Here is a 52787-nt window from a genome sequence, read left to right on the forward strand (position 1 = left end):
CGCGGACAGGGCAGGAGCGCGCGCCTCCCATAGACTCCCATTATGAGCGGGAGGCTAATGGCATTCCGCGGCGGACAATTCCGTCGCGGAATTCCGCTACCTTTCCTCAGTGGGAACGAGCCCTAAAAAAATTTACATTGTTGGTATCATGGTATCTGTACTTAATATACTAAACTGGCAGGTGATAAACATTGTAAATGTATAGAAAATACCCAATGTTCAGTTTGATTTTATTGTCACCTAATCTTCCAAAAAGGTGAATTATAACATGATCAAAAATGTGTTTTTCCCCCAATAAAAACAGTTTATACTTAGTCATATCTGAGTCCAGCATCAATGGTCACTTTGTCATTTCAAACAACTTATTTCCATTGGATAACATATGTTATCTAATATTTTTTATTAAAAGTGGCACCGTAACTACTTGGCCACTAGGTGTCTCACTTCCCTGCAAATTTCTGTTCACTGCCATACATTTCATAGAGACACCAGGATGGAACACAGGAAGTGGGGATGTGGCTTAGCTAGTGCTATGTGCAGGAGTTAGTGTGAAGTTTTGTGAGTAAAGCAAAATGTAATCTACATCACTAACAGCTTCAATGACCTCTGACCACTAGGCATAAACAAAAATCGGGAAAAAAAATTGGGAGAGAAGGATAAAAATATTGACCTTCTATTCATATTTGGGTTCCAGCAAGAAAGCGACAAGAATGTTGTAAAGAATGCTTAAGAACTGGGTCACCATCTTGCTATATATATATATATATATATATATATATATATATATATTGTGTGTGGCTTTCAAAATTAGGTCAAGATGTTCTTAGAATAGTTGTAAAACATATGTAAGCAAAAAAGGTATCGTCAAGGTTTACTCTGTGTATTTAAGCGACAAGGAAAAACAAGTCTGTTCTTTTCTTCTAGAAACCACACTGCTCTCATCCATGGGAAAATGGGGTACTACACATTTCTCATTGAAATCAGTGGCCTCTCTGTGTAAATTATGGGCATGATCCCTCCTCTTGTTCAGCCCTAGATACTGGAAACCACTTTATTCGATTAGTTACCCTTAAATAGGGCTTTATACCAGAGACCACAATGTATTATAGCCTTTGATACGACACGTAAAAATTACTTACACATTTCTAGCCTTAAAGTTCGCCTGTGGCCAATGGTAAGTGTGGGTTTGTCAACAAGCACATAACAATGGTCAGGTAAATCCAGGATATTTCCTTATCCTTAGAAGCCCATGCAAAAAAAGTTTCCATTAAAACGAGGGGGAAGGGGGGGGGGGAAGGGGGGGGGGGGGTAACTAGATTACAAGTCTATGGAGAGTGCAGAAGAGAGGAGGAAGATGGGGATGGGGAGTGCCTGGGAATACATACAGGCTATAGTTAGCACCTCGCCCCAAAAGTCACTAAATTTTGTTACTTCTGGCTGATTTGTGTATATGTTCTATATAAACAATGAGCAGGCCTCAGGATCATTTCCTCTGGTGGATCTAGTTGACCCCATCTAAGAGCTGTAGGATCTCATTATACAAGGTTCAGCCCACCGTAGAATCTTCCTATCTCTTCCAGACCTTTATCTATTAGCCAGAGATGAGATCCACTGCAGAGAGCGTCTCTCTGTCTGGATGAGCCACCATGTCCATGTGTTATACAGTCAGCTAATTTTAGTGGGAATTCTGTAATGCCTCATTTCCCCTGTGGTGGCGCTGCAGGGAAAGAGATTCCTGATTCGCTGATTCCTTACCGATTACATCTGATCGCTGAGGTTCACCTAAATCTTTATGTGACTTGTGCCCAAAATATCTTCACACATCATGTATATTTTTTTATTGATGTAAAAGAACAGTAAATGACACATATGTACTAAGACACTTTATTCCAACTTGACTAGATCCCCGTATATAATAAAGGACCTAGAATCGGCTTTGGTGTTGTAAGAAATTATCTCTAAGTGTCACATACACAGCAGTATCTGGATTAGAAGGGCTTTATAAGGCCATTCTATTACAATACGGTGATCCCAAATCTATTGCCCCCCCCAACCTACACCGCCCTCCCACAACCCATGCATTGTATTTCTTTGCTGCATTTTCTGTTGCTTGGTGACATTGTCTTTTTTCACAGTTGCTTTGCAGGTCCTAGATGCCATCTACCACAAAGACAGTGCATGAGCTCACAGATGGATGTAGAAAAAGTTTGGCTTCCTGGTTTAGTCATCTCCCCCACAGATGGCCAGCAGAGCTTTGCGATAATCTCCAGATGTTTCACTCTATAAGAAAAATATTTATCAGATATATTTTTTTTCTGTGTTTTTATTTTGTATTATCTTAAATTTTCAAAAGGGAATGTCCACCATATCATCATCTAATTTTTAGGCCAAGCATCCGATGGCTATATCCCTATAACTGTGGGATCCCTGGATTCTTAATAAATTCCTGTAGCTAGAAATCCCCTGCATAAATAGTTAAAGTCTAGGGACACCCTTGAATGCAATACTATGGTGCAAAAAAAAACTTTTTTTTTCCATAGGTCTTTAGAACATTTTGCTCAGTTTGTATTCTACAGCCACCATGTCACATACAGTATAGTACAGGCTGCTCAGTTTCTCTTCTACAGCCACCATGTCACATAAAGTGCAGACTGCTCAGTTTCTCTTCTACAGCCACCATGCCACATATACTGCAGGCTGCTCAGCTTCTTTTCTACAGCTACCATGCCACATATACTGCAGGCTGCTCAGCTTCTTTTCTACAGTCGACATGTCACATATATTGCAGGCTGCTCAGTTTCTCTTCTACAGCTACCATGCCACATATACTGCAGGCTGCTCAGCTTCTTTTCTACAGTCGACATGTCACATATAGTGCAGGCTGCTCAGTTTCTCTTCTACAGCCACCATGCCACATATACTGCAGGCTGCTCAGTTTCTCTTCTACAGTCAACATGTCACATTTAGTGCAGGCTGCTCAGTTTCTCTTCTACAGCCACCATGCCACATATACTGCAGGCTGCTCAGCTTCTTTTCTACAGTCGACATGTCACATATAGTGCAGGCTGCTCAGTTTCTCTTCTACAGCCACCATGCCACATATACTGCAGGCTGCTCAGCTTCTTTTCTACAGTCGACATGTCACATTTAGTGCAGGCTGCTCAGTTTCTCTTCTACAGCCACCATGCCACATATACTGCAGGCTGCTCAGCTTCTTTTCTACAGTCGACATGTCACATTTAGTGCAGGCTGCTCAGTTTCTCTTCTACAGTCGACATGTCACATATAGTTCAGGCTGCTTAATTTCTCTTCTACAGCTGACGTGCTTTCACATCGATCACAGTAACATTTTTTTAATTAAGACCTATGGGAAAATGTTTTTTAATATCATAGTAAGTGCGGGGCAACAATTAAAAAAATGTTTAAAAAAATGCATTTAAAGGTCTATTGGGGGAGGTTGGGGCGACTCTTGGTACACGCACCTATCTGTGCAGTGAAGGAACTGAGCATGCTTGGGTGAGTGCAGTGGCTTCTTTTGTGTTTGCATGGGTCTATACACCAGTACACTGTACACTTAGTAGCAACTGAGCAGCATATCGCATCCTTGTACCGTTCAGTTGAACTATGTGTAAGGAAGAGCGCGGAGCGGGGTGCAGACATAATGGAGGCCTGAAATGAGCAGGTAGGCTGGGATAGGAGGCCTAAGGGCTAATAAGGGGTTAAGGTTAGGTCAGATGGGGATGGAGCTGGCAAGGAGGGGAGGGAGTTGCTAGGTGAGGTCACTTACCAGGGAGTTGCTGAAGTTCTATAAGAAGAGGCGGAAAAGAGGTGAAGCGTCAGTTTCCCGCCAGACCAGCTTCGGCCCACCCGCCCGCCCTTGTTGCAGTTTGTTTTTGACTGGTATTGGTGTCTGGGTGTGGACTTTTTCTTTTGTTTTATTTTGCCTGCAGTAGGGAAGTCTTGCAGGGCACTTGAAGGGGGAGTTGTTCTAAGGGTGACCTATTAGAGGCATGGTACTCCCCCACTTCTTTTACTGGTGTTAGTTGTGGAGATACGCTGTGGTTCCCACAGGGATAGGACCCGGGGAACTGAACTGCAGCTAAGGGCCCTATTCCACCGGACAATTATCGTTCGCATAATCGTTAACGATTAACGATCTCAAACGACCGCTATTGCGAAAGACCTGAAAACGTTCGCTCATTTCCATGGAACGATAATCGTTACTTATGATCATATTTGCGATTGTTTTTTCTTCGCTATTTCTTTGCTATTGCGTTCGTATCTACTGCAAACGACCGAACGATTTGCGAACGAGCAACGATAAAAATAGGTCCAGGTCTTATAAAGCGATCAACGATTTCTCATTCGGTTGTTAATCGTTAACTGCAATTCAACTGAATGATTATCGTTTAGATTCGAACGATTTAACGATAATCTGAACGATAATCGTCTGGTGGAATAGGGCCCTTAGGTGACAGATTGAGTCGGAGCGATGCAGCTGGGGGGAAAGTTTAGGTACTGGTGCTAGATGGTGCCTGCCAGACCTCCCTAGATTTAGCTGCGTTTATAAGGAAGGGGTTAAGAATAGCGAACTCAGCAAGTCATGGAGCATTGTGAAGAGTCCAATGAGCTCATATGAGTGCACGCATCCCCCACCAGACCTTATGATAGGCCATCAGTGCTCTTCAGTAATAGATGGGGCATCACTAGCACATCCCAGAAATGAATTTATCTTTGTGATATCATATACATTTGCACGGGGAGGGGCTGTAAGTATCTATGCTGTCACTTGACCTTTAGCCTCCTGCCTATTCCCCATTTGACTGACTTTGGATTGTGCACAGTATGGCTATATGACCCTATAACATGCAGCAGCTGTACATTATCATGTCGCAACCCTATCTCCGCTACATGTCATTATCACCTCAAGACAGTGATGGAGAGACTTCTCATATTCATTCTTGAACTCTTGGCGAATGTTGAACAGGTCAGTTTCACTTCTGGATATCAGGATCCTGGTCAAGGTCCGTTCATCTGTCCCAGCTCCCTGAAGAGACAGAAATGTACATTACAGTGTATCTGCTGTCCCAATGATATGAGGAATAGGTACAATATGTAGAACATGTCAAAATGGTTAAGATCTCAGTGCTGAGACCCCCAGCGATCTCCAGATGTAGCTGGGAGAAGTGCATGGTGCTGCACTTCATTCTCCAGATCAGTGTTCAAGGTGTTATCCAGCGCTACAAAAACATGGCCACTTTCTTCCAGAGACAGCCCCACTCTTGTCTCCAGCTTGGGTGGGGTTTTGCTGCTCAATTCCATTGAAGTGAATGGAGCTTAATTGCAAACCGCACCTGAACTGGAGACAAGAGTCGTGTTGTCTCTGAAAGAAAGTGGCCATGTTTTTGTAGTACTGGATAACCCCTTTCAGTTCGACTCATTGCAGAAGAGGGGCTCCATTTTAAGTCTATGGAGCCCAACTCCTTTGAGCGCCGGGTTCCTCTCCTGGCTAAATCACACCAATGCTCTATTATTTTCACAACACCAAATGTAATATAAATCCATAGATGTTTTTTGTTACCTTCATTGCTTTATAGAGACGTTCTGCGAAGAAGGCCGGTTTATTTTTCACACTGCGGACTAAAGGGAAGAAAGAGAAAACATCAGATAATATATTTTTTAAAAGGGGTCTGCTGCAGGTCATTGCTGTTGACGTATCACAATGCAAACCAGTGCATCAGTAACCCCTTCTTCACACATATGCCATCTATAGTAGTGCCCTATATAAATCATCCCCCAGCACAGTGCAGTTTGACTAGCACCATGTCATAGCATAGCAGAGAGGAGGAGACCGCAGGGTAGACCCCTACTCACCAATAGCCACAAAAGCATCCTTCACATCCCCTGACATTTCTTTCTTAATGGTATGTTCAACATCATGGTTTGTCTGCTTGATAAACTCCTGGAATACTAGAAATAAAAAATCAAGGAGTCAATATATAAAACAAAGGCGTCAAAAAAAAAAAAAAAATATATATATATATACTGTATATACACACACACACACACAATGCAATAAAAACTCAGTCTGCACATGTCATACATGGATAAGAGTGGCCCTCGGAATAATTGAGTATGGGCCTAGGATACCCCAGTCTGACATTGGCGCTGTATGTTTGCCATCCTGTATCATCCCCATATTAAACCAATAAAGCATCACTCACCTCTCCTGAGATGTGGGTAGCTACGCGTACACAAGATGGTCATAAAACGGGTTTCTAATGAGGTTTTGTCACCGGATCCTGAATCTGAGACTTCCTGAAAGTATTCAAGCAAAAAGGAATAAGAAATGACCGAGACAATGCCAAATGTACAGTACGCATGGGGTATGTTGCAAAAGCAGAGTCATAGATTTAAAGGGATTGTCCAGTTTAAAAAACCTTTACAACCTAGTAGAGAATTCTGAGTTAATTGGGTAAGGACCTTGCTTCAGGTTCCTCATGACTTGACCAGAGAGGAAAGTAGATACAAAGAGTGTCTCTTTCTCTGGAGGACCTGTGCAGCCCTGCATTATACATTAATGTGAATGAACACTGTGTAATTCTTAAACTTCCATGCGGTGGTGCTGCAAGAAGACCGATCACTTACTGAAGGTTTCCCTACATATTAGACCTGCTGGCTGAAGGATATTTTGGAAAGTTCTTCGTTTTTTTAAGGGTCACATGACAATAAGCGAGTCACAAAGTGGACAACCCCTTTAAAGAGAAACTGTCACCAAGTCAATGCTATCTGATCTATCAGCATCCTGTTATAGAGCAGGAAGAAATGAGCAGATTGATATACAACTTTGTAAAAAAAGATTCTATATAACTTGTAACAAGTTGATTGACTCTGTGATAAGGAGTCCAGTGGGCGTATCGCTCAATGGACTGGACTCTTTACCATGGAAACATCAGAGATTTCAATCAATAAATATCAAGTTATACTGAATCTTTTCCCATGAACATATATATCAATCTGCTCAGCTCCTTCTGCTCTATAAAACTATGTTGATAGATTAGGTAGCATTTTCATAGTGAGGGGTTCCCTTTAAAGAAATGCAAGCAGGGATGCATTGTGGCTCCAGTTGTGGATGACTGCCATGCTTTTACTGGGACAGTGACAATATGTAAGGGACATAGATGACCACTCACCAAGACTGAAGCAATAACCTAAGACAAGAAAATGAGAAATAAGGAATAATTCAGAGAAGGCAGATTAAGACAAGACATGAAGATCCATGTAGATCTGAAGGAAGGTAAGTGCCAGAAATGAGAAAAAAATACAATAATACCATAATAATCATGTACTAACATGTCTCTTACATATATATATATATATATATATATATATATATATATATATATAGGACAAAGGAATATAGGAACATCCTGTATGCAGCACTAGTACAGGTATAGCATAGTTGAATTTGTAATTTTACACCTTGGGGACTGTGAAAGTTGAGCCAAGCTCAGTACTGCGACATCTGCTCATTGTCAATAATTCATAGCGGCTCCTTATTATCTACAGGGCATCTACATCTCATAGTGAAAGTGCTGTGGAGGACACGGATGGCAATGACCAGGTGAACGTAGCTGAGGAGGCCAAAAAAATCACAGCCAGCTTCCAAACTATGGTTACAAAATATTTAGCGAGAAGGAAACCACTAGTTTGTATTTAAGAACAGACTTGTGGCAAAAAGGTTGAAGCTGGACTTTCCCTGACAACGTGGAAAGTTTTGAAAAAAGCTGAAGACGTCTCCACAATTAGGTTAGAGGAAATCTCTGTTCGGGTGACCCATTAGGTCCTAGGACATATTAGAGAAAGATCCCCGACACGGGACTCCGCTCTCTAAATTGTGTATATTATAACATTACATTGTATATTACCGCCATGTAATACCTCACTTCACCAGCAGTGGCCACTGCAGGATAACTGAGTGGCCTGATGGATCCGTTGAGGTTTGAAGTTTTTTTTTTTCTTTTTTAATTGACTGTAATGATTGCCATTGGAGTTCTATATATCTTGTCTCTGGTTGCAACTTTTGACACGTGAAGAGGCAATTTTATAGCAATTTTTTTTAATGCTGCTCGAATATCAAACTGAATTACATTGTGACACTCTCCCTGCCCTTTAACTTGTATAAGAAATATACTAGGCACTGCAATAGGGAAAGCTAATGGAAGGCTGAATTGTAACAGTAGAGGTTTAACCAGTTGTGCCCCCACTTGTTACCCCCTTGTGAATAGGGGCCAACATCATGAGATAGGAATATCCCTTTCAGGGGTATTAAGATGGGGCATTGTAACCGATCTAAACAGGTTGTCTAGATTAGAAAACTTGCTTTTCTGCATTGCACATATAACCCATTGATGTATATGGACAATGTGTAATACTTAATTCCGCCTGCGGGAGTGCTGCAGGAAAACTTAACACTTACTGCCAGGATTCCTCACTGATCACGGATGATCACAAAGGGAGATATAGTGATAGTTCAGATCTGTAATGGATTTTGTGACAGGCAACAATTTTAATATTACAGCTGCCACAGTGATCAGCTGCTCCCATCACCCTTCCCTTTCCATGCCCAGTTTGGCCACCCGAACTGCCCAAACAAGACTAAACAGGGGCGTAGTCTATCAGAACATAGACTGATCTGTGCTGATTGATAGGAAATGGATGATCGCCCTATATTTCTGCAGGTAAATATACAGCTTACTGCATATGTAATAATAATGAAATCCTGAGGAATTACAGCTCCATCTAGTGTACAATATGTAAACTTTTATATGTGAATTGTAAAAAAATTTTAATGTGCAAAGTTATTTCTGATTTAAAGATATAAATATACAGCTTGTGCCATTGCTTCTGTCCAGGTGAGTATAAAGCAGATTTAAAGGGAAAGCACCGATATTCTTACCTTGGCATCTTCAATTGCTTTCTCCAAGTCTTCACCGGCTTCATCTCGGTTAGCCTAAAGACATATAAGTGGGGGCTGTTAGTGTGAATTGGTTATTATAGGCACGTCTAATGGTTACGTAGTGGGAGTGTATTATTTATGATATAATAGGCCACTGTAAATTATAAGACTATAGGATCTTAACAAGAAGTTATGTGACCATGGTATAGTATAGTCCATTAGTCACATATTTTCTATATATGTATAGTAGCAGTCAGAGCTATGGCTTGATGTGCATTTTTTACCCACCGACGCCAATGAGACAAGGATCCTCTTGAAATGTCCAGATGTGTCTGAGCTTATGGCGTCTTCCAGTGACTTGTGGAAAGCTATTGTGAAGAATAAAGAGACACTCGGTCATTAGAATGCCTAGGTAGCATAGCATTTGGGGGGTACTGGCACTCCTTATAGAGATCCAGCTAGTGCGCAACATCGTACAGGCAATGCTCTCTGGGAAAAGTATGCAAATTAGTTTCTCTCCAATATGTCTCTTTAGTGCCACCTATAGGTAGATACCCAGTCAATATCCAACCCATTATAGAGCCTGAAAACATGGCTCAGCAGAACTATTTATGTCAATTTCTAGCTTTTGTTTGGCTAATATACTAGTCACACTTCAATGCTTTCTAATGGGTTGACTTCCAGGGTAGCTACCTATAGGAGGCAGCAGAGAGATAGTCCTCTTCTGGAGAAGAATAAGTGTGCATATTTAGGGCAGGGGCATGAACAAAATGTGAAACAATGAAACCTCCAAAAACCATATTCAAGATATAAAAATGTCTTACCACCGGAATTACAGCTCCTACACATAGCTATGTGTCTCCATGGTTACAGACTACAAATAAATACTGTGTAGTCTGAGTCTGCAGTTATACAAGAAGATAGGGACCGATGGAGGGAAGCGTGTTTCCAGGATCAGACTACACAAGGATTGTTTGTAGTCTGTATCTATGGGGACACATAGCTGTGCACGGGAGCTTTAAACACAAAACAGAAGATGTAAAACCAATATTTGCCAAGTTGCTTTGTTTTGTTTTCCAGCACTGGTTATGGCTTCACCGGTGGCTGCTAGCAGAAAGCAATAGATTCATCTGCATAGCAAATGTCCTGTACATAGACGTTAGGTTTAGAGTCCCTTTAAAGGACACCTGTTTGCTGGTCATACACTGTATATGGTCCGCTCACCTTCCTGATATGCTTCATTAATAGCTTGGATCTCTTTGTTTGTTCTTGTAGCCAGGATCTCAATCAGGACCTTTTCATCTGTGCCGGCGCCCTGGAAGTCAGTATAGACACGTTATGAAAGGTCATTGGGAGTTTGGTGCTAAGGTCCCCAAACACCTTCAATAAGTGACCGCTGAACAATCGTCCGGCTGTCAGTTATCTCTCCTGTCCTCCCCATAATCAGGAACGTTCAGCACGAGCAATCCTGTGTTCTCTATTAAGAGGGTTAAGCTGCAGCCAGAGAGGTCTGATGACGGCTTATTTTCTCCAGCACAAAGGGGACAGGCAGTGATTTTCCATCACGCCCGACAACTGTCTCCACCGACATTATCTGTGGATGGTTGGTCAGGAAAGCCCCATATATCTTAAGCTAGGGCCACGGTATGGCCGACTAAAGTCTAAGGCAGCGTTTCCCAACTGGGGTGCTGCGGCACACTGGGGTGCCGGGAGAACCCGCCAGAAGTGCCGGGGATCCCAGTGAGAACTATCACTTTAAGAATCCCTAGAAGCTGCGGCCGTGCAGCTTCTAGGGATGCACAGATTGCTTTGATGTTCCGCCCGCACTGTGAGCGGGTGGAAAATTAAAATGAGCAGAATGTAGGACCTGTCAGGGTCTTGCTTCTACATTCGATCCCATAGGCCGCAGCACTTCATACCTGCAGCCTATGGGACACTAGGACGTGACCTCTCCGGCAGGCGTGATGATGTGACGTCATCACGCCTGCCGGGGGTTCTGTCCCGGCGGTACGCAAGATGGAGCCAGAAGAGGAAGGAGAGCTGCTCCCTGCAGCCACACAGGGATTAGGTGAGTAGGATGTTTGTTTGTTTTTTTTAGGGGCAGAGCAGGGGGCATTATAATTGCATGGGGGGCACATGTGGGGGAATTATTATTGTATGGAGGCACATCTGGGGGCACTATTATTGTATGGGGGTACACGGCTAAGGACATTATTAGTATATGAGGGCACAGCAGGGGGCATTATTATTTGAGGGTACAGCAGGGGATCCTACATACAAGGGGTAACCCACATTTATACTCGCTTTACTGCACATAACACCAAACAGCGCAGTTACTATGGGAGCCTTTAGGAGGCAGAAAGGAAAAGAAGTTACTAGAAATGTGCGGAGCCTAAGATGTTTGTCTGGCAGGTTCTGAAGAGATGAAACATAGCTGGAAGAAATCATCATGGTGGCCTGGGCCGGATGGGGAGGAAAAGGGAAAGTGACGCCTCAGATCAAAGAAGACGTCACCTGTGAGTCACTGTATGATAGTTTTCTTATTTTGTAGATCATTATTTGGTAGGGGTGCCCCAAGGTAATTGTTTTTTCCAAGCGCTGCCCTGAGGTGGAAAAGGTTGGGAAGCACTGCTCTAAGGCGTTGAAGGTCATTAGAGCTGGGCGGTAAATTTGAAAACGTTGGGTAGTTTCATAGAGGATATATGGAGTGGTGACTATATAAGTGGGCTGAACGCTCCATGCATTGAAGGGTGGTTGCTTTTTTTCCCCTTGAGATTGGTGGTGGTCCTGGCAGTCGGACCTCCCCACGATCAGCTTGTCATCCTCTATACTATAGATATGAGATAACAAGCTGATAGATAGATAGATAGATAGGAGATAGATAGATAGATACAGTAGACAGACAGACAGACAGATAGACAGGAGATACATAGATATGAGATAGATACATAGATAGATAGATAGATAGATAGATAGATAGATAGATAGATAGGAGATAGATAGATAGATAGATAGATAGGAGATAGATAGATAGATAGATACAGTAGACAGACAGATAGATAGATAGATAGATATTAGATAGATAGATAGATAGATAGATAGATAGACATAAGTGAAATCCAATAACAGAGAAGACTACATACAACTATGGCCTTGTTTATTTGCTTTGCATCAAACTGGGCCGGTGTCATCATGAGTCCCAGAATGAGTTTGGCCAATGTTCCGGAGAGCTCGGACTTCAGATCTGCCATAAGGTCCTAAGAGCAAGAGGAGAGCAACATCAGACGGGTTTCCTTCCCTAGGAAATCCCCAATACATGACAGGACAGAAATACAAAGAATATCTGGTGTTCCCTTCATGCCTAGGAAGCTATTAGTATCATATTCGTCCTTACCAGCTATTGGTCAAATCCTAACTCTCCGTGCAGAATGTAACGTTTTTAACGTTTTCCCAGAGTTTCACAAATAAATTACAATTATAAAAAATGAGGCTTACTCGTCCGAAGTGGGACTTGAAGGCGTGTTTTATCTCCTGCCTCTGGGAGTTGCTGCGTTTGGTGAGAATGTCAATGATGGTGTCTTCATCGGTACCTGCGGGATACACATACAGGCGACAGCAGAGAGCACTGTGTCAGACTGAAAAGAAAACATTTCCAGCAGGACATACAGCAGCTAATAAGTACTGTAAGACTTAAGATTTTTAAACAGAAGTAAATTACAAATCTGTATAACTTTCTGAAACCAATTAATATGAAAGAAATAGATTTTCACTGGACAACCCCTTTAAGGGTGTGGTATAGGAAATGTGGAGAGGATGTAGGATATAACCACATACAATAATACTATAGTCTCCTTATATAATTCCCACAGTAACTGGTTAGGCCTCTTACCAAATCCTTTCATTGCTTTCCTCAAAGCCTTCCCGTCATTGTCTGCATTGAAGTCACCTGCGGGCCGAATGGTTCCTTTCAACTAGAAAATTATAAAAATATAAATATATTCTATACATATATCTAATGTGTCATGTACTTTCCCACAGGTTTAGGGTATGTTCACAGGGCCATGCTACACATCCATCCTATGCCAACAAATAGGGGAACTTATTCCTACCTGCCTTGTCGTAGACAGAATCACTAGATGACATTGTCAGTGGTTAGCTCACATTCTGTGCAGCCATTCATTTAAGGGGAATTATAAAGGCTTATCTCTCCAAGAACTAAGGGGTAGGGCAATGCAAATCCATAACCCCTGACAGAATTTAAACACGCCTGGGATAAACATACATCTATCCTAAGATAATAAGAAAGAAAATACTAAAAGGGCAAACTAGATGGACCCAGTGGTCTTTTTCTGCCGAAAATCTTCTATGTTTCTATCTCCCCGACATTTTGTTCCTAGGTAGGACTCTCTTCTATCTTGTTCATATGAAAATGGAAACAGTTCTTAGGACTCGGCAACACCTTTAAAGGGAATCTCTTAGCCATTTTAAGCCATCAACCTACTGACAGCCCTATACTGAGGTCGGAAAGGAGTTTAACAATGATGGGGGAGATTTATCAAACATGGTGTAAAGTGAAACTGGCTCAGTTGCCCCTAGCAACCAATCAGATTCCACCTTTCATTCCTCACAGACTCTTTGGAAAATAAAAATTGGAATCTGATTGGTTGCTAGGGGCAACTGAGCCAGTTTCACTTTACACCATGTTTGATAAATCTCTCCCGATGTCTCCATCTTGCAATTTTCACCATTAAGAAAACCATAACTGAACATCCCAGCTGCCACAGCATGTGTCCAGGAGGCGGGCTATTCTGGTTCAGGTGCCCTCAACTTACTGTATTTAGTTTACCTGATTATTAGCTATGATTGACAGCTGCAACCAGAAGTCCAATAGAGCTGTGAATCTCTTAATGTAAGGAGTTCAGAGCTCATATTCTTATGGTAGAGGTCGGGACGCTAAAAAAATTTTTTGTTCGGTCATGTAAGTTGCATGTCTCACATGGTCTGGTATCATACCCCACCATCCCGGTATACAGCTGGCAGCAGTCTTAAAGTGACTCTGTACACACAAATCTGCCCACCCCAAACCGCTTGTACCTTCGGATAGCTGCTTTTAATCCAAGATCTGTCCTGGGGTCCGCTCGGCAGGTGATGCAGTTATTGTCCTAAAAAACAACTTTTAAACTTGCAGCCCTGTCTCAAACTGGCGTGGCCTAGATTGTGTATGCATTAGGCTGGCACAAGCTATCTCTCCCTCCTCCCCGCCCTCTTCATCATTAAGAATGCTCTAGCCAGGTATTCTCCTATTCATCAGCTGTGTGAACACGGCACATGGGCTGGATTGTTAAGGCACCTGTGCAATGTTCACTGCAGAGGAATGGGAAAAATCCTGCCAGTGGCATTCCTAATGATGAGGAGGGTGGGGAGGAGGGATGGAGGGGTGGTGCAAAGTTAGGGCACAGATATTCTAAGCCCCGGCTGTTGGACACAGGGCTGCAAGTTTAAAAGTTGTTTTTTAGGACAATAACTGCATCACCTGACGAACGGACCCCAGGACAAAAGCAGCTATCCAAAGGTACAAGCGGTTTGGGAGGGGGGGGGGGGACAGATAGTGGGTACAGAGTCGATTCAATGGATCAAAAGAGCTAACAAATTCTCCTTGACAGGAAATGATAGTGCTGTGTGCCATGACTCACTATTTCTGGTGAATGGCTACATATATGTGCGCCCTGGACCACTGATTCCTCGGCTATAACTTCCAGGACAATGCCAAGTCTGGATAGGATGTTATAGAGATGGTTTGGTAGTACCACCCATATGAACATACCCTTAAAGCTCTGCGATCAGATGCATAGATGGATCTTTTCATAGCTGATGATGAAGATTACCTTGTACTATTGTATAGTCATGTTTCATATTAATACTATAATGCATCATCTTATATTATTGCATGGAACATAAGTGTCATTTTAAAAAGTGAAATCATCAGTCAACAACCAAAAAAGCAAAAAAATTAAAAGTTAAGAGACATCTACTCAAGATGCAATATATAATCTCTGTGATTCTTACTGGCTCCTTTCCAATATGTGTCAGAAGGAAAACTAACCTGCTGATACATCCCTATAGGGCACTGAACATGAAGTTAAAGGGGTAGTCCACCCAAAATTTTTTTCTTTCAAATCAACTGCTACCATGAAGTGCCAGAGATTTGTAATTTACTTCTATTAAAAAATCTCAAGCCTTCCAGTACTTATCAGCTGCTGTATGCCCAACAGGAAGTTGTATTATTTCCAGTCTGGAGAGCAGGAGAGGTTTTCTATGGGGATTTGCTCCTGCTTTGGACAGTTCCTGACATGGACAGAGGAGGCAACAGAGAGCACTGGGTCAGACAGGAAAGAAAACACCACTTCCTGCTGGACACACAGCAGCTGATAAGTACTGGAAGACTTAAGTTTTTTTAATAGAAGTGAATTACAAATCTCTGGCACTTTATGGCACCAGTTGATTTGAAGGAAAAAATTTTTTGGTGGACTACCCCTTTAAGTTTCTTAACTTCAACCTAGTCGTCATTTCCGGATATTAGCAGTTTATTTAATATGCTAATGAGACGTTACAGTGCCCTGGGGGAGGGGCTACTGTTGGATTGGTGCTCACATGATGGTAGCTCCGCCCCAATACAATGAAAAGCATCATTGACACATTAAATAAACTGCTAATATCTCCAAAACTGCGCCTAGGATAAAGGTAAGAAACTTGTGCCCTGTACCCTATAGGGACATATCGCAGGTTAGATACTTCTTGTTTCGCTTTAAGGAGGCAGTGCTGAGTAGCAACATGCAAGCCTCCTCTCACCCCCACCCTTCCCTGTCTTGACTCATAGTTTGTGTTTACACTGAGCGATTTATCTGACAGATTTTTCGAAGCCAAAGCCAGGAGTGGATTTGATAAGAGGAGAAATCTCAGTCTCTCCTTTATGACCTGTTCCCTGTTTATAGTCTGTTCCTGGCTTTGGCTTTAAAGATCTGTCAGATAAATCTCTCTGTGTGAACACACCATAGGTGAGCAGCTTAGAACTGGGGGCAATGTATGTCAATCAATCAATCACTGCAGGGAGGGGTGGGGGAGGAAGAAGGTATGCATACTGCAGCTCAGCAACCTCTCTTTGAGTTCTGGACTGACAGATTCTGTTTATTCATCTTAGTTTTCTTATGGGCCTAATATAAGAAACCAGGAGCACTGATGTAGATACTAGAGATGCCACCCATTAGGTTCCTGTAATACAGAATATACTCATATATACATAGTGACTACTTCAGAGATAACATATCCATCTTGAGTAGACGTCTCTATCATAAAAGAAGCTCCTTATAATCCGTATACTGAAGAATTGCAGAATATGCTCAAAGAATAAAAGAGAAGGTTAGAAAGCGGCGATGCCTCATGTTACTCTGCAGGCGCATTGAAAGGCAAGAGAAACTAGCTGCAAATAGTATTAAAAGTTCTCAGGAAAGTTTAGATGGAAAGTAAAGTGTTAGCTGGGGAGTCGGGGAGCAAACAGGGTTAACTGGTTAGGTAAAAAAATAGAGACAGCAGATTAGTCCCAGACAAGTCCGCTATATACTGTGTGTATGTACAATGGGCCCCTATGGTAACACTTGTGTATTCTTCATTCTGTTCTCAGTAGCTCCCAGCAGTCGGACCCCCAATGGTCATACTCTAATTACCTATCCTGCAGATGAATATGTGTCTTCATGGGAAAATTCCTTTAAGGAATTTGTTTTGCCTGTGTCAGTGAGATTTATCTCTTGGAGGTGGTGCTCACATTGTTGGGGGACATAGAGTTACCTTTATAGTTACCTTGAAGACTTATATAGCGGATGTGTTTGTGACTGAGCCTTGTTAAGTGGGATATCCAGGATTAGAGAAACATAGCTGCTTTCTCTCTAAAACAGCACCACTTCTGTCCTCAGGTTGTGTGCAGTATTGCAGCTCCAATCACTTTAATTGAACTTAGCTGCAATACCACACTCAAACTGGGGACAGGTGTGGCGCTGTTTGTGAGAGAAAGCAGCTATGTCTCGCTCATCCTTTAAGCTTTAGCTAATGTGAGGCAAGCAAGCAGCTGATCGTGATGCCTGCCAGCTTGGTTATATTGACTATAGTGCAAACAGCAGTGAGCAGTGAGAGTGAGGGCAGGGGTGAGGGGCGTCACGTTCTCTTCCAACCTCGGTGCGAGCAGCACTGGTCGCGCTAACTTCCCATTTCTGAAAGGCAGCCTGAGCGGCTTCTGGGAAATAATCCCCAGCGGCGCTAAAAAAAGAAAGTGACAACTTATATGAAGGATTATAGGTCATGGCAAACTATTATAACATATGTAAGGATCTTGACATTTTCTGATCTGCCATTGAGTTTTGGTAGATATATGTGTGTCAAATACATCATTATATCCGCCCTGGCATTGGTGGTACTTTCATATAGCTAACAGTATATTAAACACTTAAAGGGTGTTTCCAGGGTTGAAATCCTTTACTCAACTGTCTAAGAAATTAACATTTATTAGTATACTAAGTTATTTTACTACCTTTTTGTGCTCTGTTGTACTCCTGCAGTCTTCTTCCTGTATAGTGTACATCCTGTAACTGGTTTCCTGTCTCTGATGTACACTCTAGTCGGGAATTCAGTCACCTCTACTATAAGTGCTGGGCAGGGACATGAATTCTACATCCTTGTGGACAAACTGAAACACATCTATCTATTATTATCTACCTGACTATCTCTCTCTTTCTACCACATAGTCTTTAATCATTAGGAAAAATAAGGTGAAATTCTGAAAAGCAGAAGATGGTCGGACATACTCATCATCTCCTCCGCACAGGTTTAGCAGAGCCTTCTTATATTCTCCAGATGTGTCATTCTACAATCAATAGAATAGATGAATTATTAAACAAATCGCATTCTGTGGATCAAATATTCTAAGCATCCTGAATTGCTAATTATTATACTAATTCTGCATTACAACCTGCATTTTATTCCAGAGCTGCATTCACAATTCTGCTGGTTGTTATTGGAAACTGTGAACACGCTTGTTGTCAGACACACCCCTAAAGGCTTAGCCAAGCTACTATTAAGCTACTACATCAGATTATGGTACAATATCTGTTTTAAAAACTGTGAAGGGGATTAAAAACTAATTCCCTGCCACTGTTACTGTGGTGTCCCACCACGGTGTTGCTGTTGGTTACACCCTTCGCAAGTATGTGTATTCAGTTATTGCACAGCTGTAGTATTGAAGGGGTTATTGTTTGTTTATATGTCACATGGATCTGTTTAGCCAATGAGAGTACTCTCTTCTTCTATCCTATCATTACTTCTCACTTATGCACTCCTCACCCACTCACAGCACACTGTACAGGGGCTGTAGATAGGAAGTCACATGGGTAGAGGAAGTGTAGGGTCTTTTGTCGTTGGACTCTGTAGAGGAAGGACACAAGCCAGAACGCTCTCTACAGTGGTCCAGTTGGGCCCTGGCCCTCTTCCAGGTCCCCAGTCTCAGTGCGCAGTCTAGAAGCAGACCTAGGCACATGCAACCTACAGTTTCTTCTCAAGTAACTCCACTCAACACTATGCAGTGTTAAACCTTCACTAGAGAGGACAAGTCAGATACCATCTCAACCCACGCCGTGGACAAGGAGAGACACAGTGCAGGACACTATCCATATATAAAAAGTAAAGGAACTGATCCGGATAGAGCAAAGTTGCTAAAAAGCCTATAAGATAAAAGCAGGTGTGCCACCATACTTGTGTGCCAAACCAGCACTGGCACCGTCACAACATAACATCACTGGGCCCGGCTATATCTCCGCCAACCACCATAGAACTGGCGTCACACTTCACCATCTAGCAAGTGACCAACCGGGGTGTACCAACACCGCAGCACCACCACATTACTGAAATCTAAGGCTGCTTGTAGCCTGCAGGCAATAATTGTAATACAGCACAATCAGGGTACCCCCCCTTGGGAGTGACGCAGATGGCAAAAAGTTACCAAGTCTGCCCCCTGTGCCTGGAACCCCCTATGATTACCAGCATCTTATTCACCAGAGCAGCACTGTGCCTGTATTAAGTCAGCAAAGAATGATAAGATCTGAAGTCAGCAGAATTGTGAATGCAGCTCTAGGCTATAGTAAATTGCGTAATAACCCTAGGTTATCCTGAAGTCAATAACTCACTTTAATCATAGAGTACAGAGACTTCTCATACTGGGTCCTGAATGACTCCCGTATGTCCATCATGTCAATCTCACTACGGGAGACCATTATACGAATCAGGGTGTTGTCAGACGTACCTAAGCCCTGAGGAAAGGAAAATCATGTTAATGAGTGACTCAAAATAAAGCTTAGAGGGGTATTTTTATCTCATAGAATGATGGCGTGTCACTAGGATATTTTATCACTTTATAAGTGGCGGGAATAGAACCTATTAGACCCCTGCCAATCCTAAGAATTAAAGGGGTACTCCAGCGGGGGGGGCACTTTTTTGCTTGGACCGGGGAGGAGGCGGCCGAGGGAAAAGACGTCCACTCACTTCCCCGGTTCACTTTCCGGGTGTCTGACGCGGGCCCGAGACGTGATGTCTCAGATCCGCTCAGCCACTCAGTGAAGGAGGCGGGATCCGTTTCAAGTCCGCTCAGATCCCGCCTCTGTCACTGAGTGGCAAAGCGGACATGAGACATATCGTTTCGGACCCGCATCAGAAACCCGGAAGCGGCCGGGAACTAGGTAACGGAGCGCCGCGATGCGGGACCAGCTGTTGGAAACGGGGAGGTGAGTGGACGTCTTTTCCCTCTGACACCTCTTCCCAGGTCCCAGCAAAAAAGTGCCCCCCCCCCGCTGGAGTACCCCTTTAAAGCGACTCTGTACCCACAATCTGACCCCCCCAAACGGCTTGTACCTTCAGATAGCTGCTTTTAATCCAAGATCTGTCCTGCGGTCCGTTTGGCCGGTGATGCAGTTATAAAAAACAACTCTTAAACTTGCAGCCCTGTATCAAATTGTCGTGGCCTAGAGCATCTGTGCATTAGGATTGCAACGCCCCCTCCATCCCTTGTCCCTGCCTTCCTCATCACTAGGAAAGCCCCGGGCAGTATTTTTCCTATTCATCACCTGAACACTGCACAGGTGCCTTAACCATCCAGCTCATGTGCACTGTTGACACAGGTGAGGAATAGAAGAAATTGTTCTAGGGGCCTAATGATGAAGAGGGCGGGGAGGAGGCAAGGAGAGGTGGCACAAGGTTAGGGCATAGACACTCTAGGCCACACCAATTTGACACAGGGCTGCAAGGTTAAAAGTTGTTTTTTTATGACAAGAACTGCATTACCTGCCGAACGGACCCCAGGACAGATCATGGATTAAAAGCCGCTATCCAAAGGTACAAGCGGTTTGGTAAGGGACAGATTGTGGGTACAGAGTCACTTTAAAGGGGAGCAGAGCTAATTCAGTGCTATATCCCCTTTAATTCTTTATCTGTGCAGTGGGAAAAACAGTGAAGGGGTTGCTGAACCAGACTGGGGTCCCTTCTTTCTCAGGATTGGCGGGACCACCACAAATCATAAGTAATATGGGATACCTCTCTAAAATATAAAACTTAGAGATCAGCCATAAAAATGAAGTTTTACTAATAAGCCATTGCCAATCTCATAAGCCGTCATACAGTTATGCTCTCTGCCAGGACTTCTCAGAATCTGACGTGAACAATGTGTTCTGGTCGGTTTCCTGGAATATCAGATTGCTGATATCACCCTGCCTAAAGATTTTCAAGGCCTTCAGCCTTCTGACATAAGTTGTCTAGTAGCCGAGAGACAGAGTGGAAGATTTATCCAACATGGTGTAAAGTGAAACTGTCTCAGTTGCCCCTAGCAACCAATTAGATTCCACTTTTCTTTCCTCACAGACTGTTTGGAAAATGAAAGGTGGAATCTGATTGGTTGCTAGGGGCAACTGAGACAGTTTTACTTTACACCATATTTGATAAATCTCCCCCAGAGAGTATAATTCTCCTAATAAGATGTCATTTAGTGGGAATGTTACAATGTTGAGCTAAGATCTGTATGCCATGACCTTTTTGCCCACATGGATGCGGTTTGATCATTTTTTTTTTTTAATTCGGAAGTCAATGGAAAAACGTATCAAAACGGATGCGCACAAATGTGTCCAAATGCATCAATTTTTCATATGAAACGAATGAAAAAAACTGATTGCAAAAACGCAGTGTGAACTCAGCCTAAGGGTACTATTAGACAGGCCGATGGGGGCCCGATAATAAATGTAAACGAGTGCCGATCTGCTAGATTCAGCCGATTATCGTTCCGTGTAATAGTACCCTAACTCTTTTAAACTCATTTGAAACATTCCTTACATTGGCCAATAGATGGCAGCAAACAGTCCCCTGAATGATGGCTGGATCATTTGGGTAGCCATTCACTTTCATCATTGTTAGCAGTATATATGGAAATACACTGACTAACAATGTTTTCTGCTTGTGTATCATCCCAGAGATCAGCCAATGAATAAAGGTTTTCTCATTCATTGATTGATCACATATCTTTTACATAGGGCAAAAATCTGCCATTTTGTCCCATAATCAACCTCATTTACAGGGGTTGTTCACCAATTTTCTTTTCTTTCAAATCAACTGGTATCAGAAAGTGCTAAAGATTTGTAATTTACTTCTATTAAGTACTTCCAGTACTTTATCAGCTGCTGTATGTCCTGCAGGAAGTGGTGTATTCTCTCCACACAGTGACACAGTGCTCTCTGCTGTCACTTCTGTCCATGTCAGGAACTGTCCAGAGCAGTAGCAAATCCCCATAGAAAACCTCTCCTGCTCTCCAGACTGTAAAGAATACACCACTTCCTGCAGGACATACAGCAGCTCATAAGTACTGGAAGACTTGAAGATTTTTTAATAGAAGTAAATTACAAATCTCTGGCACTTTTTGGCACGAGTTGATTTGGAAGAAAACATTCTACCGCACTTACCTTCATTGCTTTGTACAGTCTGGAAGCAAAGTAATCTCTAAGGCTCCGGACGCATTTTACTGGAACGAAAATAAAACTATATTATTAAGGATAGTAATCCGAGAGGTAACATTTATTATGCCAAATAGTACTCTGCTAGAAGGCTGTAAACAGTCTCTATAGTGCACCATAAAGACCTGAGACGTGACTGGGGATAGCTGATATCTCTAGTCATGTTTTAAGGCTCTCTTAAAGAGCCAGGCATTAACTTTTAGGGCAGCTACCTATAGGTGGCAATAGAGAGGCAGTTTTCTTAATTATGGAAAACTAATTTGCATACTTAATGCCCTTAAAGGGGTACTCCGGTGAAGATCTTTTTCTTTCAAATCAACTGGTTTCCGAAAGCTATATAGACTTGTAATTTACTTCTATTAAAAAAAAAAAAAAAAAAAAAAAAAAAAAACTCAAGTCTTGTAGTACTTATCAGCTGCTGTATGTCCTACAGAAAGTGGTGTATTCTTTCCTGTCTGACACAGAGCTCTCTGCTGCCACCTCTGTCCGTGTCAGGAACTGTCCAGTGCAGGAGAGGTTTTCTATGGGGATTTGCTGCTGATCTGGGCAGTTCCTGACATGGACAGAGGTGGCAGCAGAGAACACTGTGTCAGACTGGAAAGAAAACACTACTTCCTGCAGGACATACAGCAGCTGATGAGTATGGAAAGACTTGAGATTCTTAAATAGAAGTAAATTACAAATCTATATAACTTTCTGGAACCAGCTGATTTGAAAGAAAAAGAGTAGCCCTTTAAGACTCCTAACGAATGTCTGCAAGGAAAACCAGTACCATGAGGATGGAAATCATGTCATATGGCTTCTGCCATTCAATAAATAGTTACTGTCATTAAGCTTTGGTTAGACCATAGGGCTACAAGGGGTGCGGAGGCAGCAGTCACATAGGGCCCTATGATCTGAACAGGCCCCAGAGTCCATTTTCCCCATAAGAAGACATCAGTATTATGAATATAATAAATGGAGTTCTGCTACACATTGTGCATGGGGTCCATATCTGCCCATGAATACACTACTCCTTGTAAGATGTCTTACGGCCTAATAAAATCTTACCTACAGCCAGCATCAACTTCTGAAAGTCCCCAGAGAGTTCCGCCTTTATGCTCTCCTCAATCGGCTTCCCGGCAAGTTTCTCATATTCATCAAAAACTGTAAAATGTATTAATATTTTAAGTTGAATAAGTTAGTATATATGTCTGCAATAACAGACATTGGTCCCCATGTATATAGTGGACCTAACTCTGTATAACCTTAAAGCACATAGGTACAATGCAAAAGTCATTCAAGCAGTCCTATACACTACAAGTTCAGCTCTGCTACATCTACACATGAACAGCACAAGACTATGGAAAGAGAATTCACTCACCAAGTTGGAGATGTGTCTTGCTCCGGCTTCCCAAAATATAGATGAACTGAGCCTCGTCTGTTCCCCATTTTTCTTCACCAGCTGCGTATAGATCCTGAGTACATGAAATAGTCATCAGAGTCCATCTGAGTGTTTAGACCTGTACCGATCGTCACAACGAGCGGGGAGAAGACGGTGTCTGTGCCAGCAAAATCAGTCGGGCTCCATAGACTTACATTATGACCCCAACTGATCACGTGACACACAGCTGGGAGAGAAACCCACTTAGCGCAGTCTACTCCTGGCTTATTCTCCTAATTGGTACAGGTCAGAACAAGCAGTCCCAGACTGGTTAAAACTTTTGACATGTCTCTATAACATGTCAAAAGTTTTCTGTGTTGACACTTTAAATAAGCTTTATATTAGTAGTCCATGCTTTTTTGTCTTATCATACTATTAGTCCCCTGATGAACACATTACTATATGGGAGAAACACGTTGAGACCAGGTTATGTTCACACTAATGAACTGGCGCAAAATAAGCACGGAATTTGAGCGGAGAACAGAAATTCTAAAGCCACAATGACTTCTATGGGATTTCTCTTGCAGAATCCGCCCAAAGATTTGACATGTCAATTATTTGGGGCGGAAAGCGGATCAGTGGCGGAACACTCCGCGCCTAATTTCCACCGTGTAGACAACCGAGCAGAAATCCCATTGAACATTGCTCTGTACATATTTTACAGACGGAATTTCAAGTGGAATACGCACACAGATTTAGCTTGAAATTCCTCACCTATTCCTCAGTGTGAACATATCCTAAATGTCACTCCCATCATGCCCTGACAGCCTTCAGCTGATACAAGCAATGTCTATACATATCTTTCTGGCTCTGTTCTATAAGGTGATTATTCCTGGGGTAAGAAATTACCTGGGCATCTTGTGCCACCAGCTCATCACTCACTATGTCATCTTCTTCCCTTGTGCCCTGCAAAACAAGACCAACGCTATGTGTAGAGGTAATAGTAGCCATCTCTATAGGCATAGATACCACAAAGAAAAAACATGTTGCATATACTATGTATTATGTGTCTTACAGACTCAAAGTCTAACAAATCTGTACCTGCAGCAAAACAATCAGCATTTTTTTAAAATGTCCGCTGGTATCTTTGACAACGTCCGTCTCCAGTTCCCGTCCATAAGCTGCAATACAGCAGAGAACATTGATGAGTGATTATACATACAATCTATTCCCATGTGGTCATTTATTATCATCATTTATCAGCCAGACTTACCGTCCTTATAGGCCTCCACTAGTGCATGAATCTGCTGGTTGTCCCGAGAGGCCAAGATCTCTATGAGACATTTCTCATCAGTCCCCACACCCTAAAATGACAGAAGATGTATCACACCGCAGGCTGAAGGATCATTCGACATGACATACAAATAGCAATAGGGAGCCAATACTCCAGGATTAGGAATCATACATTATCTATCTATGATTCCTTCCTTTCTTACTCCCCACCTTCCTTTCTTCCCTCCCCTCCGCTTCCCTCCCCCTGCCCTTTCCTTCCCCTTTCTTCCTTCCCTCCTTCCTTCCTTCACTGCTTCCTCCCTTTCCCTTCCTACTTCCTTCATTCCTTTCCCCTTCCTTCCTTCATTCATTCCTTTCCCCTTCCTTCCTTCCTCTTTTCTTCCGTTTCTTCCTTTGATCCTCCTTCTCATCTTTACTTTTTCCCTCTTTCCTTCCCTTCTCCTTCCCACCCCCTTCCTCACTCCCTCCCTGACTTGCTTTTTCTTCCTTCCCTTCTGCATTACTTCTATACTATATTTCTTTCTTCTTCCATCCTCCCTCCTTTCTACCATCCATTTCTTACGTTGATCCTCTATCACATCTTTTCCTCTTCCCTATTTCCTTCTCTTCTCTCCTTTCTTCCCCTTTCCTTCCATTCTTCCTCTCTCCCTTCCATTTTTTTCTCCCTTTCAAGCTGCATTCTGTCCTTCCTTCCTCCCTCCATCCTGTCCTTCCATCCTTTCTCTATCCAGTCCTTCCATACTTTCTATCTTTCCTTCCTTTTCAATCCATTTCTTCCTTTCCTCCTCCATCTTATCATTCTTACCTCCTCTATCCCTTCCTTCTCCCTTCTTTCCTTATTCCTTCCTATTCCTTCTCCCTTCCATCAGCCTTTCTTCAGCCTTACAATGAGCATACAGTCACTAGACCTTTGTGCTATTGCAGATGCATTCTATGCATTGGGTTGTATACTGCTCTCATTCGTATACCCTGACACTGCTCTCATTCGTATACCCTGACACTGCTCTCATTCATATACCCTGACAGACAGAGAGGCCTGATAATTCAGTGGACTCCATTGACCTGGCTGCTTCAGCACTCAGGTGTATAACGTACAGTGAATATTATCTGGTATTATAGATACTAACATCAATGGCGTCTTTTATTTCCTTAGCGTCAAAGTATGCCGGAGGTCGCATGAGGCCGACAATAAGTCTTTCAAATTTCCCGGTGAGTTCATACTTCAAGTCATCAATAAGATCCTAAGGAAAAACAGAGAAACCAAGTATAAACCATGGAACGTCTTAATTCTCACTAGTGACAGATGCTGAGGGACAAGAGATCATAATAACCATCTGCTATATTCTATAAGGAGAAAAAATAGACATGGCCGCACATCCATAAAGATATGACTGATCGCTATGTCTGTCAGCATTGGGATTGCTAGGCAGCTGAGCCGCTCCCTTCTCAGGCGCTGTTATTGTGGCAGTGGTGGTCACTTTGTGGCGCTGCGCCATTGTTTGATTAGGGACCCACACGAATCAGGAGCGTGAAGTGGTGTGTGGGCTTATACACTTTGATCACTTAGTAAAGTACAGTAATGTTAGTATGTATTGTGCTGGGAAGCGAAAGGTTCATTGATAAGTGTATGGATGTGCGGCCTGTCTGTGTTTTCTCCCTATAGAATTACCGTCTGCTATATATTTAGAAGACAAGTAGTCGGAGCTCATGAATCAGCAGTCACTGGGTCACTGGTCTGTAGTTACCTTGCCATACAGGGATTTGTAGGCCTGTATAATCTCAATACGCTGCTGGTTGCTTCGGGACGTGATGAGATCTAAGATGGCTTCTTTATCGCTGCCTACAGGTAGAATGGAGCCATGAGTGAACATTGTAAAATGAAGAACATTGAAAGAAGTCCAGGGACAAGCTCAACTATCCAGTGCACCTTACAATACTGCCCCCTCTTTTGGGCCAAGAGACTTTATGGGCCCCCCTCAGGCTCCTGGGTGAAAGGGCATCTCTATATTTATCACAATCACATAACAGTGTTGATACCATTGTCCTCATAAGAACACAAAAACAGGATGTTTAATGGGGTTCTCCAGTCTTTAAAAAATAAAGCAATGGAACTTTAAGTCAACTTGAAGTTGCAAAAATAATGATTTATCTTGTACTTGAAACGATACAAATAAAGTCTTTCACATAAATAGAATACAAAAAGTCACCACAGTGTATAGGACGGACGCCAGATGGTCTTCGCACCACGCTCCGGTGCACGGCAAATCTCAGTCCTTTCGAGGCTCTCACCCTCTGGGGAATGATGACGTAGACTCGTACGCTACGTTTCGAGGGAGGAGCCCTCTTTCTCAAGCGCTGAGAAAGAGGGCTCCTCCCTCGAAACGTAGCGTACGAGTCTACGTCATCATTCCCCAGAGGGTGAGAGCCTCGAAAGGACTGAGATTTGTGCAATGTATATAGCACCATATAAACGTGTGCTCAACAATGGTGGTCAATGAATAAATTGTGTTACCGAAGCTTTAGGCATAGGGGTTTTTAAAGTTTCACACCAGGTGTAAAAGTATCATGTATGTAAATTTTTTTTTTTTTTTTTTCTCTTTTAAGCAGGTGAGTGCATTTTTGCAAACCTCATTCACACAACAAATCTAATCCTGAAGAATTCCTTTAACGTTTCTCTACACAATACATACCAAATCCCTTCATAGCCTTATAAAGGGCTTCAGCATCTTGGCTGGCATCAAAATCAGGGTAATCCTTCACGGATCCTCTGTAGCGGCCTCCCTGCAATACAGAGAAGGAGTTTTGTGTGTTACATTAAAAATGTTTATGGCTCCAATAATTATAAAATAGAAATAAAAAATTCTGTAAAAAAAATCTGTGTATTATTTTTGTTTGTTTGTTTAAACATTTTTAAATGTTAAACATAAAAACTATAAAAATATATATATTATATTTATTATACATCAAACACTAAAATATCTAAATATAAAAATGTAAAAATCTATATATTCTAAGGTGTAAGTCTTCATTTTATGCCTCAAAATACATTTGTGAACACAGAAAAATAGTCAAAAGTTTCAGTCCTTCTAGTTCTGGGACATGTAACTCCACACATGTACCACTAGAGGGTGCCATAGCACACATTTACATCCTGTTTTTGATTTACACCAATAACAATGCCGGTCGCAGAGCCCCCAAATAGCTGAGCCCACCTTGCCCAGGGATTAAGGTAAATAAGTACTTGTCAGGCGCTATTACATATGTTGGTGCTATATGAAAAATGTAAATCAAAGTCAGCAAATGTACAGTCTGTCCACTAGAGGTCGCACATGCTGATTTCTAAGCTTTATAAGCGTGAGCTGTGCCACGTGTTAGATGGTGGTGCTACATCTCAGTATATAATACATGTACGGTATGTTACATATCATCATTTGCGGTTAAAGGAGAAGTCGCTGTTAATCTCAGTTTCTTAAAAAAAAAGAACACATGGACATAAGAAACCGAAAGGCGCTTCAGCTTTACGCTGTCTGTATAGGATCCGATTACTCTTGCCTGTAAATCTTCCACCGATGAACCGTATTAGGATTACAATCCAGGATCATCTACTGTGCGCCGTTAACCCATTAGCTCCCTGGTGGGTCTGTTCCTGAGTCTTATGACCCTTCTCTGGTAACCTGAAAGGGATTTCTTACAATATCATGGCTCACATGGCTGGTACTAGGGATGGGTTCACAGTAGCACAAAAAGCACTGTAGAAACTGGCGCCACAAACAGTGCAGTGTCACCGCTCACAACACCGCTCCCATTGACTTTAACGGGAGCCTGTGAGATGCGCTGAAACAAAGGGACGTTGCTTCTTGTTAGCATGGTTCTGCATGCTGAAGAACCTCTGTAACTGGCCCAAAAGCCTTCCCAGTAGTGTAAGAGTAAACAACAAACAGTAGAGGGCGCTATGACATATACTTCCCAGTGCTATAATTGTATACGTCATTGGTTTCTTTACATTTAAAATAAGTAAATAATTTCTTAAGGTGATTGAGTTGTGTTGGATTAGTCGATTCACAGCAAGGTGTAGTAATAGTAGTAATAATAGTTGTAGCAGTAGTAGTCAGAGTAGGGGTGGTTATAATAGTAGTGGTAGTAGTAGTAGTTATAGTAGTGGTAATAATATTGGTGGTAGTAGTAATAGTAGTAGTAGTAATAATAATAATAGTGGCAGTAGTAATAATAATAATAATACTAGTGGTGGTAGTAGTAATAGTAGTGGTAGTAGAAGAATAGTAGTAGTAGTATTAATAGTGGGGATGGTAATAGTAATGGTAATAGCAGTAGTACTAGTAATAGTAATAATAGTGGCAGTAGTAGTGGTAGTAGTAATAATAGTGGTGGTAGTAGTAGTAGTAATAGTAGTAGTGGTAGTAATAATAGTGGTGGTAGTAGTAGTAGTGGTAGTAGTAGTAGTGGTGGTGGTGGTAGTAGTAGTAATAGTAGTGGTGGTAGTAGTAGTAGTGGCAGTAGTAATAATAGTGGTGGTAGTAATAGTAGTAGTAGTAGTAGTAGTGGTGGTGGTAGTAATAGTAGTGGTGGTAGTAGTGGTAATAATAGTGGTGGTAGTAATAGTAGTAGTAGTAGTGGTGGTGGTGGTGGTAGTAGTAGTAATAGTAGTGGTGGTAGTAGTAGTAGTAGTGGTGGTAGTAGTAGTAATAGTAGTGGTGGTAGTAGTAGTAGTGGTGGTGGTGGTGGTAGTAGTAGTAATAGTAGTGGTGGTAGTAGTAGTAGTAGTGGTGGTAGTAGTAGTAATAGTAGTGGTGGTAGTAGTAGTAGTGGTGGTGGTGGTGGTGGTAGTAGTAGTAGTGATAGTAGTAGTGGTAGCAGCAGCAGCAGTAGTAATAGTAGTGGTGGTGGTGGTGGTAGTAGACACAATAGTAGTGGCAGTAGTAATAATAATAGTGGTGGTGGTAGTAGCAGCAGTAGTAATAATAGTGGTGGTGGCAGTAGTAATAGTAGTGGCAATAGTAATAATAATAATAGTGGTGGTGGTAGTAGTAGTAGTAGTAATAATAGTGGTGGTGGTAGTAATAGTAAAAACTAGGGAATTTCATGGGAAAAGACACATATAACACAAGGCCAGATGGGGAGAAAGATCTCAGTGTGGTAAATCAATATAAAATTAGAAATTATAAGTGCTGCAATATTATTTGTACCAATTGCAACACTACCATCTAGTGGTCACTGAAATTATAGCAATGACAAGTATTTAACCTGCAATTCAGTGATGGCATGGATGTAGTGTAATATGATATAGTATAATGGAGGAGACTGTTTGTAACCCCTTAGCGGCCAGCCAGGTAATGAATAGAGCACCACAAGTAAGGCCCTACAGATTCCAATTCCTATGCGACCACAGTCTCTCCTCCATTATACTATATCATATTACACTACATCTATGCTGTCACTGCATTGCAGGTTAAATACTTGTCATTGCTATAATTTCAGTGACCACTAGATGGTAGTTTTGCAATTGGTACACATAATATTGCAGCACTTATAATTTCTAATTTTATATTGATTTACCACACTGAGATCTTTCTCCCCCTCTGTTATCTGTGTCTTTTCCCATGAAATTCGTAAATGTAAATAAAGGACTTTGTTATACTTCTAAATAATTGTGCAATTTTTTTTTCGGTTTTCTATATGGTTTTGTTGCACTGTATGTTGTTTAGGCAGGACTTTCTTTTGGGTTGGGTAGTAGTAGTGTCAATAGTAATAATAATAGTGGTGGTGGTAGTAGTAGTAGAAGTAGTAGTAGTAATAGTAGTGGTGGTAGTAGTAGTAATCATAGTGGTGGTGGTGGTAGTAGTAATAGTAGTAACAATAGTAGTGGCAGTAGAAATAATATTAGTGGTGGTAGTAGTTATAATAATAATAATAATAATAATAATAATAATAGTGGTAGTAGTAGTAGTAGTAGTGTAGTGGTGTAGTAGTAGTAAAAGAAGTGGTGGTAGTAGTTATAATAATAATAATAATAATAATAATAATAATAGTGGTAGTAGTAGTAGTAGTAGTGTAGTGGTGTAGTAGTAGTAACAGAAGTGGTGGTAGTAGTAGTAGTAGTAACAATAGTAGTGGCAGTAGTAATAATAATAGTGGTGGTAGTGGTAGTAGTAATAGTGGTGGTAGTAGTAATAGTGTTGGTAGTAGTAGTAGTAGTAATAATAATAATAATAGTGGTGGTAGTAGTAGTAGTAGTAGTAGTAATAGTGGTGGTAGTAGTAGTAGTAATAATAATAATAATAGTGGTGGTAGTAGTAATAGTAGTGGTGGTAGTAGTAGTAATAATAATAATAATAATAGTGGTGGTAGTAGTAGTAGTAATAATAATAATAATAATAATAATAGTGGTGGTAGTAGTAATAGTAGTGGTGGTAGTAGTAATAATAATAATAATAATAATAATAGTGGTGGTAGTAGTAGTAGTAGTAGTAGTAATAATAATAATAATAATAATAATAGTGGTGGTAGTAGTAATAGTAGTGGTGGTAGTAGTAGTAATAATAATAGTGGTGGTAGTAGTAATAGTAGTGGTGGTAGTAGTAGTAATAATAATAGTGGTGGTAGTAGTAGTAGTAGTAGAAGTAATAATAATAATAATAATAATAGTGGTGGTAGTAGTAATAGTAGTGGTGGTAGTAGTAGTAATAATAATAATAATAATAGTGGTGGTAGTAATAGTGGTGGTAGTAGTAGTAGTAGTAGTAGTAATAGTGGTGGTGGTAGTAGTAGTAGTAATAGTAGTGGTGGTAGTAGTAGTAATCATAGTGGTGGTAGTAGTAATAGTAGTAACAATAGTAGTGGCAGTAGAAATAATATTAGTGGTGGTAGTAATAATAATAATAATAATAATAATAATAATAATAGTGGTGGTAGTAGTAGTGTAGTGGTGTAGTAGTAGTAGTAACAGAAGTGGTGGAAGTAGTAGTAGTAACAATAGTAGTGGCAGTAGTAATAATAATAGTGGTGGTAGTAGTAGTAGTAGTAGTAGTAGTAGTAATAGTGGTGGTAGTAGTAGTAGTAATAGTGGTGGTAGTAGTAGTAGTAGTAGTAGTAGTAGTAATAATAATAATAATAGTAGTGGTGGTAGTAGTAGTAGTAGTAGTAGTAGTAGTAGTAATAGTGGTGGTAGTAGTAGTAATAGTGGTGGTGGTGGTGGTAGTAGTAGTAGTAGTAGTAATAATAATAATAATAATAATAATAGTGGTGGTAGTAGTAATAGTAGTGGTGGTAGTAGTAATAATAATAATAATAGTGGTGGTAGTAGTAGTAGTAGTAATAGTGGTGGTAGTAGTAATAGTAGTGGTGGTAGTAGTAATAATAATAATAATAATAATAGTGGTGGTAGTAGTAGTAGTAGTAGTAGTAATAATAATAATAATAATAGTGGTGGTAGTAGTAGTAGTAGTAGTAATAGTGGTGGTAGTAGTAGTAGTAGTAATAGTGGTGGTAGTAGTAGTAGTAGTAATAATAATAATAATAGTGGTGGTAGTAGTAATAGTAGTAGTAGTAATAATAATAATAATAATAGTGGTGGTAGTAGTAGTAGTAGTAGTAGTAATAGTGGTGGAGGAGTACCTATGCTTGTGTGAGGAGTGCCTATGCTTGTGTGAGGAGTGCCTATGCTTGTGTGAGAAGTGCCTATGCTTGTGTGAGGAGTGCCTATGCTTGTGTGAGGAGTGCCTATGCTTGTGTGAGGAGTGCCTATGCTTGATTGAGGAGTGCCTATGCTTGTGTGAGAAGTGCCTATGCTTGTGTGAGGAGTGCCTATGCTTGTGTGAGGAGTGCCTCTGTGAGGAGTACCTATGCTATGCTTGTGTAAGGAGTGCCTCTGTGAGGAGTACCTATGCTATGCTTGTGTGAGGAGTGCCTATGCTTGTGTGAGGAGTGCCTATGCTTGTGTAAGGAGTGCCTCTGTGAGGAGTACCTATGCTATGCTTGTGTAAGGAGTGCCTCTGTGAGGAGTACCTATGCTATGCTTGTGTGAGGAGTGCCTATGCTTGTGTGAGGAGTGCCTATGCTTGTGTGAGGAATGCCTATGCTTGTGTGAGGAGTGCCTATGCTTGTGTGAGGAATGCCTATGCTTGTGTGAGGAGTGCCTATGCTTGTGTGAGGAGTGCCTATGCTTGTGTGAGGAATGCCTATGCTTGTGTGAGGAGTGGCTCTAAACTTTCTATAGTTGGTGGCAGGGCATGGTAGGCGGCTGCCCGGGGGCCCTTGCATCCTAGGGGGCCCCTGCCCGCTGTGACATACCCGTATTTTTCGCTTTATAAGACGCACTTTTTTTCCTCCCAAAGTGGGAGGAAAAACTAAGTGCGTCCTATAAAGCGAAGGCGACTCCCAAGCAGTGCCGAGCACCGCAAGAAAACCGTCCCATCCGCCCCCTCTATTGCCGCTCACTATGCATATGCATAGGGAGCGACCTTGAGCGACCACCTCCACCCGCCCAGCCCGCCCCATCTATTGCCGCTCAGCTGAGCCGATCAGAAGCCCAGGAAAGTGCAATGAGCAGCACTTTCCTGGGCTTCTGATCGGCTCAGCTAAGCGGCAATAGAAGGGGCGGGCTGGGCGGGCGGTCCTGGAACTCACAGACCCTGCCTGTGTCCCGGATGTGTCGTGCAGCCTCTATCATTCATGATAGAGGCTGCAGGACACTTCCGGCACAGGCAGTCTCTCTGTACCCCGCTGCCTGTGCCCGGAGGATGACGGGAGTGCGTGCTGCCGGGAGACATCAGCTGCTGGGGCTGGTGGACGGGCTTGGTGTTTTTCTGTTCAGCAGGGGGCACTGGCTACTATTGGGGGCACTGGCTACTATGGGGGGTACTGGCTACTATGGGGGCACTGGCTACTATGTGGGGGCACTGGCTACTATGGGGGGCACTATATGGGGGCATTGTCTACTATTTGGGGCACTATATGCAAAGATGGGGGGTTTTGATGGCAGTGGCCGTGGGGGGGGGGGCCCAATTCGCACCTCTGCCCAGGGGCCCATAATGCTGTTAAGACGGTTGGTGGATTTGTTTCCTTCTTGTAACCAGCTGTAGAACTGTTAATAATTTATCATTATTGGGTCTGAGCATTGCACAGGGGTCTGGTTACACTACAGAAGCCGAGCGCCCAGAGGTCAGTGAGATCACATGGCCGCCCATTGTACAGCGCTGTGATAGCAGAATGATACTAGACACCAATAAAAGGGATTGCAGGACATCAGACAAACATTACTTTTTTTTTACCGAAACAGTGCCACTCTTGTTTATGGGTCATGCGTGGTATTGCAGCTTAGCCTCATTCAAGTGACTGGGCACTAAAGGCAATACTATATATTATATATAGGGCTCTATCTATTGACTAAAGATGAGATCCTATATGGATGGAAATGATTACATAGCTCCCAATGGAATCCATGTCTCTTAAGAGTCCCTGAATGGATCGCGGTCCTCTACTACTCAGAACAGCTTCAGGAATCTAGCATTTACCGGAAAGTGACTATATACTCAGTGCATACATTCTGTATTCTCAGCACTAAACAATCTCTGTTCCCCTTCTATCAATAGTCCCAAGTCTACCAGCATCACTTCCGAGGGTTGTCTTCTGGGGTTGACCTCTCTGATGACCTGTTTCCACTATAGATCTGTGACTATAACACTATAAGAAGTCAGAATTAAAGATTAGCTTTCCTAAACCACCAAAGTTGAAGGATTGGGTAGTAGATAGTAGGTAATTCTTGAAGAAAATGTGGGTTAAAGGGGTACTCTAGCGGAAATAAAACATTTTTTAAATCATCTAGTGCCAGTTATAAAAGTTTAAAAAAATTTGTAAATTACTTATAGTTAATAATCTCAAGTCTTCCAGTACTTATCGGCTGTTGTATGCCCAGCAGGAAGTGATTTATTCTTTCCAGTCTGACACAGTGCTCTCTGCTGCCACCTCTCTCCTTGTCAGGAACTGTCCAGAGCAATAGCAAATCCCCATAGAAAACCTTTCTTGCACTGGGCAGCAAAGGTGGCAGCAGAGAGTGTCAACCTAATAGAATACACCACTTCCTGCAGGGCATACAGCAGCTGATAAGTACTGGAAGACTTTTTTTTTTTTATACAGGAAGACTTCTATTTTTTAATCGAAGTAATTTACAAATTTGTATAACTTTCTTAAACCAGCTGATTTGATTTTTTTTCTTCATCAGAGCACCTCTCTAAACAAAGAGAGTCTCTCATCTGGAGTACCCAACATGTCTTTGCATTACATGGACAACCCACTGGTTTAAAACACAACTGTGTAATCCTTAATTTCCCCTGCGGAGGCGCTGTGAGCAATAGAGGGCAAGGAAACCAGACGACTCCATTGATGCACATTGAAACCCTAGAGCTTGTACATTCTTAGAATCTGTGACTAGTCGTTCCTGACTAGTCATTCCATTTTAAAGCATATTTTCCTTTAAATAACAGCTTGAACTTCTACATGTTAGGAAAGTTCCCATTAGGTTCCACCTGTTATTTCTTGCACCACAGATAATGGGGCACAGTGATAACTCCAGTAACATTTACATTCATCTGTGACTCCATGTTGTGGGGTATAGGGCCGTACATTCCTCCCTTGTCTGCTGACTTTTTTGGGGGAGTAATCTTCTACGTTTCACTTGTCTGAGTCACCCAGAGCTGTCCCTTTACTATAAATATCCCCTCTAAGGGAGACGTAGCATTCTCTACATATCTTGGCAAGTGATCCTAAATATACTGGGAGTGTTGGGAAATCACCAGCGTTCCCATTCCTCACAACCATTGCTCCGAATGCTCAACAATCGGATTGACTTTTATGGTTCTAAAGGAAAAATATTTTAATCAGAATTAGTGAAACACAACCGCTGTCTACTGTGTACCCTATGCCAGCTGGTGCCCGGCATGACTTTGCAGGGAGAATTTGCTTTACGGCAGTGACAAACCCATATATCACAGGGACGTTTCAAAAGTTTCAGTCCATTGTGATCTCACATATCAGAAGTAGGTGGGAGAAGCACACCATAGCGCGCTTCACTTCCCCACTGTCACTAATCTCCATCCAGCCCTATAGACCAGGGATGGGGAACCTTCGGCCCTCCAGCTGTTGCTAAACTTTAATTCCCATCATGCCTTTGGCTCTCCTGGCATGACGAGAATGGTAGTCTTCCAACTGCTGGAGGGCCGAAGGTTCCCTCATCCCTACTATAGACCAATGATGGAGCTGCATGCTATAAACAATCAGATAGTGAAGCCCCTTCCTGCCCCACAATCCTTTACCTTTGATGACATGATGATCCTGGTCAAATCTTCGGAGGAAAACAAGGACCTGTAAGAGATAAAAGAATTACTGAAGAGTGTAAAGAAGAAGAGACTACTAAGTAAAAAGAAAAGACACAATACTAGTAGAATAGTTAAAATGTATAGAACAACTGCAAATAAAAAGTATCAGTATACAAGACCTTCAGTCCTTCCCTTCAGTCCTGGTGTATTCTGTGATATAAAGCTGGGAGGCAACCAGGGGTGTTGGTAGGATCTGAAGATACTGCACCTGGTGCATCATAGGGGATGCTGGCAGAGGGATGGAAGTAGATACAGGTGGTGGTCACTGATACTGGGTGGTACGGGGCACCAGGTGATAGGTGCCCAGAGCAAATTTACATGTACAGTACCAACCAAGTCTATCTAGATACAGAAGCATGGGATGTAATGCTGTATACCAAGGCATACTAAAGGAATCTGGAAGGCTAAGGGGTAATAGCTGAGGAAGTCCCTAAAGAACACAGACATTATTTTTGTCTTTAATCTCTGCAGTGCAAACACCTACATTTGCAACTTTTTTAGTTGTCGACACAGCAGGGAACCATAAGCTCACGCTGTGACAGTATCTCTTGTGGCTGCTGGCAGTGTCTGCCTCTAGCCACAAGGAGCGCTCTTTCCTTCCAGCAACCGGTGCAAGTAACGTCACTCATGCAAAGCAAGGAGAAGAGTGGCTGGGGGACATACAGGTGACAGCTTTTTCGTTTATGTTACAGATGAAGGGGTAGTGGTATGATAATGAAGGGGCAGGAAGATGATGAAGGGGTTTGTAGTAGTATAATGATTAAGAGGCAGGAGCATGATGAAGAGGATAGTAGTATAATGAAGGGGGTAGTGGTATGATGATGGAGGGGCAGGAGGGTGAAGGGGGTAGTAGTATGATGATATAAGGTGCAGCTGCATCATATAGGCACAAACTACCAGTATATATGGTGTCCTACCTTGGGTGTTACTATTGGATAAAGCCTGTACTTGTTATGTAGAACTGGTGATGAAAGTAGTGATAAAGTTTTGCCACTAGATATCGCTGTATTAGATGTGTGTATTCAGATGCTGCACAGCTGAAGTATGTAAAGGTTTATTGTTTATTTGTGTGACACATGGATCTGCGAACCAACAAGATTATGTTCTTCTTCTCTCCTATCACCTCTCTTTTTACTTCTTCTGTTGCACTCTTCACCCACTCACAGCACACTTTAGACACACTCAGTGGCGGTCTTTGGCACCAAGCACCCCAAGCAATCGCTTGGGGCCCCCAACATCCAGGGGGGCCCCGCTCTTGTGCTCAAGACCGCTGGACAGGGCCGCTGCCCCGCTCACTGCTGCCATCTGAACTGTAGCTATGAGCACTCGTAATGAGCGCTCATAGTTACATGCAGCAGCACTGACAGGGCGGGAGACATTGGCTCCCTTCCTATCAGTCACTATTGTGGCCGCAGGAAGGGTTTTCCCTGCGGTCACAAGTGGCAGCTTTGTCCTTGTGGTGCTGGCGCTCCAGTGACATCACTGGAGCATCGGCACCAGGACAAGGGGAGTGCAGGAGGTCTATATCCAAGTGGGGGAGCACACAGGGGGGCTATATACTACTGGGGGAGCACACAGGGGTCTATATACTACTGGTAGGGCACACAGGGGGTCTATATACTACTGGTGGGGCACACAGGGGGTCTATATACTACTGGGAGAACATACAGGGGGTCTATATACTACTTGTGAGGCACACAGGTGGTCTATATAACTGGGGGAGCACACAGGGGGCTGTATACTACTGGGGCAGCACACAAGGGGTCTATATAATACTGGTGGGGCACACAGGGGGTCTATATACTACTGGGGGAACCACACAGGGGGTTTATATACTACTGGAGGAGCACACAGGGGTCTATATCCAAGTGGGGGAGCACATAGGAGGTCTATATTCAAGTGGGGGAGCACACAGGGGGGCTAAATACCCCTGAGGGAGCACACAGGGGACCTATATACTAGTGGGGCAGCACACAGGAGGTCTATATACTTCTGGGGGAGCACACGGGGGGGCTATATATAACTAGGGGAACACACAGGGGTCTATATACTATTGGGGGAAGCAAACAAGGGGTATATACTACTGGGGGCAGGACACAAGGGGTATATACTATTGGGGGCAGCACACAAGGAGTATATATTACTGGCGGTAGCGCACAAGGGGTATATACTACTGGGGGCAACACACAGCGTTCTATTGTTTTGGAACGCGTGACGAGGGGGGGGGGCCCAGACATAACTTTGCTTGGGGCCCCAGAAATGCCAAGACCGCCCCTGGATACACTAAGGAAGGAAGTCACATGGGTAGAGGAAGTGCATAGGTCTTTCGTGTTGGACATTGTAGAGGAAGGATGCAAGCTCTGCAGTGGTCATCTTTGGGCTCAGGCCCTCTGCCAGGTCCCCTACTTAGTTCAGTCTTAGTCAGAACCCTGTATGGGTAGGAAGCAAGACAGGAAACAACTAACAGTTTTCTTCTTAGTGATGCTACACAACACTATGCAGTGTTAAACCCTTTCAAAAGAGGACAAGTCAGAGACAACCTTAACCCACGCCGTGGACTAGGAGAGTCACAGAGCAGGACAGTATCCACAGACAGCAGTAAGATAGGAACTGATCCGGATAGAGCAAAGTTGCTAGGAGCCTAGGAACTCTATCTCACAGCGCGGTTGTCAGCAGGGAACCCTCAGCATTCCGCTGAACCCAGGTAAGAAGGTCTGGGCCTTGTGTCACCCTCTAGGACGGGTCCCCGAAATCTAGTGGGCATAAGGTGGTGTGAAGACTAACAAGTCAATACACGGGCACAAGTATTCTTCTTCTTCGTATTCTTCTACGTCATCCTCCAACATCCCGGCAGAGTACAGTACTACTTGGGTTGGGACTCTCACGAATCCTCCTCTCTGCTACTCTGCTTCTTTGTATCCTTCAACATGCTACTAAGTTAGCACGAATGTATTCCTCACTCTGTTCCTGACGCAGATCTGGTTATTGTACTATCAAGTGTCTTAACAAGTACTTTATCAAGGGAACTATCAAATGTAACTTATCTTGTCAAAGTAAAGCTGTATAACTTGCTGCACACTAGTTACTTTCAAGTAAAACCAAGCTTATTTATGATAAAGAGCCTCCGTGATTCTTCAATCCGCACGGACACAGTATACACTACAGCCTTAGGACATTTCTCCTTTCTGTGGGTGGCAGTTTCGATAGTCCGGAAGGGTTACTACACCACTCCGGCCCACCGTGACATCATCCCAAGGGACCCTGTAGCAGTCTGGCAGGACACTGTTCACAGGGGAAAAGTACCTGATACTGGGGTGTGTAATATACTGGGGACCTGATACTGGGGTGTGTAATATACTGGGGACCTGATACTGGGGTGTGTAATATACTGGGGACCTGACACTGGGATGTGTAATATAGTGGGTACCTGACACTGGGGTGTGTAATATACTGGGGACCTGATACTGGGGTGTGTAATATACTAGGGAACTCCTTTTGTGTTGTTCTGACTGTAAAATTCTGAAAAGAAAAAAAACAGGTGACAAACCACACCGACAATAGGCCACACCTACCAAGACCACACCCGCAATAAGCCACACCCCTTGCTGTCAACGCTAAAGTGTCCCTGGAAAAAGATTTCAAATGTTGGCAGCTATGTACACCACACACTCACTAGGCAGACACACCAATCATACAAGGGACACGTGGCACATAGACAAGTCATACGTAGAAAACTGACATATGCTTTTATATCCCATTGTACATTATAGTCTTATAATCTTGTATGTTATCACAACACTGCTGTGTATACCCTGGCTGCTTCCTGTGCTCCAGTTGGCAGTAATGGCCGGTCATGGATGACTGATTTCCTCTGTGGCATGAATAGAGGACGAGGCTCGCTGCTCATTGATTACAGTACGGTCTAGTCTGGGGGCTGATATCACGCTGGGCTTTGTTCACATTCAGAGTCTGGATGTTCTAGCCTGACCTCAATACACAGCTCATGGACCAAAGGGAACCCGCAATAGAGTGCACTATAAACTGTATAGTCATCAGGTATCGCACCATCTGGACATGATCACAATAGAGGTTTTCTAATCCCACATCAGCCATCAACCTTGTGATTCTAGGTTTCTTTTAAACTGAAAACAGGAAATTTAGAGTAAAAGCCATCTTTCTCCTGTCTCATGCCTCTCGCGGCCCTGGTGTTTGTATCTTCAAGGCCGCTCTCTTTCCTCCATGCTCTTTGATACTCCTCTGAACCCTTTTATGGCATATTATTCACAGTGCAGCAATCTTGGCTCGGCCTCAGAAATCTTCCTGGAGACCCTGCTGCAAATCACATCCCGGAGGTTTAGGCATGACTCAAGTATCTTGGAATGGAGCCTGGATTGTAGGCCGCATAAAGGAGAGAACCGTAACCTTGTTGTTACCCCTCTCCTTCAACCATTCATCCTCCTGTACGGGCTCCAGCAGTCATTACCAACCTACAGACATACACTTTTCTATTTCTTTATTGTATCTTTTTACTGAAGAATGTATGGATTTTATAGACCCTGTGATATTCCGGAATTTCAGCAGGGATGTCCCATAGAACCCCTGTGGAAGCATCCGGAACCACCAGGTGCTGTGCGTAGCCCTTTAACTGCATGTGCCTCTAATCAGGAGCACATACAGGTAAATGCGGCACTGTGTTTGATAGGGCGATGAGCTATTGACTCCCTGCCCTGTCAATTACTCTTCTGCATTATGCCTCTGACCACAAGAGGCTGCTCTCTCCCCAGTGCTCCAGACACCAGCAGAGAAGACAAGCTGGAGCAGGTAAGTATGTGACTTTATTTTTTTTCCCCTTTCCATTTTTATGCTCAGGAAATACTGACTATTTCTTAAAGTCTCCTGAAAGGCTTCCTTATCTGTAATTTTTGACGTTAAAACAGCCATGGGCGTGTGCAGGCAGCCTTACTGCCAGGTTTTACCACAGATTATAGGTGACCTCTGAGTTTCCAACAAGACGACACTTTGTAATCAGTTTTTATTCCCACGCAGCAAACTAAATATATAATATCTAAACATATTACTCAGACATTCATATCACACACATATAGGATGGGTATTAAATTACCTACAATCCTCTCCCTTCCTTTTAAAGGTAATGAGACAGAGCTGTAATACCTCGTACAGCCTGTAATCCGGTGAGGCGCTGTTTCACAAAAGATAAAAACTTTTTTTTTTTTTCCAAATTTTATTTGTAAATTGTATTTTATCTTTCATTTTCTTATCAGAGCATAAGCATAATTCCAATATGTTTTACAACACACACTGGCTGCAGGCAGATGGCAATGCATTTCCTATGATGCATCCCAATATTATATAGTAATACCAGTCATAGCTGTATCACTGCCATTGTTTACACTGCCAAACAGCTGAGAAGGGTCTTTGCGAAGATGTTTGTGAAAGTAGCCGTGTGTAGCACAGTATACAGTATATACTCTCACACTGTGAAACGCCAATGTGCCCAGAGCAACACCAGCCGTACATACTCCCCTGGCACCTCTGTGCCGCATATACCAACATGTCATCTAAACACTGGAACAAAGCCGGCAGACACTTAATAAATGGGGCCTAGTCCAAGCAGCAGATAACAGTCCAGTGTTTATATAGTCCCTGTTACTATCCCAGGATCAACACTTTAATTTGCTCAGTCTCGCTCCCCTCCCCATCGCTGACAGCCGCTCTCTCCGCACCTCGGAGGAATGAAGCAGATGTTGTGTGGGACAGTCCCTGATATCTGCAGACAGCTGGGTGTCAACGAGCGGCGCACAAAGCTCAGAGCCAAAAGCAAATGAAATATTTAGGATCTCTATTGTACACGGCTTATATTCTCAGTGTAGAGGTAGGTAACCAAATGTGAGATGGGATATTAACCTCTCCATGGCCTGCAGGGTCAGGTCAAGAAAAAGGTAAAAAAAAAAAAATCATTTGTCATCTGTTATATGAGAAGAAGTCGAGACCTCGGTCCTATTTTTGGGACCCCCATGGTAAAATCTCATTGAGAAATAAGGGTTGACCTATCAATTAAAAAAAAAAAAAAACGCAAATTCAGGCCATGTTCACACACTGTATTTTGGCATTAAATAACGGCCATTGTTTAATTAAATTGATCAATTACATTACAGTGTATGGAATCGCGGCCATAGTGGATACACACTGAGGGAGATTTATCAAACAAGTGAAACTGGCTCAGTTGCCCCTAGCAACCAATCAGATTCCACTTTTCATTTCTCTCAGACTCTTTGGAAAATGAAAGGTGGAATCTGATTGGTTGCTAGGGGCAACTGAGCCAGTTTCACATTACACCATGTTTGATAAATCTCCCCCACTGTATACACTATGGCCGTGGTTCTCTGCGGCCACACAAAATAATTGACAGGGCTATAACTGACGCTGTTATTCAGTGAACAGCGGCCGTACATGATAGCCTGTACTCACAGTGTAAAGTAAGGCTCCCGGTCGTACTTTACATTGTGGGCAATGGCAAATTGGAGCGTGGGCACACCCGAATGTGCCCGTATTCCAATTAAAGTAAAGTGATGATTTTCCGGACGATACTGCAGTATCGGCCGGGTGACACATGTAAGACAACGGCCATTGTGTGAGACGGCCATACCAAATACCAACGCCATGACTAAGGAAGGAGCTGGATCGCATCTTCCTTTTCTTTGCAACCGTTATTTTACCCAGTTTGAACATGGCCTCAAAAAGCAAAACTGCAGTGTGAACAGGGCCCAATCAGAAACCCAGTCAGAGCTCATAGAAAGTAGAACATTCCCAGAGAATGTCTGCCGCCACCTGTGTGTAGTCATCTGTGTAGTCCCCTCAATCATTCATTCAGAGCAGGATATTAGCCAGCAGCTGACAGCTGGTAGCCACACACTCTGGAGGATATTGTTCCCCTCCAGAACATTATACCGTCAGCCCCATCATAGACAGGTGTACAGCTCATTGTTCTGCAATTGCTTTTTCCTGGACAGTGACAATCTTGACCCGTGTGTTCATATCCGCACTCAGGCAAGGACCTGTGTAGTAAATGGCTGCAGCGTCTGTCAGGTGGCCAGATCTGCAAACTCACGCAGAGCGGCCCCAGAGATTAGTCATGAAAAAAGCAGCGACGGCTCTATTTATAGGCCGCTGTACTCCATGTTACAGGCAGGTCACCGGGAGGCCGTCAGGAAATAGCAGGAAACTATCTACCGATTATTCCAATTATCTATCTATCTATCTATCTATCTATCTATCTATATTATCTATATATCTATCTATTTTCTATCTATCTATCTTCTATCTATCTATCTATCTATCTATCTACCTATCTCCTATCTATCTATCTATCTATCTACCTATCTATCTATCTATCTATCTATCTATCTATCTCCTATCTATCTATCTATTTATCTGTCTATCTATCTCCTATCTATCTATCTATCTATCTATCTATCTATCTATCTATCTAACTCCTATCTATCTATCTATCTATCTATCTATCTCCTATCTACCTATCTATCTATCTATCTATCTATCTATCTATCTATCTATTATCTATCTACCTATCTATTTTCTATCTATCTATCTATCTATCTATCTATCTATCTATCTACCTATCTCCTATCTATCTATCTATCTATCTATCTCCTATCTATCTCCTATCTATCTATCTATCTATCTATCTATCTATCTATTTATCTGTCTATCTATCTCCTATCTATCTATCTATCTATCTCCTATCTATCTATCTCCTATCTATCTATCTATCTATCTATCTATCTATCTATCTATTTATCTACCTATCTAACTCCTATCTATCTATCTATCTATCTATCTATCTATCTATCTATCTATCTATCTCCTATCTATCTATCTATCTATCTATCTATCTATCTATCTATCTCCATCTCCTAATCTATCTATCTATCTATCTATCTATCTATCTATCTATCTATCTATCTATCTATCTATTCCTCTGTCTTATAGCATATACCATATAGTAAGATCCTCTCTAAAAAGACCATCTCTTTGAACCTAGATATACACCAAATTTCTGTACCACCATATTATAAATTCACTTACATAATATGTACTGTACAGTATATTGGACCTCCTTTGAGAAGACCACTCCATACAACACCATTTTTTAGTACAATTTCTAGTAATCATATTATGGACATAAGTGACCACCAGCATTATAGTGACTACAATGGGGTCCAACAGCAAATGGGAACCAAACTCTATACTGAATGTATGTAAAGCGCTAGGGCAGAGAGTATAGAATCATAGAAATTATAAATAGAGATGAGCGAACCTCGAGCATGCTCGAGTCCATCCGAACCCGATCATTTGGCATTTGATTAGCTGGGGCTTCTGAACTTGGATAAAGCTCTAAGGTTGTCTGGATGCCAATGACTATATCCATGTTTTCCACATAACTTTAGGGCTTTATCCAACTTCAGCAGCCCCCGCTAATCAAATGCCGAAAGTTCGGGTTCGGATAGACTCCAGCATGCTCGAGGTTCGCTCATCTCTAAACCTGATATCTAAATTTATTTGTCACTAAAGGTACTTGACCAAATGAGCTCCCATTCCTATTAATAGGAGTTGCATAAACAGCTTCCCGAAGGGGTCCTGAAGCCATTAAGTAAGGTAGGAATGGACATTTAAAGGGACTCTTTAAGTCACATTTCTGTCTTATCCTTAATCATGTTTTCCACTCGTATCTCTCATATCAGCCCGATCTGTAACAGTGCAGACAATGATCTTTATATGTCATGCATGCTGTATGTAAACCGGCCACAAGTAGTCATGTGGGTGGTAATCTCTGTGACGTTGTCAGTGTCTATGGTTCTGATCATGGCTATTGAGGTGTGATTGACATAACATTGAGAGTCCGATCTCCTTCACTGCCTTGCAGAAATTTTTTCGAGTGTCAAGGCATCAGATTGATAATTCTAGGTCCAGGTCTTTTACATAAGCAACATCTCCACCCCTACCCCCTTATCCCTAAACCCCCTGCACAGAGTGTTTTCAAAACTAACAACATCCTACAGTCTATTGGTGGTTCTCAATGGGTTAAACTACGTAATGTTGGCGCCACCAGGAATTCTTCACAACGAAATGGAAACATGAGTACAAGACACTCGAGCACAGATGGAAACTTCATGAAAAGTCAAGATGTAAGAAAATAAGCCCCGTTCTTCTACTCTAAATAGTGAATAGTCTCAGTCATGAAAACTACTCGAGTTGGCGACACAAGTTCTATTCTTACTGACCTGGGAAAGGACAGATGCGTCTGTGGTCTTATGGGTTGGAGATTTGCCTGATTTTCCTAAATTTAGATTCTCATGTATATTTTCTCTGCGTAGAAATTCAACTTTCTTAATTTAACCTGAACCCAAAATAAAACCCTTAAAGGGATTTCCTATTAGGGCCCCTTCATTCTTAACCAACATCAAATAACAACAACAAAGAGAGTCTCTAATTTTCAAATAACCAGTAGGTACCATGCAATTCCTTATTTCACCTGTGGTGGTGCTGCAGGGAAATTGAACACTTACTACCCGATTATGCGATCACTGTGATTCCCATTGGTTAGACACCCCCTAATTTTTATAGCAAATATTGTAATTTTTTTTTTACTACATTATAATGGAGGCCGCCATCTTGCATGAACTTTTTTTTCAACAGTGTTTAGAGATATCATTTATGGCAAGCCTATAGAGATGGACACAATAAATCGGAAAGGACTCTATTGAGAAGGTGGCTTAAGCCTTCCTTGGATTAAATTTATCTGAATGGCCGCCATGTTATTCTTTATCCAATGTTATACTTAGGTGTCCAATATCTATAAGCCTGGCCTCTCATTTGTCATCCCTACGAGGGTCTCCTATCACAGATTCTCCCCAGACTCATTAGACAGAACATGAGATATTTCACACTGTCTTGACATTTGCAGAGGTTAGATAGAGCGGTCTTAAATAGGACTGTGTGTAGGAGAAACCACAACCACTGTTTTACTGTTTAGGCATATGATGTAAGAAGTTTTTGTAGGACGTTTTTCCAAGAGCAACGCTCTTGTGATCAGCAGAGGTCCAAGGCTAATATCTTAACCCATCAAATATTGATGGCCTATCCCAGGGATGGGGAACCTTCAGCCCTCTAGCTGATGCAAAACTACAATTAACATCATGCCTGGACAGCCGAAGGCTGGAGGGCTGGAGGGTCGAGGGTTCCCCATCCCTGGCCTATCCTATGATGTTCTTGACCATCTTGACCAAGTTTTCTTAGATTGTCTACTTATATATTTCTCCACTTTAGATTGGAAAGTAGCTCTCTCTGAAAGAAGACACACTACCCCCTCAGCCCCCCATTGACAGCCTCTCACCCACCAGAAAGCACCCTGTTGTATACTGATGAAGGGCAAGGACCTGAAACAGCTGTCTACAGATGGGAAATGCCACCTTACTAGGAAAGGTTCTGGCTTGCCATGTAATCCTCAATCATGTTTTAAGGCCATTTGGAGCTATGACCAGTAGGTGGCATTGTAGAGCATGTTCTTTTCCCTCTGGCAAGAGAGCTCATTTGCATACATTTTCCCAAGGAGCATTGCATAGCTTGTAAGTCTCCATAAGCCAGTTAAGTGAGCACACACTCTTCATCAGACCAGCTGTAGTTTGGTATATGGCAGCAAAGAGTTGGTCATCTACATTTTATAGCCTCTTACTAATATATCCCTTTTAACAAGGTTTTAGGTTTCTTGAAATTCCCAATACTCATAACACAGGTACCGTCCGCATGTCATGTGACCATCATGTGACCACCTCGGAACTCATAGTAGCCAGAAGATGTGCAGAGACATCACACATAGTATAGAGGAACCCAAGGCCAGAGGTTATGGACTGCTCAACCATGACATCATATAGTGGAGTTGAATCCATTTATATTTTTATATATGGCCTTAGGTATTGTGAACATTTTTGGAAAATATACATTTTTTTAGAATACACTAAATGAAGATCTCCAGCATCCATAGAGGTGCCAGGAGTCCTACCCATGGGATGACACCCAGTGATATTACGGGGGACGTCTGATGAATTGGCTATTAATATTATGTAATATCTGCAATGCGTCTGTATCATATAGACAAGTGACATATCACATATTACAAGAAGCCTTCTAGAAGGAATTGCACACTCCTAAAATTAAATGAAGTACAGTGGTGCCTTGGATTACGAGCATAATTCGTTCCGGGGCTGAGCTTGTAATCCAAATCCACTCATATACCAAAGCAAATTTTCCCATAAGAAATCATAGAAATGCAGACAATTGGTTCCACGCCCCAAAAATAATGATATATTATTCTGAATATCATGTAAAACAGATGAAACAAACATTCAGAAACAGCAGAATATGTGATATTATAAATTACTGTACAGTAACAGAGGATGGGAAACACAAGGGCTGACAGAGACTGCAGGGAGCATGAAGGAATGAGCAGGGCAGATGTGGGCACATACATGCAGCGCTCTCTGTCTGGGGAGAAAGGGGTTACAGCTATGGAGACATTACCTCCACAGTCCTGTCCCCTGATGTAAGCCCCAGCCTGAAGTGGATCTGCTATGATTTGGAAGGTGAGAGAGACTTCCTGGGTCAGAGTACAGTGCTGTAGACCCCGCTATGCAGACTATGCCCACCCCCCACTCATCCTCCCACCAAGCACAGGGAGCTCTTAAACCAAAGCAATGCTCTTAAACCAAGTCACAATTTTGAATAACTGTGAGCTCTTAAACCAAGTTACTCTTAAACCAAGGTACCACCGTATATATATGAGCCAAACTATTACAGTGCTCCATAGTAACTGTCACCAAAACGAATGAAAATGGGATAGAGTTTCAGTCTCCTTACTGCTCTGTGTCAGTCCTCACTGTAGCCCTGGCCTTCTATTCACGATGGGTTATATAGAATGTATCAGTGCTGCAATTACTGCAATGTATGAACACGTGGGATGAACCAGAATAGTGACTTTCAATGGAAGTGCGGTACATTATACCGCCTCCTTCCCTTCTATCACTGCGCTGACATCACCGCTATCAGTTTCAGTATTAAAGTTTGGCTCTGCATCACTGGATGACCACACCCTGCCGTATACCCGCAGCATGTAGAGACTGTCAGCCTGCAGATAAACCCTCACATGACCGGTGTCCCTGCCTGCAGTCACATCACATGATCCTGATACTAAATCTCCTTTTACTTTTAGAATATTGAGAAAACTGACTCCTAAAAAAGTATACTATTCCAGGAAACCTTTAGAGATGTAGCAGAGGCGAATCTATTGTTTTAAGTGTTTGCAAAACACAGCTAATTTTTTTCTCTCCTAAAACAGCACCACACCTGTTCTCAGGTGATGTATGGTATTACAATTTGGCTATATTTAATTCAATAGAGCTGCAATACTACATACAAACTGAGGGCAGAGGTGGTGCTGTTTTGGGAACATACTACGTCTATTTTTCTAGTCCTGTATAACCCCTTTAACTATTTAGTGTCTGCATTATTTTCTCATTGTCCTATGTAAATACACATCAAGGCAGCACAATGATAAGTGCCAAAGGACAAATCCAGCTCTGCTTATAGAAACAGAAAGTGTATGGAGCATCATGGTGAGTCATGGTGTGTAACATGGTGCAAACGTGATCACTGACTATGTGAGTAAAAAGTTTAACTTTTCTTTCAATTAATCACAGTTGCTCTTAAAGGGGCAAACACCCCAAATATTGCTTTGTCACTTGATTGATTGACAGAATATTGTTTTCCGTTATCATGCAGTCGGGGATGAATAGAGGATTTGCTCATTTCCTTCTTAAAGGGATTATGGCTGCCACCATGATGACTACTTTACCCATCATCTATCCAGTTCTGAGAACTACAGAAGCGTTTGGTATACTTATACGTTCCTGCTCTTCCTATAGGCTTCACTTCTCTGAGCTTTTTAAAATTTTGGCTCAGTGCCCTTGGCCCCTGTGTATTGTACTGTATGCAGCAGGGGACACACCCAGTCTACTGTACTAAAGTGGATGATGTGTAACCGTGCCCGTCTTGGCGTCCGCCGCCATCGCCAGTTATTCGCTGTATCATCGTCGAATACATTTCATCCACTTAAAGGAGCTAAGAGAATAAAGTCAGATGGAGCGGAGGTAAATGATCCGAATGTGAAGCACCAAAGCACAAACTCTGCTCTGCTACATCTAACATGAGCTCTGCTATATCTGTAAATGCAGAACATAATGAAGTGGTAAAACGTGGCGTTTTATACGCTATCTACCCCTCGCAGGTCGTGTAATAGTCAATGAGAAGATTGCAAATCACAGATAGTTTCCTATTCTAGGCATAGAGGAAAGCAGCGGGCATAGCTGCAGTATGGGGGGGGGGGGGGTGATGAAAGGTTGTGCCAGTGCCCTTGGTGTCTGCCAGCTGACGTGCCCATTGTGCAAGAAGAAAGAAGTAAATGAGGACTTACTTTATGTGAGGTGGGCTGCAGCTTATGCGGGGGGAGATCCTGGCAGCAGACAGGAGACCTGTGCAGCCCTGGTGGAGGATAAGAGGAGTCTGCCCTCCTACAGTGAAGCAGCTGCCGGCCCAGCGTCACTGTGATGTCACCTCCAGGCTCCCTCTGCACAAGTCTAAAGTGACTTTTGGGGGAGGGCCGGATCCGGATCCTTTATACCGAGCTATAAGGAGCCCTGCTTCTGGGAAATCCAGCAAGACATATCTACATTGTTCCGTATACTCCTTGCATCTGTTACTGAATGTAAAGCAGCCCTGGGTTATTGATCAGGAACACTGCAGGCCGCTCCTGGACACATTTGTCACCAGCAAACCTCTCAGCTGGCACTTTTTTGACAGGGTTGAAGATCCCAAGGGAGCGATAATCTGCTGAATCAGGCCAATTGGACGGATTATCACTCCGTGTAATAAAGACAACGATCAGACGATGACAATGATCATTAGATTGACAGACGAATCTGCCGCGTGCGCCGAACTGTATAGTATATGGGGACCTTAAAAGGGTATTCCAACGAAAATGTTTTTCTTTCAAATCAACTGGTGTCAGAAAGTTATATTGATTTGTAATTTACTTCTATTTAAAAATCTTAAGTCTTCCAGTACTCATCAGCTGCTGTATGTCCTGCAGGAAGTGGTGTATTCTTTCCAGTCTGACAAAGTGCTCTCTGCTGCCACCTTTGTCCATGTCAGGAACTGTCCAGAGCAGTGGCAAATCTCTATAGAAAACCAAACCTTTCCTGCTCTGGACAGTTCCTGACATGGACAGAGGTGGCAGCATAGAGCACTGAAAATAATATACCACTTCCTGTAGGACATACAGACAGCTGATAAGTACTGAGATTTTTAAACAGAAGTAATTTACAAATCTCTATAACTTTGATTTGAAACAGTAACATTCCCCCCCCCCCCCCATAGTACCCCTTTAAAGAGGACTTTTGATCAGTTTTGTAGCCTCAAATGCTCTGATTGCAATGCTGTTTTTGTTTTATATCTGCACTTTTTCCTAAATAGTCAAGTAGGAGGGAACTATATTTTAAAATTAGTAGGAAGAAACAATAGATAGATGCAGCTCACAATTGCAGTACTGAAATGGGTCGAGGTTTAACTAAGGGAGAAAGCCCCTACCTAGAAGGGCCAATATAAAAAGTATTGCAAAGAGAATTTTAGTTCCTCTAGACCCCAACAGTCCTTTCAAATAAAATAATTTAATAAATACATCCAAATATAACAAAAAATATATATAACAAAAAGTCAAATATCTATGTAATAAGTGATAATTCGACTCTAAGTAAACAATACAATATTACCGGGTCCCGGACGAGGAATAATAAAAAATAAATAATAAATAAATATATAAACACTCATTCACGTCCTTATGGCAAACAGTCTGTGGTAACTCAATCTAAAATGTTCCGATTTGTAGCAAATTGATAGTATAAAGTTGATTAAAAATAGCCCTTTTCTTATAAGGATCAAAAAGAATTCATGTTAGACTTGTAGTCCTCCTGCAATGTTCAGCATGAATTCAGTCTTTGCCCACAAGAAAGATTTATATTACATAGCTCACATAGAGCTTCCCATATTTCATAAAATGGGTATTGAGATTGCGGTAGTTGTTTGTAAACAAATTCAATGTTTATATCGATTGGCGTGTACAACGCCTCTCACCCGTCCTGTAGCGGCCGCTGATTCTCAAGGTATCTCCCGCGTTCTTTCTGCGCTGGTCCCGGTCTGTGCTCTAGGCAGCCGAGCTACAGGGATCCAGCAGCAGATTTTTGAAGCCAAAGCCAGGAATGGACTATAAACCCGGAACAGGTCATACAGGAAAGACTGAGATCTCTCCTCTTTTCAAATCCATGCCTGGTTTTGGCTTCAAAAATCTGTCAGATAAATCTCCCTATGTAAACGCATCATTACTCCTCTGTCCCCCGAGCCTAATTCATGCCCCCCTCAGCCTCATTTCCAGCATTCACACTGCTTTTGAAAAAAAAAAAAATGTGCCCGCCCACTTGACTATTCATTAAAAAGTAGAGATAGTAAACCAAATAGTAAAATCCTTATATCTCAGGGATAGAAGAGCATAAGAACAAAACAAAAATAGCATTGGAAAGAATCAGGGTACCCCAAACTATATAATGATATAAAAACTATAATCCACTAAAAATAACCGTACAAATCAGATTAAGGTCAACCAGTCCTTTAGATTTTGGTGGAGCCAACCAATTGTCTAATGGAGTTCTACCAACTCTTCACTGACAGATGACTTTAGGTAAGAAAATGATCGGCCTGTTGGGGTTTAACTGCCCAATCCTATTGCTTTCGGGGTGAAAAGTCACCAACAGATTATTATGCCGTGGCCAGACCATTGGTAACAAATGGGTAACAACATACAGCGACATGGTTCCTGAGGACAAGCTAATATTACCTTATATGGTATATGCAAATGAGCCTCTTTGGTGCGCTGGAGGCGGTGCCACTGCTTTCCCCACCCACCAATGATGCCCGTTCATCAATATTCATGAGGATTAAGCTGATGAAGTGGCATCCCTGGCTAGGAATGTAGGCATGTGTATTATTATATGCTGCGCCACCCTTATTGTTTGCACGCAGTCATTGGGTTCGCAGGTAACATCTCGGCTCTAAATCAGTGATACCAGTACATTGGTAAGTATGGTGTCTCTGATAGAAGAAGACCACACAGCTGCTATGGGGCCCAAGGGCTTGGGAGCAAAGTAGGCTTGACTTTTCCCTCCACCATCACAGATCACCTTTCGGTCTTGAGGAGATGGTTCGGTATGAATGACTTTAGAGAAAGTTTCTGCCATTTCTCCTGGAATAGGAAAGAGGAATAGAAAAAGAGGCAGGAAATGACGGAAAAGGCCACTCTGAACGTGTAACACTCTTCCCTCAGTGAAGTGAAACACATGCAATGTCAAGTATGGAGCCAGCATAACCCACAACATTACATCATATACAAAGAAAGGATTACACAATGAACGTTTAGGGATCCTGTCCCTAAGAAAAATATCTTTTTAGTATTTACCTCTAAAATTCCATATCTCCAGGGCTTTAAAGGGGAACTC

General features: G+C 42.4%; 1 protein-coding gene across 2 annotated transcripts; it reads right to left on the minus strand.

The window, feature by feature from the left end:
• Positions 1–1823: 1823 nt before the first annotated feature.
• Positions 1824–49790, minus strand: ANXA6 (annexin A6). 2 transcript variants are annotated; one of them, XM_069969123.1, is made up of 26 exons: positions 49658–49789; positions 36031–36079; positions 27394–27484; positions 26449–26543; positions 25831–25944; positions 24684–24774; positions 24512–24591; positions 24320–24376; positions 23411–23504; positions 23098–23193; positions 21997–22055; positions 19186–19308; positions 17812–17870; positions 17182–17266; positions 12849–12930; positions 12455–12549; positions 12103–12216; positions 10184–10274; positions 9248–9327; positions 8960–9013; positions 7194–7211; positions 6225–6318; positions 5875–5970; positions 5582–5640; positions 4925–5047; positions 1824–2280 (listed from the first exon to the last, which is right to left on the minus strand). In XM_069969123.1, the coding sequence occupies exons 2-26, from the start codon at positions 36040–36042 to the stop codon at positions 2221–2223; spliced, it is 2022 nt and encodes a 673-aa protein (XP_069825224.1). In that variant the 5' UTR covers positions 36043–36079; positions 49658–49789; the 3' UTR covers positions 1824–2220. The 2 variants fall into 2 exon arrangements, with proteins under 2 accessions (XP_069825224.1, XP_069825225.1); XM_069969124.1 differs by lacking the exon at positions 7194–7211 and having other exon boundaries at positions 49658–49790.
• Between the last annotated feature and the right edge of the window lie 2997 nt (positions 49791–52787).

The sequence above is a fragment of the Dendropsophus ebraccatus genome, chromosome 1 (assembly GCF_027789765.1).
Source record: "Dendropsophus ebraccatus isolate aDenEbr1 chromosome 1, aDenEbr1.pat, whole genome shotgun sequence".
Classification (NCBI taxonomy): domain Eukaryota; kingdom Metazoa; phylum Chordata; class Amphibia; order Anura; family Hylidae; genus Dendropsophus; species Dendropsophus ebraccatus.

Coding starts and splice junctions, on each gene's coding strand:
- ANXA6 (XM_069969123.1), bottom strand. Junction 24,592..24,683: donor AGTGGAGGCCTATAAGGACG/GTAAGTCTGGCT, acceptor GCTGTATTGCAG/CTTATGGACGGGAACTGGAG. Junction 12,931..17,181: donor CCAGTGCTGCTCGCACCGAG/GTTGGAAGAGAA, acceptor ATAATTTTCTAG/TTGAAAGGAACCATTCGGCC.